This window comes from Alligator mississippiensis, chromosome 1 (genome assembly GCF_030867095.1).
Source record: "Alligator mississippiensis isolate rAllMis1 chromosome 1, rAllMis1, whole genome shotgun sequence".
NCBI classification, from domain to species: domain Eukaryota; kingdom Metazoa; phylum Chordata; order Crocodylia; family Alligatoridae; genus Alligator; species Alligator mississippiensis.
The window spans coordinates 428,521,011-428,592,927 of NC_081824.1; the positions used below are offsets into that span (position 1 = coordinate 428,521,011).

Genomic DNA, 71,917 nt, shown 5'->3' on the forward strand with positions numbered 1-71,917 from the left:
ATGCTCAGGGGCAACCAGCATGGGTTCATTAGGGGCAGGTCCTGTCAGACCAATCTGATTGCCTTCTATGATCAGGTCACAAAATCCTCGGACACAGGTGTCGCGGTAGACGTAGTCTTTCTGGATGTCAGGAAGGCCTTTGACACTGTGTCCCACCCCATTCTCATTAAAAAGCTAGACAACTGTGGCATTGATGCTTACACAGTCAGATGGATCACAAATTGGCTGAGGGGCCGCACCCAGAGAGAGGTGGTGGATGGGTCATATTCGACCTGGAGGGATGTGGGCAGTGGAGTCCCCCAGGGCTCGGTCCTCAGGCCCACACTGTTCAATTTCTTTATTAGTGATTTGGACGAGGGGGTGAAAAGCACCCTGTTCAAATTCACTGATGACCCCAAGATTTGGGGCGAGGTGAGCAGGCTAGAAGGGAGGGACAGGCTACAACTAGATCTGGACAGGTTACAGGGGTGGGCAGATGAGAACAGGATGGGATTCAATACTGACAAATGCAAGGTACTGCACCTAGGGAGAAAGAACCAGCAGCATACCTATAGTCTGGGGAACTCCCTTCTCATAAGCACAGTGACAGAAAGGGATCTTGGAATCATTATTGATTCCAAAATGAATATGGAGCACATGGTCAGTAAGGCTAACCACACCTTGTCATGCATCCACAGATGAATCACGAACAGGTCCAAGGAGGTGATCCTCCCTCTCTATGCAATGCTGGTCAGGCCACAATTGGAGTACTGTGTCCAGTTCTGGGCACCGTGCTTTAGGAGGGATGTGGCTAGCATCAAGAGGGTCCAGAGGAGGGCCAAGTGCATGATCCGGGGACAGCAGGGCAGGCCCTACGAGGAGAGGCTACGGGACCTGAACCTGTTCAGCTTCCACAAGAGAAGGCTGAGAGGGGACCTGGTAGCCATCTTTAAAAACTTACCAGGGGGGACCAGCGGGGAATGGGAGAGACCCTGTTCCTCCGAGCACCTCCCGGAGTAACAAGGAATAATGGCCATAAGTTGTTTGAGAGTAGTTTCAGGCTGGACGTTAGAAGGCACTACTTCACAGTCAGGGCAGCTATGATCTGGAACCAACTTCCAAGAGAAGTGGTGCTGGCTCCTACCTTGGGGGTCTTTAAGAGGAGGCTTGATAATTACCTAGCTGGGGTCATATGAGACCAGTATTCTCTCCTGCCCAGGGCAGGGGGTCAGACTTGATGATCTACTTAGGTCCCTTCTGACCCTACATCTATGAATCTATTCAATGAGTTTTTTGCCTCAATGTTCCTGAACAGGGGTTAAAATAAGTCTCCTAATGGGTTCTTAGATGGGCATCAGAGGGACACCAGCCCACCAACTGTTGACACTGACTTGGTGCAGAGTCATTTGGATGGACTGGATGTATTTAAGTCAGCAGGCCTGGATGAGCTGCATTCAAGGGTACTGAAGGAATTGGCCAGTGTCATGGCAGAACCACTGGCACAGCTGTGTGAGTGCTCGTGGTGCTTGGGTCAGGTCCTGGAGGACTGGAAAAGGGCCAATGTGGTCCCTATTTTCAAGAAGGGGAGGAAGGAGTATCTGAATAATTATAGGCCAGTCAGTCTCACCTCCATCCTTGGAAAGGCCTTTGAGAAGATTACGAAGGATCATATTTGTGGGAGTCCAGTGGGAAAAAATAATGCAGCAGGGCAACTGGCATGGATTTGTAGCAGGTAGATCATGCCTGACCAATCTGGTTTCATTGTATGACAGGGTCATAAAATGCTTAGACACAGGAGTAGAGGTGGATGTCATTTTCTTGGACTTTAGCAAGGCCATCCTATTCTCATAAATAAAGTGGCTGTGAAATAGATGTTTACATGGTCCGGTGGGTGGCAAATTGGCTTAGCGGTTGCACCCAGAGAGTGGTAGTAGACGGGTCAGTATTGACCTGGAAGGATGTGGGTAGTGGGGTCCCACAGGGTTCAGTCCTTGGACCTGTACTCTTCAATATCTTCATCAGTGACTTGGATGTTGGTGTGATGTGTACTCTGTCCAAGTTTGTGGGCAATACTAAATTGTGGGGTGAAGCGCACACTCTGGAGGGTAGGGAACTATTGCAGGCAGACCTGGACAGGTTAGAAAAGTGGGCAGTACACAATAGGATGCAGTACGACAAGGACAAGTGCAGAGTGCTGCACCTAGGGCGCAAAAATATCCAGCACACCTACTGGCTGGGAAATAACCCTCTCAGCAGCACAGAAGCAGAAAGGGATCTCAGAGTCATAGTGGACTCCAAGATGAACATGAGTCGTCAGTGTGACAAAATCATCAGCAAAGCTAACTGCACTTTATCATGCATCAGCAGATGCATGACAAATAGATCCAAGGAGGTGATACTTCCCCTCTGTGCAGCACTGGTTAGACCACAGTTGGAGTACTGCATCCAGTTTTGGGCGCTGTACTTCAAGAAGGATGTTGATAGACTCAAGAGGGTCCAGAGGAGGGCCACTCGTATGGTTAGGGGTTTACAGGGCAAGCCCTATGAAGAGAGACTGAGGGACCTGGACCTCTTCAGCCTCCACAAGAGAGGGCAGAGAGATGATCTTGTGGCTGCCTACAAATTCATTATGGGGATGCAGCAAGGGATTGGAGATGCTCTGTTCACCAGGGCACCTCTTAGGATAACAAGGAACAGTGGTCACAAACTGACAAAGGGCAGATTTAGGCTGGACATCAGGAAGAACTTCTTCACGGTGAGGGTGGCCAGAATTTGGAATGGGCTCCCAAGGGAGGTGGTGCTCTCCTGGACCTTGGGGGTCTTTAAGAGAAGGCTGGATAGGCATCTGGCTGGGATCATCTGACCCCAGCACTCTTTCCTGCCTCGGCAGGGGGTTGGACTCGATGATCTGTTGAGGTCTAATTCATAGATGCTAGTGTCAGAAGGGACATCTGACTCGCACACAACTTAAATCACTCACCACCAATCTTAGTTTAACTGTCCCTATGTCTGACAAAGAGTTTGACACAGCTGTTAAAGTGATCAAGACCAGCAAGGCTGCTGGATTAGGTGAGAGATGTCCAGAATTTGTTATCAAGCTCAGAACCACAAATGAAAAAATGGCTTAAAAAAATTCATGTATAAATGCCTTGAAAGTAACAGACTTCCAAAAATTTAGAGAAAAGCTGACATCATTGCTATCCTGAAACCCAATAAACCACCAGATGACCCAAAGAGCTACCAACCTATCTCGCTACTCTGCATTACATACAACCTCATGGAGCACATAATCCTGAAGAGAATAGAGAACATAAATGATTCCCCATCTCTCAAAAGATGAAACTGGCTTTCAGAAAAATCAGTGTAGGACTGACCAAATCAAATTACTTGCATCCAAAATAGAAGATGGATTTGAAACAAGGCAGAAAACAGGTGCAGTAGTTATTGAACTTATAGCCATCTATGGTGCTGTATGGCATCAAGGCCTCAAATATAAACTGCACTCCATGATACTTGATTGCAAGTTATGCGTTTTCATCATGAATATGATCTCCAATGGATCATTCAAAATCGCTACATGCCAAGGAGAAAAAAAACAGTGTACGGACCCTGAAGAATAGAGTTTCCCAAGGGTCGATGCTAGCACCAATACTTTTCATATATATCTCAGACATCCTGCATACAACATCTAAGTGATACATGTACACTGATTATGTCACCATAGTAGCCCAAACAATAGATATAACAGAACTGGAAAAGACACTGTGTCCTGACATGGAACTCATTGCTGACTATCTCTACAAGTTGAGTATCAATAAATCAGTATCATCACTCTTCCACATGGACAATTGTCAAACCACAAGCACATTGAATATCAGAGTAGGCAACCACATGGTTCTCCATGAGCATACCCCAACCTATGTAGATGTACATTAGATTGTTCCTTCACCTATAAACACCACATTCAGAGGTCAGAGATTGTGGATGCTGAACCAAACATATAGGCAGCAACAGAGTGAGCTGATCATTGGGAAAGGTCAGACCTACTACAACATTTTATGCCAACACTAAATGAGTCCCCCATTGGGCACAACCTTGAAAGAAAATCATGGGTCAAGCTGAACAGATGGAGATTTGGATACAGAAACTTCAAAACAATACTTCACAAGATCTTGAACAGCTCCCTGTCTGAATGCAGCATCCAACAAACAGCACGGCGGTTAATCGCGGCTGCAGCCAGTTCTGGGCACCACACTTGAACAAGGACATGGACAAGCTTGAGAGTCCAAAAAAGAGCCACCCATATGATCAGAGTCTTAAAAGGCAAGCCATATGAGGAAAGGCAGAGGGATCTGGGACTTTTCAGCCTGAGGAAAAGAAGGCTGAGAGGGGACCTGGTAGCAGCTTACTGCTACACTAGGGGAGTACATCAAGGTGAGCCTTGATGAGCAACTGTTCACCAGGGCACCCGAGGGGAAAACCAGAGTAATGGCCACAAACTCCTGAAAGATTGATTCAGCCTCAACATTAGGAGAAACTTCTTCACAGTCAGGGTGTCCAGACTGTGGAACAAGCTCCTTCCAGAGGTGGTGCAATCACCTACCCTGGAAATCTTCAAGAGGAGACTAGACAGTCATCTTGCTGGGGTCACCTGACGCCCAGTTATCTTTCCTGCTTGGATCATCTCAAAGATCCAATGATCTTCTGAGGTCCCTTCCAGCCTTACAATCTATGATTCAAAAGCTGCAATCTCTACAAATGCCCAGACAGTGTAGATGGCATCCATGCATTGAGCGATAATACCAGACAGTGGCTTATAGATTTGGAAGTTGATATCTGATGTCATACAAAAGAAGAGCTTCCATGTGGTGAGATGTTATTACAGGAGGAGCAGGCATGAAGCCCTAATTTTCTGTGTGCTCCAGGTTGGTTTTACTTTTTCCATAGCCAGTCCCTGGCAGTAACTCAGATTAAAGCTCAAGAATTCTCATATGATGCCTTACAAATGGTTTCCTGAGTCATGAGTGCCAACAGAACAGATTGCTACTGTCATCTTTGATATGCATTGTGGCCCATAGAATCCTCCTCCCAGAGTGCAAGCCTTTATCTTGGGATGAGTGGCTTTCTTCTTGCCTTAAGATGGAGAACTACATGCTGAAACCCAAAGCCTGGGAAGAAATTGGTGTGGATTATCAAATTTATGCAGCCAATTTTTAGATGGAGAGAGTGGCCTGTTTTCAGTTCAGTCTTATTTGTTGCTTCTGTGCAGGGAGTAAACCCAGGAAAGGATCTCTTTATACTGTAACAGAGCACATCTACACGAGATGCTGGCTGCACAGTAGCCTGATACTACTGCGCAGCTGCGTTGCATGACATAAATGGTGCCAAGATACTACTGAACAATAGTATTAGGCTACTGTGCAATAGTGTCATTTAAAAGGCATTTGCTGGCACTACTGCACAGTAACTCTGGTTACAGCACATTTATTTAGTACTTGCTTATACAAATACTAAATAAATGCTCAGTATCCACTGTGCAGTAGTGTCTCATGTAGATGTTCCCACAGACTATTACATTGAGTTTTAACTGCATTTTCAGGTTCCCACAAAACTAAGTTCCAATAAGTGCTATTTTAATATTATTTGTTGTGTAGTATGGGACTCTACATTTTCTCAGCTCGTGGGTCACAACCCAAAAATGGGTTGCAAAAATATATATGAAAGGGTTGCAGACTGTCATACATGAGTCCCTGGAATAGTTAAATGCCCATGTCACAATAGATTGAGCGAGCAACAAAACCCCACTCCGAGTAACTGTTGTTGCCACCTAATATGGGCGTATCTCATGTCAACAATCCGGTACCGTACCTGGCAGTCCGTCATTGGTTAACCCGCCTTATAAAAGCCTGTTTAGCTTCCGCCCAAGCCGGAGACCTCTGAAAACACCTCAGAGGCAATCGGCGGACTGATCAACCCTGACATCTCCCTGTCAACGACCGGCCCGACGTACCCCTTCCCTGGCATGCTCGCTGCGTTCACGAACTCGTCGACTCGTCACGTTACGTTAACTGTAACCCAGCAAGCACTCCTCACCTACGTCAGTGTCATCAGAGGCGTAAGTAAAAATTCTTTGCAACTAATACGCTGTCTCGGCCTCTCCATCCACTCGCCTGCCTGACGGCCCCACTTCGCTTACCAGCCCCACTCTTCTGGACCGGCTTGACCGGCTCACAGAACATGGCATCACGAACAGGATCAAAAGGCAATGTGGTGGAGATGAATTTAATTATGTGTTGTCCCTGGTGCGACAGGGGATGCCGTGTAAGGGGGCAAATGATCTTTGGGCCCATATAGCCTACCACCAGGCGGCAGGTGGGGAAGGAAGGAGCGTGGATGGCTACTTCTCGGTGAGAGGGGAGGAGGCCGTCATAAAGGAGTGGAGGGCCAAGCTCAACCCTGAGGTGTTCGGTTGTGTACTGAACAACGATGGGGTTTATTACCGGCCCCCCGATGAAATAGCGACTTTGTCCCGGGGGGGGGGTGAAGACGAAGAAGGTAGAAAGTCCGACCCCTGCCCAGGAGTTTGCCCAGTGCACGCGGTACTTGTGGGAAGGAGGGGAACCCACCCCACCGGATTGGTTTAATTGTCTGGCACTCGCGCCTGGGTCATGGGGACACGAACTCCTCAGCCAGCTACGGGAAGGGCTAGAGACAGAGGGTCACCACACGGTAAAATGGTCAGGACCCAAATGGAATAAAGGAAAAATGATAAACCTGTTGTTCCGTGCGGTGGCGGGCCTCTTACGAGAAAACGCAAATTTAGAAACCCAGTTGCATACAGCGGGAAAAGAATCATTAGAGGAGGTGGCGAAAAGCACTGAACTGCCGCCTGAAAATGGCGCCGGCAAAGGAGAAAACGAAGAGGGCACGAAAGTTTCCCGGGGAGGCGGGTCGACCGCGTCAGGTCCTTCGGCCCCACCCCCTGAAGTGGCACCAAAAGAAGACCCGCCCTCTGAAGCGGCGTCACAAGAAAACCTGCCTCTCTATGAGGGAGGGAAATTATATCCAGCGCTCCCAGCTGACGTGAGTCCCTTGACTGCAGCTCACCCGATAGCGTTAATAAAACACGTCACAGATGCGCAAGGCAACACCTGCACTACCACCACCTATCGCACGCGCACCCGACCAGAGTTGCAAGAGCTATGTCGAGAATCAAAAGTGAAACCTGAAGAAACCCTAGCTATGTGGCTGGGACGGCTAATTGTAGAATTCGGGTCTGACATACTAGACTCAGAGGAAGCAAGCGCTTTAACTTGACAAGCGGTGTGGAGTGGAGGGCACGCCACCGATCTGAATGTGATCATGGAGAACACTCATTGGCCCATTCCACTCCCGGCGCTTGTAGTGGGACAAGTGACCCATAAATCCCACGCCTGGCATGAGGGTCGCCCGCAGAAGGCCATTGTGGAACGACTTCTCTCGGCCATAATCAGAGTGTCGTACCTTTTATGGATCCCAAGGGTACATCAAATGGGACTGACGCCGGCCCAACGCAGGGGAGGATGGGCTCATCGCCACTTGCGAAACCCCGGAGCTATTCCAACGACTCTGGAGGCCATAGACGCCTGTGTAGAGGTGTATGCAGGGGCAGATGCTATCACGCTCTGACTCTGTCTTAACCCAATGGCAGGTCAGGCAGCAGGGAACCTTTTAAGTCACCTCCCGCGACTGCAGGCACTCATGAAACGAAGCGAGGAAACCCCTACCGATATGAAAGATCGACCTTCAGCGTACACGGTCGAGACCCCGAAACCGAAGCATCTGGAACTTAACCCTCAACGAGAATCATGCCAGTTGCCGCCGAGAACAGCCGAAGAGAGAGCCATGTTTGGGTTCTTACTTAACCACACCAAACTCATGAAGCAACAGCTGCGTATTCTTGGGGATGAAGGCCAACGCCATCTAGCCGACGCAATGGGATTCAAGTTCGGGGACAAGCCAGAAAACGAGTAACGGCCGTTGGCTCCGCTGGCGGCCCCCACCACCCAGACTCAGCCGACTCACGTCCCTACACTGAATTCTTAGTACAACATCCAAGAAACCCGAATAATCGGGGACGAGTATTTTTTCTTTTAGACACCGGGTCCCAAGTCAACGTTGTTACCAGTACCACCCCACACATGCTGACGTCGAAAACGATCCAAGTCCAAGGACTCAACGCCGTGGCCACGACCCCCAAAGTTCGAATTATGATTCAAGGCAATATACTGGAAGCAGTATTGGGAAATATCAATATTTTAGGTATCCCGGGACTAAGAGCACTGGATCTCAAGAGACGTGTAGTGCAAACACTTCCGATTGCTATATCGGAGTCTGACTGACATGAACCCAAGCTCCTTAACACCTCCGTCTGGCGATACCGCCGGATCCCAACGAAGAGTTCCCTTAAAAAAAGTCTCTTATCGGCCTCCAATGACTCAAGGAACAGGGTTGTATTGCATGAGTAATGGCCAGCACTTATCTGTCTCCAGGATGGGGAGTGGCCAAGCCTGGCACGCCCAACGAAGCCCGCTTGGTCGTAGACTATCAAAAAGTTAACAAGCGATGCCAACAACTTGCACAGACCACTCAGTTGACTCTACCACAATGCATGCTAGAGATGGCACAGTACCAAGCATACCCATGGGTCAGAGTCACGCTGGACCTGAAGAACATGTTCTTCTCTATCCCGCTCACTGACCCCAATGAGGGGTTGAACATGTGCGTTGAGGGGATAATGTATAAATGGACTGTTTGCCCACAAGGGTATCAAAACTCTCCGTCACTAGCCACCAGTGCCATGAATTGCACATTGGAGACATTTGCGACCACGAACGATTACTCAAAGAATGATGAGTATAGGATTTGGAACTATGTCGACGATATTGCCATCATGGGTCAAACTAACTCAGTCGTCAGCGAGGCTGCTACTCGTCTCGTCAACCACCTTCAAAAGAATGGATGGACCGTCAACTTAGAGAAATCGCGTTTACATCCCACCGCGAATATCACATTTTTAGGTACAACCTTCGACGGCACCACCAGATGCGGCACTACTCATGGGGCCCCAGACTTGGAGCCCTTAACACACCCTCTGCCAACAGACAGAAGATCACTCCAATGACTCCTGGGCCACCTCAACTGGTACCGGCATTACATCCCTCCTCTACACCTACCTATCGTCGCAAAGTTACAGCGTCAAATCCGTGAGAAGACCCGAAAGTCTACACCATGGATGGCAAAGGATGATGGCCACCTCCGACACCTCTTAACAGCTATCAAAAACACCTCACTTGCTGCTATTAATCTGAGCGAACCTTTAGTCGTCACCCTCAGATAGACCGCCACCCACGTATGGGCCACGGCGCATAATGGTCGTGACGAAGACATCTTCACCGCGCATAAGACCCTGCAGGCCGCCCAAAATCGTTATGGACAGTTAGCAAAGACCCTTCTTGCAGGCCAGCTTGCCGAATCACTGTCATCAGGTCACGGGACTCTTCGAGCCCCCCTGGCAACCTTGATACCTTCAATAGACCCAGAAATGGTTGACCCACACTTCCAAAGGGAGCCGAAAACATGGAACACGTTGGTCATTAACCATCATTATCACTGGTATTGTTGGAAACATGAAGACGCGACACTCATCCCTGATCCACCCACAACCACCCGCCTGTCTTATACAGAACCACGGACCCTGCGTGGATTGGGTCAGATGGAACATCCCGAAAAGGAGGAGGTTATGGATACTATTGTAAGCTGTAAGCCATGCCGTCACGCAGAAATATTCAACCCGATCCCAGAAGAAAACTCACCTCAACTTTGTGAACTCCTAGGTTTTAAGGTGGCCGTGCAACACTGCCTCGATCATCATGATGACACGCTCCCCGTTCCAGTCATAGCGATCGACTCCATTTACGTTTATAAGATTGTGACAGGCACAGCAACAGAGACAGAAAAATCGATCCGTTTGGAAGGATATTAGGGAGGCGATTTCAGCCTTTATGACCCCTCCGCTCGTGAAACACACGCGCTCGTACAGGCCCGACACCGACCCAGTACATGCGAGTATCGATAAGTTACTGGAAGACCCTTTGCGACGCGATGTGGTACTGGCAGCCTCAACTCGAGAATCATCCCCCGAAGTGGATCCGTTCTTAATGTGGCTCCATGAACAATGGGGACACCCCGGACCTCAAGCCAGCTATCAGAGATGGAAGCTCAAAACTCAAAGACTGGGTCCGTATGCCTCCCAAGCCAACTGGAAGTGAATCGCCAAGAGTTGTGAGGCCTGCGCGAAGGAAAAATGCCATCGTACTAATCACCATGTTGGTGCACTAAACCCAGAACACTTCCCTCCCGGGAAGACGTGGCAAGTAGATCTATTAGGACCACTACCGGGGGCAAAACCTCCAAATAAGGGACTAGTCATCGTCGACTTGGGAACCTGCCAATTACAAGTCATCCCTCTACGGAAAAGCAATGCTACCGCCGTCATCAATGCATTGACCGCTGCATTTGCAGCCTGGAAAATCCTTCACAAAATCCAATCAGACGGGGGACCCCCGTTCAACTCTAGCGCACTGGACAAATTCGCCCACCTCCATGGCGTCTCATGGCACCTCCATTTGCCATACCACCCGCAATCCAGTGGTGTCGTGGAAAGGCATATCAGCTTATATAAAGAACAACTTCGTCTCAGGGGAGGAGGGACGTACAAAAACTGGACTAAGCACAATCATGATGTCCTTATTTCACTAAACACTACCAAACCTTTATGGGATGAGGCGACACCCCGAAAACCCTTAACCTGGAAACCTAAGTTCCAACCCGACAAGTCAGTGTGGGTCTCGATACCACACCCTCGCCAATCCCGTCCAATAGTCCAAAAAGGAATGGTTCATTGGTCCGAGCCGTATCCAAACACTTATTCCGTTTTATTAGAAGAAAAGCCCAACCGTCCCCTCATTATAGCACACCATAATTGGTTAACCCAGCGCACCCCACTGACAAATGTTCAAGATAACTAATACTGTTATAAATCTTATCTTCTACAGGTCTCTAGGTGAGGGAATTGACAACAGTGAGAGGGGAAGGAATTATCCCAGCCTAGCAGAGCATCCGCCTGCATACATGATCGACCCTACACTACAAGAAAATGAGAAGAGACAAGAAACTTCCTTTTAGAAAAATACAGGCAGCACTCGGGATAATCTTCCTCTACCACGTTATACTTGGCTCACCCCAAGACTCGAACACCGTGCTAACTATGCTGTCAGCGTGGGCTGAGGCGACCAACTCCGAGGATGGATTAACTGCGTGTATACGTTTGCCCATTTCAGTGACCAGCCCAGTGTTAAACCCCTATGTATATGCCTATAATGTTAGCAATTGGTTTGCAGCCAGGAATAGGGACAACCCCCGCAATGTGGTTGTGGATACCAGGATACACCAACAATCACTCGTAGAGCACAACTACACATGGGCTCAAAATCTAATGGTCAGGAGTATGATAACTACAAGTTGCACAAAAAGTGTTGCAAGCCTCCTGGGTGATCCAGTAGAGGATTCCCCAGTTCCAATTTATGGGGGAATCAACCCCGAGGGAGTCCGCTGGGCCAGGCCCGATAATTCCCTAGTATGGGACCCGACAAAGTCCAACCCGCCATGGTTCCTAAAACTTCCGCCCGGGCCCCTAACAAGCACTACTAAAATTCCCGTTGTCAGCACTGCCCTTGACTACTGCACCTCGCTGGTTACGTGGGACGCCACCCTAGTCCTTAATATTTCCGACCCATTAAAATGGTCCTCATTCTTTTATCCCGTGCAGAGGGCGGCTACCCTTAGCCAGTGGTGTCATGGATACTGTCACAACCCAGTGATTTAGGTGCCTCGGCACGGTGGAATTTTCCCGCCACATGAGAGCCTCTTGAAAAGTAAAGGTTCTGTTGCTGCAGAAAACCCCCGGTGCAAGAGAGTTCCCGCCATTCGAATGTAAATTTGTGTCCTGCTATTGGCCAGTTCTAAATTATGCACACGTGGCGGCTAGTAATTGGCTTGCTGGCCGTTTAAAAATTAGTGTGACTTCCGCCCAAGTCGGAGAACTTTGAACACGCTGCAGAGTGCCTCTGGAGAGATCTGACTCGTGGCTGAGCTGTGTCGGGACCCAGGGCAGCTGGCCAGCAGCTCTCCCTGACTCCCACCTGGGCAGATAAGGGTCCGGGGCCTTAGAAGGCCGTCAGGCGCGTACTTGTGACGCTTGGAGTGGAATTAATTAGGCGGACGCTTATCGGTTGCAAAACAAGATTATTTACTCACGCCGTCAAGGTGGTGAATAGCGGAGGTCAGAGATACTTGGTTAGTTACAGCTTAAGGTTCGTAGGTCATAGGTCGGTCTGCATAAGAGTTCGTCGGGCAGATAAACGGAGAAAAAAAAAAAAATCGGGCCAGCAGGTCGTTGATTTACGTCTGATAAGGTCGAGACGGGGGAGACTGACAAGCGATCAATTTGTCAGTTATTCTCACGCATACGTTCAGAGGTTTTTCAGGTGTGTGTGCGGAGGTCTCCCGTTCTTCACGGAAGTGAAGACGGGTTTTATTTGTGTAATAGCCAATTGCTTTTCGCCACGTCATAAATTTAATTAGAATCGCCAATTATCTAACGGTCTTTGCTAGGGTGTTATCTCACAGGGTTACTCCCTGTTTTCTCTGACCAGTTATAATGATTTATGTACAGCACAGAAGGCTAAGTTCTATTTCATGTTAGTGTCGCAGTTATAAATTTCTTTTTGACATGCGCAGCAAAAAAAAAAAGCGGTTACTATCATTATTGTTAACCCTTAGTTAACCTAGCGTAGAAAAAAAACTGTTTTGAATGGTTTTACTTGTTTGTGACATGGGCACTACTTAATTTGGTTGTGACAAGCTGATCGATAGACTGATCACCTATCGATTCGTCTCCCCGTCACCGAGTGCAATCCCAGATGTATCCCTTTCCCTGCCGGCCCGATTGGTAGACGGACGTGCTGGCCTGAGCCCTGCCAGCTGGAACAACTAACGTAGTTGTTTAGACGACCGGACCGTTTTCGTCGCAACAGCAAGCGACGCAAGTAAAGTTTTACAACCATAAAGCTTTTTCGGCCTCTCTATTCACCAGCCCGCCCCGACGAACGAGTAATTATTAAATCACCTCGAGTCGGCTTTGGCCGTCCGAGACATGGCGACGAGGATGGGATTAAAGGGCACGGTGATGGAGAAGAACCTAATCAGGTGCTGCCCCTGGCGCACTGGGACCCGCCACGTAGAGATGCCAACGATCTATGGGCGCATATCGCTTACCACCAGGCGGTAGAAGGGGATGAAAGAAACATTGATGGTTATTTCTCTGTAAAGAGAGAAGAAGCCGTAGTGAAGGAATGGAGAACTAAGCTATCCCTTGGGGAGTTCGGATGTATAATGGGGAGCGACCGGGTCTATTATCGACCCCGCGGAGGAAACCTCGACCATATCCTTAGCCGGGGTAAAAGCGCGGAAGGCAGAGAAGCTGACCCCTGCTCAAGAGTTCGCTCAATGCATTCGATACTTAAGGGAAGGAGAGGAATCCACCCCCACGGACTGGTTTAACTGTCCGGATTTGGTGCCGGAGTCACGGGGCCATGAGCTCCTCGTTCAGCTCCGGGAGGATTTGGAAACTAAGGGCCGTCATGTGCCGAGATGGGGTCTAACTAAATGGAAGAAGGGAAAAATGATAAATGTGCTGTTCCGTACAGTAGCGGGTCTACTAAGGGAGTATGCAAATTTAGAGGCACAGATGCATACGGCGGGTAAGGAGTCCCTGGAGCGGGCGGCAAAAAGCTCTGGAGCGGCGCTTATTAATAGCACCGGCCGCATGATACCGCTAGCAGAAAATGGCGCCGAAAGAAGCGCAAGCCATCCGGGGAACCCGGAAAAGAGGGGCGGAGCTTCAGAAGACCCGGCGGTGATCCGCCTAGCGTCTCCGCCCCCTGAGGTGATGTCGTTCCCAGCAGCCCCGCCTCCTTGCTAAGGGGAGGGGGCAATGGGAGGAGAGATATACCCAATGCTCCCAGACGAAGAATTTAACTCTTTCTCTACCGCAGCTCACCCGATAGCTGTGACGAAGCATGTTGCAGATGAAGATGGTGCCACGCGTACCACTGTCATCTCACGCACACGCACCAGACCAGAAATTCAAGAGCTTTGCAAGGAATCTAAGATAAGATCAGGAGAAACCTTGGCAATGTGGTTAGGGCGGTTAATAGTGGAATTCGGATCTGAAACCTTGGACAAAGAAGAAGCGAGTGCTTTGACCCGACAGGCGGCATGGAGTGGTGGGCGTGCTACTGATTTGAATGTGGTCATGGACAGTGCCCACTGGCCCATCCCGCTCCCAGCGCTCGTAGTGGGACAGGTAAACTACAAATTTCACACCTGGCATGAAGGTCGTCCACAGAAGGCTACTGCGGAGCAACTCCTCCTAGCTATAGTTGGGGTGTCATATCTCTCATGGAGTCCGAGAACAAATCCCATGGGACTAACCGCCATACAATGAAAAGAGAGATGGGCTCATTGCCACCTATCGGACCCTGGGGCAATCCCAACGCCCTTGGAAGCTATAGAGGCCTGCGTGGAGGTATACGGAGGAGCAAATGCCGTTACACTCCGACTCTTCTTGAACCCAATGGCAGGTCAACCGGTGGGAAATCTCTTAGGCCATCTCCCACATCTACGAGCACTTATGCAACAAGGTGAAGAAGCTTCTGATACTATAAGGGACCGATCTTCGGTATACCCAGCTGGAACACTGAGACCCAGACGGCAAGAATTTATTCCCCGACGAGAGCAAGGGTGGTCACCTCCAGGAACCCTGAAGGAGAGAACCTTGAAAGAAAGAACCATGTTTGGTTTTCTTCTCTCCCACACTGGACTTACAAAGGCGCAGCTATGAATTTTGGGAGAAAGGGGCCAGTCTCGTCTGGCTGAAGCATTGGGATTCAAATTCGAGGACTCATCAAAAAAAACGAGTGATGGCCATCGGCTCCGCCGGCGGCCTTCTCCAGTTCAGACCTGACCCTACGGATTCTCGACCATACGCCGAACTCACTGTTTGTAACCCTACCTATCCGGATGACCAGCAACAAGCATTCTTCCTTCTCGATACTGGAGCTCAGACCAATGTGATTACCTCAATAATACCTCATCAAAAGACCACCAAAATGATTAAGGTACAAGGGCTTAATGCTATCGCTGTCACAACAAAGGTCAAATTTTGGGTCCAAGGCTACCGATATCCCCTAGAGGCTGTCCTAGGGGGCATCAACATTTTAGGGATCGCGGGGATAAAAGCACTTGACCTTAAAGAACAAGTGCTACAGGCATTACCCGTCATTATCCCAGAACAGGATTGGCATCGACCAACGCTTTGTAACAATTCCACCTGGCGATATCGACCAATCCCGACTAAGGGTTCTCTAAAACAGTCCCTTACTGACTTCCTGCGGCGTCTCGAGTGACGAGGCTGTATTAAGACTGTAACAGCCAGCACCTACCTGTCATCAGGATGGGGGTAGCGAAACCTGGAAAGCCTAATGAAGCCCGGTTGGTTGTAGACTATCGAGAAGTCAACAAAAGGTGTCAAGTACTTCAACAACCTAATCCATCTACTCTGCCACAATGTATGTTTGAGATGGCACAGTTCCAACAAAATAAGTGGGTTGGAGTCACATTGGATCTTAAAAATATGTTCTTTTCCATCCCGATAACCGACCCGGAAGGAATACTAAACATGTGTATTGATGGCATCATGTATAGGTGGACAGTCTGTTCACAAGGATATCGTAATGCTCCATTACTAGCCACAGGTGCCATGAATAACACCCTAAAGAATTTTTGAGCTTCATATTCTCTTCCCCAAGAGAAGGAACTAAAGATTTGGAGTTACGTGGATGATATCGCCATCATGGGTCGTGATAGTTCCGTAGTTACTAGTATAGTCAATCAACTAGTCGCTCACCTTCAAAGTGAGGGATGGACAATCAACGAGGAAAAGTCGTGTTTACAACCTGTAGATGGCATCATGTTCCTTGGTACTCGATACATCGGTTCCATCCGCCACGGAATTTCTCATGAGGGTCCTAACATCGATCCATTGAAAACATTCTTCCCCACGACCAAGAGGCACTTCCAACAGCTGTTGGGTCATTTGAATTGGTATCGACATTATATTAAAACCTAGTGATTTGGCACTCCTCACCAAATTGCAGTGACAGATCTGTAATAAATCCTGAAAGTCTACACCCTGGACAAAAGGAGATCAGCAGAACCTGCTTCACTTGCTAGCTACGGTTAAAGATACACAACTCCATGCCATTGATCTGGGCGAGTCACTAACCGTAACCCTCGGGTTCACCACCAACCATGTGTGGGCTGTCGCACATAATTCTCATGATGAGCTAGTATATACAGCCCATAAAACACTTCAAGCGGCACAACATCGATATGGAGCTATAGGAAAAATCCTCCTAGCCGAACAATTGGTGGAGCCTTTAGCAAGGGGGCATGGGATGTTACGCGCTCCCAGTGCCACATTGTTACCCTTGCTGGATGGAAACAGAGTTGGACCCACATTTTCAGGGAGAATCTAAGACCTGGAATACGCTAGTGCTTACCCACCATTACAACTGGCATTGTTGGAGGTTGGAAGACACGGTACCTGATCCAAGCCCAGAAGATGAGAAGGTCCCTACATTGTATGGAACTTCTGCCCCGGCATGGATGGCCTCAGATGGAACCTCCCGACATGGCAGAGGCTATGGGTATTATTGCAAAGCTTGCAACGATAAGGAAATCTTTCAAGCTGACCCGGATGATAATTCGGCCCAAAGATGTGAATTATTAGGATTCCTTAAGGTACTGGAACATTGTCTGACACATCATAACGATACACTCCCAGTTCCGATCATCGCAATTGATTCGCAATACATTTATAAAATTCTTACGGGCACAGCTTTTCCTTCTGAACATTTGAATGATTGGCAAGATATTTGGGAAACGCTAACTAAATTTGTGCGCCTCCCGTTGGTTAGGCACACTAAGTCCCATCATCCAGATACCGATCCAGTGCATGAGGTAATTGATAAGCTTTTGGAAGATCCACTCCGAACCGACATAGCCTTGCCCGTCACATCTACCACTGATCCTGAAGTAAATCCGTTCCTCGCGTGGCTTCATGAGAATTGGGGTCACCTGGGACCACGAGCTTGCCATCAACGTTGGTGCCGAACCCTTATGGAGCCGGCTTCATACAGAGCTCGGCGTGATTGGGAAAAGGTAGCTCAGGCCTGTGAGATATGTGCTAAAGAAAAGTGCCATAGAACCAAGCACCAACTTGGAGCTTTCGATTCTTCATAGTTTCAAGCAGGAAAAGTTTGGCAGGTAGATTTATTGGGACCCCTCCCAGGGTCTAAGCCACCAAATAAAGGACTACTTGTTGTCGATTTAGGAACAAGACAGTTACAGGTTATCCCCCTACGGAAAAGTAATGCCACTGCTGTCATTTCTGCTTTGACTGCTGTATTTGCTACCTGGCAACCTCCTCATGAGATTCAGTCTGATGGAGGACCCCCATTTAACTCTAACGCTCTGGATAAATTCGCTCATCTTCATAATGTAGCCTGGCATCTTCATTTGCCGTACCACTTGCAGTCTAACGGTGTTGTGGAAAGGCACGTAGGCCTGTATAAGGAGCAACTTCGCCTTAGAGGAGGAGGGACGTTTAAAAACTAGACTAAATTTAATCATGATGTCCTTATTTCACTAAACACTGCTAAACCGTTATGGGACGAAGCTAATGTCCAGAAACCTCCACCTTGGGAGCCCAAGTTCCAACCAGACGAGTTAGTGTGGATTTCAATACCACACCCCCATCAGTCTCATCCACAAGTTCACAAAGGGACCGTTCAACGACTGGGACAATATCCCAATACTTATTCTGTCCAATTGGAAGAGAAGCCCAATAGTCCTCCTATTATCATTCATCACAACTGGATGACACGCCGTTCCAACGTTTCCCCAGCATCCTTACAGTAAATCCAATTATGAGTCTTTTGTCTTGTGTTGTTGTTTTCTCTCTTCACAGGACTAACCCCAGAAAAGTGGTAATTCACAACCGCCCGAGTGTGAGATTCATCAAGCTCCAGACTGCAGTTCGTTCGAGTTAATAGAGTGATAATTATAAAAGAGACACTGAGACGAGGAACGTCCATTTGCTCAGGACTGGCTATAACACTATTTACTCTCATTTTGTTAAGTATTTTATTGACATTGTCTGTTAATAGGAGAGGACGGACTGACTACCAGACGAGGAGAGTCCCAAGCAGATGTTCTCCAATCAGACGAGGATCAACAGTTGTTGTTATGTGTTCAAAGTTATTGTATTTTGTAACTTGTTGAAAAGACCAGTCTATCAAGTTGTTTATATATATTACTGGTTGTTAAAGCTTTGCCAGGTCAGTGAGTCCCGAAACAAAGATGCCGTATGATGTGCTCATGTGTCTAAAATTCCAGTTGTGCCGTCGGCAAAGGGGCATGTCACAACCCAGTGATTTTGGTGCCTCGGCACGGTGGAATTTTCTCGCCACATGAGAGCCTCTTGCAAAGTAAAGGCTTTCTGTTGCTGCAGAAAACCCCAGGTGCAAGAGAGTTCCCGCCATTCGAATGTAATTTGTGTCCCGCTATTGGCCAGTTCTAAATTATGCACACGTGGTGGCTAGTAATTGGCTTGCTGGCCGTTTAAAAATTAGCACGACTTCCGCCCAAGTCGGAGAACTTTGAGCACGCTGCAGAGTGCCTCTGGAGAGATCTGACTCGTGGCTGAGCTGATCGATAGACCGATCACCTATCGATTCGTCTCCCTGTCGCCGAGCGCAATCCCAGACGTATCCCTTTCCCTGCCGGCCTGATTGGTAGACGGACGTGCTGGCCTGAGCCCTGCCAGCTGGAACAACTAACGTAGTTGTTCAGGCGACCGCACCATTTTCGTCGCAACCGCAAGCAACGTAAGTAAAGTTTTACAACCATAAAGCTTTCTCAGCCTCTCTATTCACCAGCCCACCCCGACGAACGAGTAATTATTGAATCACCTCGAGTCGGCTTTGGCCGTCCGAGACAGATACAACCGACTGCCCAACACCACTAAATTACCCAGCGAACTAGCTCCTGACAGGTGGATGAAACAGAATTGCGCCAACATCAACACCCCCGCCCCGGTTGGCCTACTATGGGCCTGTTCAGATGGGCGCCTGTATACTACTCTTCTAGCCACGCTAACAAATGTAAACTGTTTCTTAGCTAGTGTATTACTTTGCCCTCCCTTAAGCATTAATACGTCTCACCCGGGTAGCCCGACCATGCTTCGTCGCCCTAGGCGCCACGCCCCTGTTTGGAGTTCCCTTTCTGGTACGGAGCGTGGCTTGCAAGCCTTACAGTGGATATTCAAGGGCTCTTTTGGCTGGGGAGGACTAGGTATAGGCAAGGCACGAGTAGCTATAGCGCAGTTGGCTGAACAAATTGAACGACTAGTCAACAACACTGCCAAAAGATTTTCTTTGATAAACCAACAATTGCAAGCCACGTCACACATGGCGATACAAAATCGGCTAGCCCTAGACGCCATACTAATACAACAAGGTGGGCTATGCCAATACCTTAATTTGTCCGCAACACATTGTTGTATCAGTATCCCGAACATCTCCGTGCCATTAGAACAACAAATGGAAACAATAAGAAAGATCGCAGCAGATACGAATAAGATCTCCGAATTGGGAAAAGGATGGTTGTCTGACTTCTTTAATTGAATGGGATGGGATACATCGTCCTGGCTCATTCATTTGTTAACTCCCCTTATCACTGTGTTATTACTGTTTGTAACGATTGCGTTAGTTATTTGTATGGGATGTTGTGTTGTACAATTAATCAAAAACCGTTTGGTGAAGTTATCTGCTTTTGTGTATACCCGTTTATCGGAATTTTCTGAAGCCGACGAGTTCGTGGACGAAGCAGCCGTCTAAACAAACCAGTGCATCTATTGTGCCATGAGCAAGGGGGCATGTCATACATGAGTCCCCGGAATAGTTAAATGCCCATGTCACAATAGATTGAGCGAGCAAGAAAACCCCACCCCGAGCAACTGTTGTTGCCACCTAATATGGGCATATCCCACGTCAACAATCCGGTACCGTATCTGGCGGTCCGTCATTGGTTAACCCGCCTTATAAAAGCCCGTTTAGCTTCCGCCCAAGCCGGAGACCTCTGAAAACACCTCAGAGGCAATCGGCGGACTGATCAACCCCGATATCTCCCTGTCAACGACCGGTCCGATGTACCCCTTCCCTGGCATGCTCGCTGCGTTCACGAACTCGTTGACTCGTCACGTTACGTTAACTGTAACCCAGCAAGTACTCCTCACCTACGTCAGTCTCATCAGAGGCGTAAGTAAAAATTCTTTGCAACTAATACGCTGTCTCGGCCTCTCCATCCACTCGCCTGCCTGACGGCCCCACTTTGCTTACCAGCCCCGCTCTTCTGGACTGGCTTGACCGGCTCGCAGAACACAGACAAACTTTAAAAATGGATTGTCCTTTAAAGGAGAAAAATGTGGGAAACCATGGCTTTTCCCTTGCAGGCTGGCAAAGGGCTCTTGGGGCTGCTTGACCTCCTCCACCTTCCCCCTACACACCCACCCCCTGTCCCATAAACTGGGGAGCTAGGGCCTCGGGGCAGGGAGCAACAGATCAGGAGTGAGGGGCACTGGGTTGGGACTGGTTATTAATATTTTCAAATGGGTCTTGGTACAAAAAAGGTTGACAACCACTGCTGTATGGGGAATGAGGATCACACTCAACGTCAAGGCAGAACATTCTCCAATGTGGCTGCCATATTTGACAAGAAAAGAGTGCTCTCCAGTGCCCTCCATCATATGCCCTCCAGTCATAGTTGTCTTGTGCAATCTTTATCATCCAAGAAGATTCTCTTTCCACCAAGTAGGACAGATGTAGTGAATTTTTATTCCTCTGATGCTTCAGCTCAGCATCCCAGATGTGCTGGCTCTCACAGGGCGCATCCACACAAGCAAGCACATGCGCTTGCAGCAGCTCAAATAGAAGCGGTGCAAATTTGAGCTGGGGCTTTTTGCTTCAGTGCACGTGCTTGGACATGCACTTTGTTGTGGAGCAAATTGTGCCACTTGGGGCAAAATAACCTTGCCTGGCTCCTCCCGGATCTTCAGCCAGGGGGAGCTACAGCCCAGGGCCAGCACCTGTGCCATCCCCAGCAGCATAAAAAGCCACCCTGGCAAGTAGCTCAGGGCTACTAGCTGGGGCCCAATCAGTTGGTACCTGGGGATACTACCCCTTGTGCCAGCTAGACTGCTGAACCAGCCCTGAGAGTTCCCTGCACCCTCTATCCACTGCAGCAGTCTGGCAGTGAGGGCTGCTGCCTGGCTGTGACCTGCTGTGCACCTGCCAGACTCGGATGGGGCCTGCACAGCCAGTAGAGGCATCTGCCCCTCTGGGCCAGCTGCCAGTGGACTGCGGTTGCAGAGTTGGCCTTTGCGCGGCACTACTGCCATTAGTGTCCCCTGCCCGGCCATCTGGGCAGCTATCACCCAGAAGATGTTTTGGGTGTGGTGGCCTGCTTTGAACTGTCAAAGCATGTCCTCCTGGCCCCATTTGTCCAGGACATCAGCCACAGCCAGCTGGGTCCAAGGTGTCAGCTCTGAGCAGGCAGGGTCCTAGCAGGAATTCTAGTATTCCCTATTGGAAAACTGAAAAATCCCTGATAAAAAAAAAAAAAATCCCAAAGTCACTCTGTAAAATACACCCAAATCCATGTTCCTCCACAAGTAAAACAAAAGACCACTATAAAGACAGAGAGCAAAACAGAGACAGTGATCAGTTAGACAATGTTTTCTTGAGATATCTTACAATGTTAAAGCAAGTCTCTTATCATAATAATAAAGTGAACTCTAAATACACATTTCATGAATTCATGAATACATGTTTTGCTGCAATCCCACAGGGTGATGGCCTCCACACAAGGGGTTTGGCCCTCCCAACATGGAGTTCGGCCCTCTCACAAAGGGTACGGGCCCCCAACAGGGGGTTCAACCCCCACACAAGGGGTACGGGCCTCCAAGGGGTATGGCCCCTCAACCCCCCAAGGGGTATGGGCCGTACAAGGGGTATGGCCCCTCAACAGGGGGTTCAGCCTCCCAACAGGGGCCAAGTGGCCCCCACAGGGGCTACCACCCCCTTGCAAGGCCCACATGCCCCACCCCAGCCCCCCAATTGCTGCCCCACCTGGCCCCATCCCCTACCAGTTGCTACAGAGCCTCCAATGGCTTCCCCATGCAGCCTCACCCCCCCAGTGTGCACCTCCAGGCCCCCATGGCTACCCCCACAACCCCAGGCACCATCACTTAAAAAAAAAAACTCAAGAAAAAAACCAGAAAAAATGGGGGAAAAAAAGCCTCTGCTTACCTTAGAAGGAGAGATGGGGGGATGTGGCAGAGCACTGTTTGTGCCTTCCACTTTAAGGGCCTGGAGCTGGCAGCTTCCAGGTGCCTGATGAGGGCAGCCATTTTGAAGCTGGGGCTGCCCATATAAACAGGGCAGTTTTGATGGTGCAGCCTAGGAAACAACATTGCCTGGCTGGAGGGCTGCTGGAGGTAAGGGAAGAGCTGTAGGGGATAGTTAGGAGGGTCTGGTCCTGAGTATGAACTAAAACTGCACCCTGCTGGGAGTGGGTGGGGGCCTGGTGGGCCTCTCACTGGTGTGGGAGCCCCCAGGAAATGCCAGGCCAGTTAGCACCTAGCCCTCACAACTGGGTGGGTTCTCCACATTGCAGGGTCTGGAGGGTGGACCCACAGAGAGAGAGTGAGGCCATAGACTCATGCCTGTCTGGATTTCCCCTGACTGGTCAGTGCTAGGGCTAGGACAGGAAGGGTTGAAGGGCCAGGGGCCCACCATGAGGGATGCCCAAGAGCTGAGGGCCTGGGTTTCTGCCTGGCCTAGAGGTGTGCCAGGGCTAGTGAGCCAAAGGTCCTGGGGGACCACACCCAAAGGGGAAGTGGTTTAGGGAGCTATGCTGCCCAGGATGAAGGTGGATGAGGCTGCCTGACTGGAGGGATTGTAGAGGGACTCAAACAGGAAGATTTTGGGGCCCAGTGGGGGCAGTGATTGTAGGAATATCTGGATGCCATCTGCAAGGCTCGGGCTGCAGTGTAGGGGAGGAATGAAGCAGCAGATAGCGCCCTCTGGCATTGGGGCAAGAAATGGGCAGCTTCCCACTTAATTGACTTCTATTAATTAATTACCAATAAGGTGTGGTGGGCAAGAAGGCGGGTGTTTAGCCCAGAAACAGGTGGGTGGGCCACAGTGAGGGACTTCTCAGGGCCAGTTACAGGGGGGCTCCAGGGCCTCTTGGCAGAGCCCCCTGAGGCAGCACAGAGCAGTGGGGGGAGGGGCAGCAGTGCCCGGGGTGGGGCTGTCACCCTGCCTTGCACTGTGCAGGCATGGCCCCAGTCAGCCAGACACAGCCAGACTGCAGGCAAGTGCTGGGGTGGTTTTGGGGGTTTTGTGTTTCTGTTGTTTTTTTAACTATGGGGTGGGGGGGCAGGGATTGGGGGGCTTATGGGGATGGGGCCAGCCAGGGAAGGGGTTAGGGGCCTCAGGAGGCTAGCATGGGGAGGGGCTGGCTGCAGTAGGGGTTGCAGGCCTCAGGGGGGCAGCCCTGGCAGAAGGGGGGGCAGTCTCAGCAGGGGTTGTGGGGGGAGGGGCTGGCTGCAGCAGTGGTGGGGGGGGTTGGCAAGGGTTGGGGGGGCTGGGGGACTGGGGGGGTCACTGGGGGTCTCCCCCATCGTCCCCTCTTCCAGCCCCCCTGACCCCTTACTCACCGGCACTGGAGCCCGGTGCTGAAACGCATGGCCTGGCCAGCTGCATGTTTCAGCACCAGGGCAAGGGCCAGCCATAGAGACGCTCTGGCAGGCAGAGCATCTCCATGGAGGACCCAGCCTCTGGTTGCCCCACTCTTTTAAACATCAGACTTGCAGCGCAGGGAACATTTTTTTTGTTCCTGCATGTGCCTGTTGTCCCGCTTCAAAGGGGTTTGAGGCAAAGCAAGCGGCATGTGTGTGCTCATGTGGATGTGCCCACAAAGCACTATACTTGAATAAGTTGCCTAGCACCACACTGTCCTGTTTTATGCAAGCTACTCAGTTACAGGAGTCAGTTTCCCACACATTTAACTGAGCCCCTCAGGCTGTTCTCAATGTTTTTGCAAGATCTACCATGTTTTTGTTTGTCAGAGGCCGACTTGCCATAACCTTCTTTGGTAAGAGGTCCTCTGATATCCCCAACATACACATGATTGGACCAACATAGCTGTGCTTCAATAATCATGGTATGAATGCCAGTCGCATCTGATCTTATTACTAGGGATCTGGATTTTCCATTTCTCACGGAAAAATGTGGATTTTCTCCTTTAATGGAGAAAAACCCAGGGAAGTAGAGGTTTCCCCTCACAGACTCGCAAAGTTCCACCCTGCAAGGGGCTGCTTGGAGTTGGGGGGAGTGGGATGAAGGCAATTGGAGGCAGGGGGCATGCACATGTATGTGCGCGCACATGCATGTGGCTGGCAGTGCTGCCAAGCAGTGTGGTGGAGGGCAGCTCCCTGCAGATAAGTCTGTGGGGTGGGAGGGCATAGGCCACACTTGGGGGGGGGGGGGGGGCAGGGGCATAGGTAATATAGGAGGAATGGGGGAGGCAAAGGCAATGCATAGGGGGGCATATGCCTTCCCAGACTTCTAGGCCCACAGCAGTATACAGGGCTGCAGCCTGGCTGGACCAGTACTGAGCAGGAGCTGCCTCCATGGCCCAGAGGACAGGACCTGGCATGGGAGGGAGGAGTGGGGCAGGGAAGCTCAGTGCTGCTGCTTCCAGGAATACTGTGCTGCCAAGACAGTCAAGGTCAGGCCTGGTAGCAGCAGGGGCACCTTGCTGCCACCATTGCTGCAGCACCTCACCTTGGCAACCATGGCAGCATGGCTGGTATAGGGCTCCTGGTGGCAGCAGCAGTGGCAGTACAGAGTTGTGTTCCCTGGTTCTGCTGAGTGGGTAGGGGGCACCTCACCTTGGCAACCATGGTGGCATGGTGCTCCCTCTCATGCTGGAACCCACCCACTGAGTCATGGAGGTGGCTCCTGTCTGGCTTCAAACCCCCTGTCCTCCACACATCCTCCATTCTTTACATGGCTCTCTCTGACTTGACTAAGGCCTCTAATTCAAGCTACAAAGAGGGCCTATGGATGATCTTGATGAGGTTTCGATGTCCACTAAAATTTGTTATCGTCATTGGGCTTCATGATGACACAACAGTAACCATCCTAAGCAATGGCTCAGAAATGGCCCCCTTTGCCATTTAGAAGTAGAGTCAAGCAAGGGAGCTTGATTGCACCAATACTTTTTCCATTTACATCACAGCTATTCCACGTCTCACTGCTGATAGACTTCCCATCTGGAGTCAGCATCCAGTATTGCATGAACAGGAATCTCTTTAATATTAACTGGCTACATTCCAAGGCAAAGCATTGACAAGGCATCAACCACTTTGAGTAAACTCGCCTCACTATGGAGGTGAATAGGTGAGAGAGCCACAGGGTAAAAGCTGTGACCCAACATCACTAGAAATACTCCTCCTTTCTGGAACTGTATGCCATGTCTGCAGTTGAATATGCAGATCTCAGACTCTTCAGTCATCTCTGACTTGGCAATGGCTACTTCACTGTCTACTGGAAGACTGTGATCCATGTATTGAGGAACTGCTACTGCCACCACCAGTGCTTCAGTAATCATGGCATGAATTCCAGTCACACCTGCCCATTGGAAAAATTCCATGTAGGAATATAGTCTTGCCATCTCACTTCCCTAATTTTTCAGAGCTAGTTTAGGTGGAAATAATCCAATTTCTGGATATAGCAGCTATAGTTTGCTCATGTCTCACAAGTATAAAGCTTAGTATATTTTCAGTTTGGCTTGAAGTGTGATGCTCTATTAGCTTCAAAGCTGAAGTGTAGCTCTCCAAATGCCATGCTGCCTTTGGCATTTCTGTCTGAATTGCTCATGGCATCACATGTAACAATAATTTCAAAGTGAAGTTCCTGCCCAGTGATTATGACTTTTGGCAATGTATGAAGTTTTTCAGGAGCAGATTGAGGAAGGAGCTAGGTCTTTTTAAGCTGATGACTAGCCCAAAAAACAAATTTGTATTTGCAAAGCAGTCCAGCCATGGTTTGTGTATCTTGCTATGAACAAGTGCCTACAGTATAGTCATTAGAGAATACACATTTATGAACAAATTTTTCAAAGACTTCAGTCTTCACTTGAGGTCATCTCAAATTAAACAGACTTCCATCATTCTGAAATTTGTTCTTGATTCCACTGCCTGAAATACAACCACCAGAACAGCAGCAAACATAATGCTGGGTAGAATGACAGCAAGTGGCATTAATCAAGAATATATTCTTGCAATGAAAAGAAATGCATCCACTCTCCAGCTACCTTGTCACCATGCTGTCATGTAACTGCTTCAGCTTGGTAATAATAGTGGCCACATACTACGGTCAAAAAAGCAAGTAGGGAAAGGAAGTAAGACTGGAAGGGATCTCATGACATCATCTTATCTGCCTATGTCCTTAGACCAACACAGCTACAACCAACAACACTAAATAGCTCTTGAAAATTTGCAGGGATAGAAATCCCACAACTGCTCTAGGTAGCCTGTTCTATGCTCAACCACCCACATAGTCAGAAAGTTCTTCCTAATCTCCAGCCTAAATTTCCTCTGCTGAAGTTTGAGGCCATTGCTCCTAATCTTGTCACTATGGCCATAGATAATAGTCTTATTTTTAATTGCCCATCAGGTATTTGAAGATTTATCAAAATACTCTCTTAGTCTTCTCTTCTCCTGATTAAATAATCCCAGTTCTTTTAATATTTCGTCATAAATCTTGTGTTGAAGGTGTCTAATAATTTTTGTTGCTTTCTGTTAAACTCTTTCTAATCTATCTTCCTTAATGGCATGTTGTTGCTGCAGGCAGCAAGCAAGCAATTTAGGCAGCCCTAAAAAGAAGCCTATTGCAGGCAGAGTGCTTATTCATAGACAAAGTTGTCACTAATACAGAAGTGGAATACAGTTTTAGAACTAAAAAATACTGCATCCCAGCTAAGCTTTCTCATATCTCATACATTTTTTAAGCAGAAAGTAAAATAACAAGACATGCAGCAAACAGCCTAACCAAGTTAACCAGCTTAACTCACTTCCCATATTTCCAGCTCAAAGGCCCCAATTCTTTTCCAGCTATTCCCCAGAAAATTCCCTGTCTAAGTACTACTCTGTGTCCCATCAGCTGAGTATCTAAGGACCTCAGAAAACATAACCTGTAGCTCTTGGATATAGCTTTTCACCAATAACTCTCAGAGATCTTTACAAAGAAGGTCAGTATCCCTTATCCCATTTTATGGATAAGGGAAAAAGAGGTGAAATAACTTATCTAAGGTTGCCAAGCAAGCCAGTGGCAGAGGCTGGATCTCCTGAGTCAGAGTCAAGTGCTTTACCCACAAGGCGCCAACATCTGAGATTAAATTTTCCTAGGAAAATGGTGAGAAATAGAATGTGACAGCTGAAGGAGGAACGTGCTGGGGAATAGAATGTGACAGGTAGACCAAGCTCTGCTGCCATACCACTTCAGACCAAAGGTGTCCAACAAGGTCCTGTATATCTGAGGTTCCCACCCATCGAGCCACGGCCCGGTACCAGGCCATGAAGGGTTGGTGGCCAGGTCATGGCACACGTTTTAACCACTGCTAGTGAAGTTCTGAACAACAAAGAGGAGAACTGCCTCTGATCCTCACGCCCCTTCCCCCACATAAAAATTAAATTTAAATATGTAAATTAGATTGTTTCTATACCTGGTCCACTACGTTTTTTTGAGTGAGTTTGCTGGTCCGGACCATAAAAAAGGTTGGGAACTTTTATATAAGTCAACTTGATGGCTTACTCTCCTAAGACACCACTCTGCTACATGGAGGAGTTGAACAAGGAACTACTTAGTGCAACAAAACAGATCCATCAGGCTATAACCAAAAACTTCTACAAAAATGATCAATTCAGCCTATTTCTGTCCTATTTCTCTCCTTTAATTGTCCTCCATGAACCCATGTGGAGCTTAAATCCTATTGTTAGGATGATCCTATCAACTTAATAATGATGCATGTTCCTTCCCCACCCTTTTGTATCTTTTCTTTTCATATGACAAAAACAGTGCACCAGAGTCATATTTCACATTGGACAGAGCTGAACCAGGATCAAGATGGGTTGTCGAGGGCATTGAGGTTTCCAGGGCAACAGAAGACAGGGCATTTTGTAACTATGTGGTTTGTGGGGCGCTGCATTCACAAATGGCACTTGATGTCAGGCCCATTTGATGCATGTTATGGCAGAAGTGTCCATAGGCGGTTGGATTTTGTTGAGGCAGACCTAAGAGACTGTCCAAACTGAAGCCAGGAGGTGTCATAGGAGTTTTGGATGAATGTTTTGAGTCTGCAGATCTTAGGGGCTCATTGTTCTTCCCACAGCTGTGCAGCCCAGTTGTCTGGGGAAGAATCTTTGGAAATAGAGCATAGGTGGTGCAGGTGGGTAATGAGGGGTTTCCTAGTTCAGAGGCACTGCCTGACTGGAGGGTCTGAGCAGATGTCCTGATGTAGATAGTGATTATGGGCTTCAGCGCAGGGAACAAAGTGGAGGCATTGCCGCTCACGGTGGATGTTATGGGGAGCAATACTGCTGACAAGTGGGAGCTATGATGTAAGGGTAGGGTGGATGCAGCCAGGTATGAGTTGTATGCTGTTGTTAAGCGCTCTGCCAACTTTGTCAGTGTGGGCACTTCTGCACCACGCTGGAGCACCGTATTCAGCTGTTGAGTATGCCAGTGCCAGGGTGGATGTCTGAAGTACTGTGGGGTTAACTCCCCATCTGAGGCCAGCTAGTTGACAGAGCAGGTTGTTGCAAGCTTGTACTTTGGCTGCCAGTTGGGTACAGTGCATCTTGTAGGTGAGGGTGCAGTGCAGGGTGACTCCAAGGTACTGTGGGTGGCTTTGGAAAGAGATGGAATTTGTTTCATACTTGACATTCAGTGTTCTTTTGGCAAGTTTGTTGGCAAGGTGGAAGGTGCTACTGACAGTCTTTGTGGTATTTAGTTTTAGTCTCCAGTTCTGAAAGTAAGTACTCATTGTAGTGAGGTCCTGTCAGGCCTTGCTCCAGATTCTTGAAGTTTTTTTTCCTGTGATCATTAAGGTGATGTCATCTGCATCTAAGTACTTTTGGATGTTATGGGGGGCAAGTCTGAGGTGTAGATATTGAACAGCAAGAGTGCTAGGATGTATCCCTGCAGCATGCTGTTCTTCTGGGGGCACCTGTTGGATGTGGCTTTTCCAATATGAAGGGTGAAATAATAGTTGAAGATGAGTTCTTGCAGAAAGTGGACCATATGTTTGTTGGGGATTTTGTGAAGGTGCTTGAGAGTGAGGCCTCGTTTCCATCCTGTGTCATAGGCTACAGATAAGTCTGTTCCTCACTTCCACCCTTCTTCATATCTGAAAGGCATTTACAAGGACAGGCAGTAGTGAGGACAAAATAGCTTAGTTTTGTGCTTTATTCCCTATTTATAGTTAACACTATCAATCTTACTAGGTAATCAATACCACTATATTTAGAACCACCCATTTATCCAAGCTCTTTCATAAATCCCTCAAACAAATCAGTAGCAAAGGGCAGAGATTCACTGTGGCTGGGGTATAACATCTTTGAATCTTCTCTATATTAAGCAAAATCTATCTTTATTCACTTGAATTAGCCTAATTACCTGTGTATTTATTGTCTGTGGCTTCATTATATCTAGGCAAAATCAAAAGGAGCTTGAGTTTCAATATAAAATCTGGTACTTTTACATAAGAGAGGATAGTTTGACATCAGACTAATAATGATATTCCATTTTTTAAAATTATAGCTAAAAATAGCTGATTCTTAGGCAACCAGATAGGTTTTTATCTTCTTGGTTCATGCTTGAATTAGCATAGGCCTCTGTTTTATTTCTCTAGCCCTAAATCCAAACAGGCCAGGCTATGCCAAGATGGGGAAAACTACCATCAATCCTCCCCATACTGTGCATTCATGTTTCTATCTGCATGGCTTCAGAGACTATCTGAATCATTTTGCTCCTGTCAGCAGATATATCAACATCAGAATCTGATGTTTAGTATTCTCACTAATGGGAAATTAGGTGTTACATTCAACTTGCTACATGTTCAAAAGACCGTGGCAGCAAAACAGCACCATAGTTGGTTTGGTAGGCATTATACCATTGGAATTATGTGGAACTGCATTTTCCTGGAGGCATGCCTTAAAAAGATGCAGCAAGGTCTATCTTTGTATTTCATCATTTTCTCCTGGTCCATATTTGGGTGGCTAAATTAGAAGAAGCCTTAACATGAGGTAAGTACTGCTGCTGGCTTCAGCACTGAAAATAAAGGGGAAGGCATCTTAGGGTGAAGTTACACATTACACTTAGACCATACTGAGGGCATTTAAAATGTGTGTGCCTGCATATTTAAGTCAATTAACTCATGCTAAGTGCCTATAATGTGGTGGGGGAGAGGCCACAAAGAGTTGGGGGGAGAGTGAAGGAGGAACAGGGACCCTTTTACTTTAAGAAGGAAGAGCAGCAGGCTAGAGTCATGTTTTGTTGGACACAACTGAGTAAGGGTCAGCTGCATTTGAGTAAGCAACCAGAAGGAAGTCCACAGAAGTGTTATAGGGCTGCCTATAACAAATTGGGAGCTCCAGGCAGGGAGGAAGGGCTGCAGCTCAGCTGAGCAGTTGAGAAGAGCAGGCTGCTCCTTGAGCAGATGGGCCACACCTGCAGCTGTTAACCCAAAGTGCTGGGCCCCAGGGAGAAATAAGCTGAACCCTAGAACCAGACCAGGCAGTCTGGTCCAGGCTATGTTAGTGGGAAGAGTTCCTAGCTGAGTTAAGCAGTGGTGGGAACCATGAGTTGGCCCAGGAAAGCCAGATCTGGGGAAAGGCCAGTCAAGCAGCAAAGAAGTCTGGGGATAGCCTAGAGTGAAGGCATCTAGCAACAACTGAATAGCTGGGGTTTTGACTACTGTGGACAGCTAAAGACCAGAGGAACAGATTGTGGCTACAGAGGAGGTGGAGGTCATGGGTGGGGGTGTCTGATAGGCACTCCCGACTATCAGGGGCTGAGGTCAGGGTAAAACTCTGCTAGAGCCTAGGATTCTGGGAGCAGCCAAAGCTTTGGCATAGGCCAAAGCCAAGCTGTGCAGGGGAAGCGAGTGGGCTGCTCTGTAAAAAGACCCAGAGCCAGAGGAGACAGGGCCAGAGGGACCAGTGAAAAGAGGCAGGGCCAAGGGGTCCAAGTGGGCTGAAGCCGTCAGAGAGGGACCAGGGGCCCAAGTGACTGGAGATTAATACAGAACCAGAGGGTCCAGTGACGAAGGACTGAGTGAGATCTGTGAGGCATGGGCATGGTTATCAGGGTGGCCAGAGGCCATGATTAATGCCCATAAGGCAATTTACAGCCATAAGGCATAGCAGGAAACATTTCTTTATAGCCTGTGGCTCAGGCGTTCTCCTAGGAGGTAAGAGGTTTAGTTGAACCGCCTCAGGCTTAGAAGGACCTAGGACCCAAATGGTGGGTAACATCTACCCTCAGAGGAATGCTAGGTGCTCTGGATTCTGAAAGGATGTGTAACCCGGGCGGTACTCCAAAAGGTACCCCCTCTCCAATTGAAGGGATCAGAGCAGGTGCACAAGTGCTGTGGGAGGTGTAGGGACTCTCCTCCCCCTATAAAGCAGAGCCAGACCACCACTGGGGACTTAACCATATACCTTTTAATGAGGGAACATAACGGGCATAATCAGGGGGGTATAGTGGACACCACAATGCCCCAAGGGGCAGGATTCAACAAAGGTTAGACTCTCACAATCATTGGCAAAAGACAGGTTTAACAAAATATAAAACACAAAACACAAATAACAGAGCAAACAATACTGGTTGGGGAAATATAAAAAGGCACAAAATACAAGATGTCAAAGAAATATAGGGCCTGGGTCATTGGAGGGGAAAAAAGCACAATGGCCCCTGTCTACTGCAAGAAGAGTTTCTCCTTTTTAGCTCACTCACCCCAAGTCACCAAAGCTGGGACTTGAACTCAGATCTCCCATGTGGTCAGCAGGAACACTGCCATACAGCCACCTGTACTGGTACTACTCTTAGCTGCTAGGGGTCTTGACCTTCCTGGAGCCCTGGCCTCATGTTGAGCTACCTGGCCTCTGATTGGAGGAGCTGGAAGCCAAGCTGGGACCCCTCAGGTCACTGCTCAGATCCTCCTGCTGGCCACAGCCTCTTGTAGGGGATCCTGGAGCCCAGCAGGAAGCCTCTCTTGCTGGCCACACACCGTGTTGTTGAGAGTCCCAACTAATGCCTGCAGGTCTGGCTCCTTCAGGCTCTTCTGGGGCAACTGCTTCTGCCCCGCTGGCTCAGCTCTTGCCAGCTCTTCGAAGCTCCTTCCTCATAGTCCCCCGCTGGTCTCCTCTTGAGTCAGCCGTGCTGCCCCTTTTATCCCCCTCCAAGTGACCCAAGGGGCCAGTCAGGGGACATGAGGGGTGAATCTCTGGGACTGATTGGTGAGGAAAGGGAATCCCAAGTCCTCCAATTGTCTTTTGCCCTTTCAAAACCCCTGGGCTATGTCACTGCCAGCTAACCCGTCACAGATGGAAATAAATAATGTTCTTAGTCAGACACCTAATCACCAAGGAGCTAGAGTTCAGACATATCTGTGTTGAGTGCGTGCTATTTGCTTGGTCTAAGCGCCTCTGCTCAACATCTACGTGTTCTGAATTGCCTACTGTAGGTAATGCTCTCCATTCAGGATTCTAGATGCCTAGTCTAACCTATCTGGATTCTTCTTCCTGGGCATGGCACCTGCATTTTATTTTTTATTTTTTTAAAACTTTATTAATGAATCCAGCTTACAAAATAACAGATCCAACATTAAAAAATGTACCCAATGCCCCAAAATGTACACAATCTGACAGCAGCAGTGCTACCACAACCCAAATCAATGTCCACAGAAGTCTTTTGCTCCTTTCCCCTACCCACATTCCCTGACAGCTACTCAATACCTCTGTCAGTGTAAGCTTTTGTGTTTCTTCATCTCTGTATAATAAATCATCCCCTTTTTCTCCACAGAACTCCATACAATACATATCCCACTATACTTCATTTGTCTTTTCCCTCAATCTCAAATTAATTGCGAATTCATTCCCAAGTGTTAGCTCCTAGAACTTGCAATTCAATATCCAAAAAAGTTTCTTAAATTTTTTGGTTTGGAGGCAGGAGAAGATTCTTTTTTTAGCAAATTTCAAAAATTTCCACCACATTTCCAAGCAAACCTCTTTTTTGCCTTCTTCCCTATAGAACACTGACTTGATAGAACCAACTTTTCTATTACTAAAACTTCCCAAACATTCTGAAACCAGTCAGTGATTTTAGGGGTATCACTTCTCTTCTGGGTTTTTAACATTTGTAGTTCTTGTAGCCACTAGAAGATGAGTGATCACTTCCCTGTGACACTTACAGGTTGCAGAGTTCTCAGGAAGATTCAGTAAGAACACTAAGGGGGAATCTTATGTTGGCATCCTGTCGTTTCCATCATGATTTCTTCAACCCTCTTCCAGAGTAGTTTAATTCTGGGATATGTCCACCACATGTGGTAGAATCCTCCCAACGATCACACTCACTCCAACATTTGCCTGTTCCTATACCATAACTGTATTTAAGTGTGGTGAGATACAATTGATTTAGGATTTTTAAATAATTTTATTTTATTATCATGCAGATGGATGTATAAAGAGCATTGTTTCAGATGGTTTCCCATTCTTCATCACTAATTTCTGATCAAATGTCTTTAGCTCACCTTGTCATAAACAGTAATTTTTCTTCTATATGGTTATTTAAAATAACTTTACTTAATGGACTATAGAACTGTATGTTTTGTAGGTGTGAGCAATGCTTTCTCAAATTCTGTTTCTACTGAGGTTTACCTTTGAGAGTGTGTTCAAGTGTCTTAATTGCACATATTGGAAAATAGGATTTTAATGTCACCTATGGTATGTTGTATTTTTTTAAAAGATCTGAATATATTTCCTGTGAATAATTATCTAAAATGTATGATATCAATATATTCTCAAATATTAAAGCTTTCTAATAAATTATTAGGATTAAATTCAGTATTATTATGTATAGGTGCTGAAGGTGCTATTTATGAGCCTAATTTCTTATATGTTAGCCCAGGTTTTCATTGCTATTCTTATAAAAGGATGATTATATATTGAATCTGGCCTGGAAGATTTTTTTAGCCATGGAAATATGTTAAACTTGACTGCTGGACCATATGCCTGCTCTTATCTTTACCCAGTGCTTACTGGGAATTCGTGTCATCCAGTACACCAGATTTTTAAGTTGGCTGCCTGGGTAGTGATATTAAATGTTTGGAAGCAGCAATCCCCCCTTTTGCTGAGGTCTTTACCTGATGGGTTTTTTTTATTTCCCCAAATAAATGCGTTTTCATAGTCTGCCACTCATCTAAGAGATTTTTTTGGCATGCTAATAGGTGTAGTTTGGGACAGCAAAATTAATTCAAGCTAAAATATTCATTTTTTCTACCATGATTCTATATAACCATGACATTTCATGTTTTGACCAGTTTTCAAAGTCTGTTTTCATTCTTTTAGTTGAAGGAATATAATTCATAGATCATAGAGTTGGAAGGGACCCAATGGATCATCGTGTCCGACCCCCTGGCAGGAAAGAGGACTGAGGTCAGATGACCCCAGTCAGGTGATTGTCAAGCTTCCTCTTGAAGACCTCCAAGTTAGGTGATAGCACCACCTCTCTTGGAAGCCCATTCCAGACTCTGGTCACGCTTACTGTAAAAAATTTCTTCCTAATGTCTAACCTAAGTCTACTCTCTGCTAGTTTGCACCCATTATTCCTAGTTACTCCCTGGGGAGCTCTGGAAATTAAAACTACAAATTCTTCCATGTTTTAGTAATATTTACCCTTAAATATTTTAATTAAGTAGTGTACTTTGATTAAGTACCCATTTTATTTATTGCCATCCCTCTTTTATCTCTTTTTGTGTGTCTGGTTTTACACCAATGTCTAGGAGTTCTGATTTTTCATAGTTACTTTTAAATCCTGAATCTTTACCATATTTTATGACTGACATTTCTTTTTGTAGTTCAGCTAGTGTGTTAATTGATTTTATAATGAATAATATCTGCATATAATATTAATTTATGTTCTTATTGTCCTTTATTTATTCCCTGTATATTCAGATTACTTCTGACTGATTGGGCAAATGGTTCCATTACTATAGCAAAAAGAGGACACTATAAGGGGCATCCTTGACATGTATCTCTTAAAAGGGGCATTTTTCTGATGTGTCCATTTACTTTTACAGCTGCATATAGAATAGTGTATAGAGATGATATCCAGCTTTGAAATTTTGGTCCTAGTCCAAAATCATCTAAAGTTTGTTTTTTGTTTGTGACTGTGTCTCCACAGGATGCTGACTGCGCAGTCTCCTGAGACTACTGCACAGTAGCGTTGCATGGCAGCAACTATAACACGATGCTACTGCGGAGTAGTCTTAGGCGACTGTGCAGTCAGCATCACAAAAAAGCCATTTGTCAACACTACTGCGCAATAACTTAGGTTACTGCACAGTCATTTAGTACTTGTTTATACATGTACTAAATGACTATGCAGTAACAACTATGCAGTCAGTGTCTTGTGTAGATGAGGACTGTTTGCTTTTAAAAACTGCCAATTAACTCCATCAAAAGTTGTTTTTTTTTTAGTATGCAATGATAAAAATAGATGGGGTTCATTAGTTGATTCTGCATAAAAGATCAGATCTAATATTCTGTGGATATTATCAACCAACTACCTATTCATAAGGAACCCTGTTTGGTCTATATTAATATATTTAGGGAGTGTTTTCAGTCAATTTGCTAAACCTGGTGGAAAAAAGTTGTGTCTTAGTTAAACAAAGATATAGAATTATATGAGGCACAAGTATATAGATCCTTACTTGGTTTTTGTAAGGATGTACTTTTCTCCAGGTATCAGAAGTCTTTTTCTCTTTCAGTATTGCATTAACAAAATATGATAATGGGTGCATTAATACTGCTTTAAAAATTGTTAAAACTCTGGAGGGAATCCATCTAGGCCTGGAGATATACCATTTCTGAGAGACTTCATTGAATCATAGAAGTAGGGTCGGAAGGGACCTTGTAGATCTTCAAGTCCGACCCCCTGCCTGGGCAGGAGGAAAACTGGGCTCAAGTGACCCCAGCCAGGTAGGCATCGAGCCGCTTCTTAAAGACCCCCAGGGTAGGAACCAGCACCACTTTCCTTGGAAGTTGGTTCTAGATCCTAGCCGCCCAAACTGATTTCATAGATTTCATAGACATTAGGGCTGGAAGGGACCTCGGAAGATCATCGAGTCCAGCCCCCCGCCCAAAGGGCAGGAAGTCAGCTGGGGTCATAGGATCCCAGCAAGATAAGCATCCAGTTTCATCTTGAAGGTGTTCAATGAAGGCGCTTGAACAACCTCTGGTGGCAGGCTGTTCCAGACCTTGGGGGCTCGGACAGTAAAGAAATTCTTCCTTATGTCCAGCCTGAAACGATCTTGTAGTAGTTTGTGACCATTCGACCTCGTCATCCCTTGGGGCGCTTTGGTGAACAAACGTTCCCCCAGATACTGGTGGTCACCCCTGATCAACTTATAGGTGGCCATCAGATCACCCCTGAGCCTGCGCTTTTCCAGGCTAAAGAGCCCCAGGGCTCTCAGCCTGTCATCGTAGGGTCTGCTTCCCTGACCTCTGATCATGCGCGTGGCTCTTCTCTGGACTCTCTCACAATTCTCCACTTCCTTTTTGAATTGTGGAGCCCAAAACTGAACACAGTACTCCAGCTGCGGCCTCACTAAGGCCGAGTACAGGGGGAGAATGATGTCCCGGGATTTGCTTGAGAAGCATCTATGGATGCAAGCCAGCGTTTTGGTCGCTTTACTAGCCGCCGCATCGCATTGCAGGCTCATGTTCATCTTGTGGTCAATGATGACCCCCAAGTCTCTTTCTTCCATAGTGCTAGCCAGAGTAGCACTGCCGAGCCTATAAGGATGCTGCGGGGGTTTTTTCCCAAGGTGGAGAACCTTGCATTTATCGGCGTTGAACACCATCAGATTCTCATCCGCCCACTTGCTGAGCCTGTCCAGGTCAGCCTGGATCATCCGCCTGTCTTCTGGTGTGGATGCATTGCCCCAAAGTTTGGTGTCATCGGTGAATTTGGCCAGTCCGCTTCTGACTCCAGTGTCCACATCATTAATGAAGATGTTGAACAGTATGGGTCCAAGGACAGAGCCCTGGGAGACCCCACTGGTCACAGGACACCACGATGAGTGACTTCCATCAATTACTACCCTCTGGGTCCGACCCCGGAGCCAATTTTCCACCCAGTGGATCGTGGAGGACCCAAGGCGACAATTGGCCAGTTTCTCCAAGAGACGATCATGGGACACTAGATTGAAGGCTTTTTTTAAGTCAAGATATATGACATCAATCTCTTCTCCCTTGTCCAGGTGATAGGTCACCTGGTCGTAGAAGGAAATGAGATTGGTCAAGCAAGACCTACCCGCAACAAACCCGTGCTGGCTATCCCTTAAGATGTTGGCGTCGGCCAGTCCATTAAGGATGGCCTCCTTAATAAACTTTTCTAAGATCTTCCCCGGGATAGAAGTCAGGCTGATGGGCCTATAGTTAGCCGGATCCACTTTCCTCCCTTTCTTGAAGATAGGCACCACATTGGCCTTCTTCCAGTCTTCGGGCACTACACCAGAGCGCCAAGAGTTTTCAAAGATCCGCGCTAGAGGCTGGGCTATGATGCTCGTCAGCTCCTTGAGTACCCTGGGGTGAAGATTGTCAGGGCCGGCTGACTTGAAGGTATCCAGCTTCTCAAGATGTTCCTTCACGAGATCAGCATTAATGGAGGGCAGGGGATCACCCTTATCCGGACTTCCCGGCCCAGTAGCGGGCATGGGCGTCCCATGGGGCTGATGAAAGACCGACGCAAAGCACCTATTTAATAGGTTGGCTTTTTCCTGGGCATCAGTTGTCAGTTGCCCCATCTGGTTCAGCAGGGGTCCAATGTTGCCCCTGCTTTTCCTCCGGCTCCCCACATATCTGAAAAAGGACTTTTTATTGTCCTTGATGCTCGAAGCTAGCTGGAGTTCAGTTGCAGCCTTGGCTTTCCTGGTCTGCTCCCTACAGGACCGGACCAGTGCAGAATAATCCTCCTTGGAGGTAACTCCCATCCTCCATCCTTTGTAGGCCTTTCTTTTTAGCCTCAGGAGGTCTGCTAGGTCCCTGGAGAGCCAGGGGGGCTGCTGTGCCCTCTTGCTGCCTTTCCTCCGAGATAGAATAGACTTAGTTTGTGCATTGAGGATCGCTCCCTTGAGGAGCAACCACTCTTCTTGAACTCCCCTCTCCCTGTGGTCACAGTCCCTTAGGGCCTCACTGACAAGCCTCCTGAGCTTGTCAAAGTCGGCTTTCCTGAAGTCGAGGACTTCAACTGGGAAGTAGTTCCTACGGATTCATAGATTCATAGATGTTAGGGTCGGAAGGGACCTCAATAGATCATCGAGTCCAACCCTCTGCATAAGCAGGAAAGAGTGCTGGGTCTAGATGATCCCAGCTAGATACTCATGTAACCTCCTCTTGAAGACCCCCAGGGTAGGGGAGAGCACCACCTCCCTTGGGAGCCCGTTCCAGACCTTGGCCACTCGAACTGTGAAGAAGTTCTTCCTAATGTCCAATCTAAATCTGCTCTCTTCTAGCTTGTGGCCATTGTTTCTTGTAACCCCTGGAGGCACCTTGGTGAATAAATACTCACCAATTCCCTTCTGTGCCCCCGTGATGAACTTATAGGCAGCCACAAGGTCGCCTCTCAACCTTCTCTTGCGGAGGCTGAAAACGTCCAGTTTCTCTAGTCTCTCTTCATAGGGCTTGGTCTGCAGCCCTTGACCATACGAGTTGCCTTTCTCTGGACCCTCTCCAGGTTATCCGCATCCTTCTTGAAGTGTGGCACCCAGAATTGCACGCAGTACTCCAACTGCGGTCTGACCAGCACCCTATAGAGGGGAAGTATCACCTCCTTGGACCTATTCGTCATGCATCTGCTGATGCACGATAAAGTGCCGTTGGCTTTTCTGATGGCTTCATCACACTGCCGGCTCATGTTCATCTTGGAGTCCACTAGGACTCCAAGATCCCTTTCCACCTCTGTGCCACCCAGCAGGTCATTCCCTAGGCTGTAGGTGTGCTGGACATTTTTCCTCCCTAGGTGCAGCACTTTGCATTTCTCCTTGTTGAACTGCATCTTGTTGTTTTCTGCCCACTTGTCCAACCTATCCAGGTCTGCCTGCAGCTGTTCCCTGCCCTCCGGCGTGTCCACCTCTCCCCATAGCTTTGTGTCATCTGCAAACTTGGACAGAGTACATTTGACTCCCTCGTCCAAGTCACTGATGAAGACATTAAAGAGTATCGGTCCAAGGACCGAGCCCTGCGGGACCCCACTGCCCACACCCTTCCAGGTCGAGACCAACCCATCCACCACGACTCTTTGGGTGCGACCCTCTAGCCAATTCGCCACCCACCGGACTGTGTAGTCATCCACATCACAGCCTCTTAACTTGTTCACCAGTATGGGGTGGGATACCGTATCAAAGGCCTTCCTGAAGTCTAAGTATACGACATCCACCCCTCCTCCTGTGTCCAGGTGTTTCGTAACCTGGTCATAGAAAGAGACTAGATTGGTCAGGTATGATCTGCCCGCCACAAACCCGTGCTGGTTTCCCCTCAGCATAACTTGCCCTGCCGGGCTCTCACAAATGTGAGCCTTGATAATTTTTTCAAAGACTTTGCCAAGGATGGAGGTGAGACTGACTGGCCTATAGTTGCCCGGGTCCTCCTTCCTCCCCTTTTTGAAAATGGGGACCATGTTAGCCCTTTTCCAGTCCTCCAGGACTTGGCCCGTGCGCCACGAGCGTTCGAATATTCCCGCCAGTGGCTCTGCAATGATGTTGGCCAGTGCCTTCAGCACCCTCGGATGGAGCTCATCCGGGCCTGCCGACTTAAAGGCATCCAGTTCTTCCAAGTGACTCTGCACCACCTCAGGATCTACGTATGGAAGTCTGGCACCTTGCTGCTGCCTCTCTACAACCCCAGTGAGAGACTTGTCGTGCCCCTCGCTTAGGAACACTGAAGCAAAGAACTCGTTGAGGAGTTCAGCCTTGTCCCCCCTGTCTGTCACCAATTGTTTCTGCCCATTTAGCAGCGGTCCTATTCCTCCCTGGGCCTTCCTTTTACTCCCAATATATCTAAAAAACAATTTCTTGTTGTCTTTTACTTGGGTTGCCATCCTCAGCTCCATGGTAGCTTTGGCCCGTCTAACTGCCTCCCTACAAGCATGAGCAGAGGAGGTATATTCATCTTTGGTGATCTCTCCCTGTTTCCACTTTTTATGTGCTCCCCTTTTGGCCCTTAGGCTGCCCTGGATTTCTCTGGTCAGCCATGGAAGCCTCCTGGCCCCTTTCCCTCTTTTGCCTCGCTCGGGGATCGTTTTGCTTTGTGCCCGAAGGATCGTTTCCTTTAGGCACAGCCACCCTTCTTGGGCTCCCATCCCTTCAAAACTCCTACTCTGCAGTGCGTCCTTGACTAATCGCCTGAGTGCATTGAGATCAGCTTTCCTAAAGTCTAGCACTTTCACCCTACTAGTTACCTTACCCACTCGATGTCTTATATTTAATTCTATTATTAGGTGATCACTGTCTCCCAAATGTCTACCGATCTGGAGGTCCCCTATCATGTCATCCCCTGCTGCCAATACCAGATCCAGTATGGCATTCCCCCTAGTGGGACCAGGCACCTCCTGTGTCAGGTGGAGGTCCTGTACACAGGTTAGGAACCTGCGTGAGCGATGGGACCTTGCTGTCTGCGTCTCCCAGCAGATGTCTGGGTAGTTTAGGTCCCCCATGACTACCGCCTCTTTAGCTTTTATGGTCTCCGAGAGTTGCCTCGGGAGCCCCGCATCTATTTCTTCCCCTTGGTGTGGGGGTCTGTAGCAGACCCCTACCACCAAATCCCTTTCTCCTTGCCCCCCATGTAGCCTAACCCACAATCCTTCTACTTTCTCAACCTCGGATTCTGTCTTGATGAGGGTTGATGTATATTGCTCACTGACATAAAGTGCAACCCCCCCCCTTTCTTCCCCGACCTGTCCTTTCTGTACAATCTATAGCCCTCAATATGTACCGCCCAGTCATGGGATGAATCCCACCAGGTCTCTGTTAGCCCCACTAAGTCATAGGTGTTTAGTGCAAGCAGGAGCGCTAGTTCATCCTGCTTGTTCCCTATGCTCCTAGCATTAGTATATAGGCACTTGAGCCCTGCGACTGGTGCCTTTGCTGCCCCCCCCCGCTCTAAGTCCCAAGGGGCCCATTGTTTCTTACCTTCTTGTTTCTTACCTGTTCTGTAGTGCTGGTCTCCCCATGGCTTTCAGGTTTCCAACGTAGGATGTCTAATCCTACTCTCCAACAACTTGTGGCCGTTATTCCTTGTTATCCCGGGGGGTGCTAGGGGAAACAAGGTCTCTCCCCCAAACCCTTCTGGTCCCCCCCCCTAGTGAGTTTACAGACAGCCACAAGGTCCCCCCTCAGCCTTCTCTTGTGCAGGCTGAACAGGTTCAGGTCCCGTAGCCTCTCATTGTAGGGTCTGCCCTGCTGTCCCCGGATCATGTGGGTGGCCCTCCTCTGGACCCTCTCAATGTTGTCCACATCCCTCTTGAAGTGGGGTGCCCAGAACTGGACACAGTACTCCAGCTGTGGCCTGACCAGTGTTGCGTAGAGGGGAAGGATCACCTCCTTGGCCCTACTTGAGATGCACCTGTGGATGCACGATAGGGTCCGTTTAGCCCTGCCGACCGTGACCTCGCATTGTCGGCCCATGTTCATCTTGGAGTCAATGATGACTCCAAGATCCCTTTCTGCCTCTGTGCTCTCAAGAAGGGAGTTTCCCATCTTTAAAAGTGTGCTGCTGGTTATTACTGCCCAAGTGCAGCACCCTGCACTTGTCCGTATTGAAACGCATCCTGTTTTTGTTAGCCTACCCTTGCAACCTATCCAGGTCTTTCTGCAGTCTTCCCTCCCTACTAGCGGGCTCACCTCACCCCAAATTTTGGTATCATCAGCAAATTTGAACGGGTTGCTTTTCACCCCATCGCCCAAATCGCTAATAAAGAAATTGAACAGCGCGGGCCCAAGGACCGAGCCCTGGGGGACTCCACTGCCCACTTTCCCCCAGGTCGAATATGACCCGTCCACCACCACCCTCTGAGTACGACCCTTCAGCCAATTTGCAATCCATCTGACTGTGTAGGCATTGATGCCACAGTTGCCTAGTTTTTTAATGAGGATGGGGTGGTTGACAGTGTCAAAGGCCTTGCTGAAGTCCAGAAAGACTACGTCCATGGCGAAACCTGCATCCAGTGCTTTTGTGACCGGATCATAAAAGGCAATCAGGTTGGTCTGACATGACCTGCCCCTAATGAAACCGTGCTGGTAGCCCTTGAGCATCATCCCCGATGCCAGCCCATCATAGCTGTGCTCCTTGATGATCTTCTCAAAGAGTTTCCCCAGGATTGAGGTAAGACTGAAGGGCCTATAGTTGCCTGGGTCCTCCCTCCTCCCTTTCTTAAAGATGGGGACCACATTGGCTATCTTCCAATCATCTGGCACCTGGCCCGAGCACCATGAGCGTTCATAAAGCCGTGCCAAGGGCCCAGCAATAACCCCTGCTAGCTCCCTCAACACCCTGGGGTGGAGAGCATATGGACCTGCTGATTTGAACACATCCAGCCCCTCCAGAAGCACTCTAACCCAGTCTTCCTCAACCTTAGGTCTTGAGGCATTCCCCTCGAGTCTGTCTTGAAACACGGTGGGGGAGTCCCGATCCCTGCACAAGAAAACGGAGGTGAAGAATTTGTTAAAGAGGTCTGCCTTCTCCTCTGGCGCAACCACCAGATTGCTCAGCGCATCTTGCAGGGGCCCCACATTTCCCAGTGCCTTCTTCATCCTCCCTATATATTCGAAAAAGGACTTTTTATTATCTTTGATCTTGGATGCTAGTCCTAGCTCTATGTCTGCCTTAGCTTTCCTAACAGCCCCCCTACAGGCCCGAGCAGTGGAGGTATGCTCTTCTTTGGAGATAGCCCCCACCTTCCACCAGGTGTATGCCGCCTTTTTGGCAACCAGGCATTCCCGGATGTCCTTGGTGAGCTAGGGAGGCTTTTGGGCACTCTTGCCCCCCTTGCTTCTTGTTGGGATTGTCACCCCTTGGGCCCCAAGTATTGTCTCCTTAATGAATGACCACTCACCTTGGGCACTGAGTTCCCCTGCCCTCGAGAACCCCAGTGCCTCTCCCACCAATCTCCTCAACTCGTTGAAGTTGGCCCTCTTGAAGTCTAGGGCTACCGCCTTGCTGCAGGCCCTTGTCACCCTGCACTGGATGATGAATTCCAGCAAGCAATGATTGCTATCACCCAGGTGGTCAAGGACCTGGAGTCCCCTTACCAGATCATCTCCTGTGGCCAGGACCAGGTCCAACAGGGCATTTCCTCTGGTGGGACTGTGCACCTCCTGGGTTAAGTGGAGGTCCTGTATCTTGGCCAGGAACCTCCTGGAATGGTCCGACCTGGCTGACTGCTCCTCCCAGCAGATGTCTGGGTAATTTCGATCACCCATGACAACTACATCCCTTGCCTTAAGTGCCTCTGCAAGCTGGCCCGAAAATTCCTGGGCTTAATTATGTCTAGTATCTCTTCTCTCTATATTTTCATAGTATAGCTGTTTTGTGCTAGCTAAGTGTTTTTTTTTTTTTCTACTCTTTCAGTTTGTACCAAATCAAACTTTTTTTTATTTTCAATTTAATTTTTATATACTTTCTGATTAATTTGGTATTATTTTTTAAGTTTTTTTTAAAATCTTTCTTCCTCACTAGTCAGATTTTACATTTCATCTGTTCTAGTTTTTCTTAGTTATTAAGCTGCCTCTAGTGACTGCCTTGAAAGCATCCCATAACATATCCTTTTAAATTTGATTTATGTTATTCTCAGTTAAATAAATCTTGATTTCCTCTCTAATAGTTCAGATTTTTTCCTGGTCATATAGAAGCAAACTATTCAGTTGCCAAGTTTTTCTTTTAGGTGCATTCTTCCAACCTTGAATAAATAACTGTAATGGTCCATGGTCTGATGAGACAATCCCTTGTATTTTCAGTGAACTGAACCCTAAAATGGAGGTGCTGCTGAAGTTAATCTGGATCTGGTTTATAGTCACTAGTCCCAGGCATGTGCTGATAAAACAGTACTGGATGGTATCAGCTCACTAGCCAGGAAAAAAAAAAAAAAACATTTCAAGGGCCTTTGGAAGCACAGGGAGGGGAATCAATTGTTAATAATGGGAAAAGCTCCAAATACCTTTGAAAAGGAAATAATCCACCTACTAAGAATGGAGTACAGTTTACCAGCACTGCAGACTAAAGCTATTAAATAAACAGCATTAGATGATTTCCTGTCTGCATATTTTTAATGGGAGTTCCACACAGAGATGCAAAATGTAATATCTCTCTCCTGGACTTGAACCTGTACTCAGATACATGCAGACTAATCCCTCCCCCTGCTTTGGTAGAGTCTCACCAAAGTCAGTTGGACAATGCATGGGGCAAAAGTGGTCACCTACACAGAACAGCTTGCAGGATGTGGCCACGTGTGTGGATTTTGTCTGTGGATTGCCATGTTCTCTTGAGAAAACAAAATGCCAACAGGCAAACGGCCAAGTACGTTTTTAAAAATTACATCTATAGAGCTCTATAATTATCATGCAAATTTCATGTCAAAGGAAATTTGTGCTTCATTTCTAACTGCATTCTAATCCTTCTCTTATGAATGTAATAAGAGAATATAATGGATTCACTTCACATACACGTTGGCATAACAGACTGGCATGTGCTTCATTTCTAATTGCATCTGATTCTTTTCTTATAAATGTAATAAGAGGATATAAATAGATTTATTCTGAATAAGCACCAGAATAAAAAGTCAAGATCTGGGTTTATATATGTAATTCTATTTTATTTTGATCAAAACTATCAAACAATGGGACTATGAAAGAAGCTACTTCAAAAAAAACATTTTTGTAACAAAACCAAACCAGCCTTGCTTTCGTACTAAGCATTTTGGGTGGGAGTGGCTGCTTTTGAAAACAGCAATCTGAACTTGTTTATCAGTAAATAAGATATGACGGTATTTTGTGAACTCAGTTCTAGCCCACACCAGGTACATCAACGTGTCATGTTGAACTGCTACTACCAGAAGCTGTTACTTTCGTGAATTACATCAGTCGCAGAGCTGAATCACTGCAGGAGTGTAGTCATCCTCGGAAGTCTTACACTCCCGAACTGACAAATATGGAGATGGTAGAAAACCTCTGGGCTTAGGCAGAACTGCCTACAAACCTGCAGGCAATTCTGATCCTACTCTCTTATTGGTGTAGCTTGGGGGTAACCAGAAGGCCATGGCATTATACTTACCCTGGTGTAAAAAGTGGTGTGAGAGGAGAATTGAATCTTGAGTCTAAAGGCTAACACTTACTGCAGTGAGGATTAACTCTTATCAAAAGCCAGCAGAGTTGCACAAGATAAAAATTAGACCCAGGCATTTAATAACTGATGCTTTTCTAGTGAGTGGGTTCTGACATTCCTTATGTGGGGCCCTGCCTTGCATTTATAATTGTTACTCACAACTGACCCATACAAAACATGTTGTTGACTTCATGGGACTCTCATTTGGAGAGACTGCAGGCCTCCCACAGCTGCATATACATAATGCACATGTGTCATCCCCATTCTGATTTGTTAGCATTTTGCTCCCACCATGCATGGCAGTGAGAAGCCAGGCCTGAATAAGAATTGCTTAGTGTGGTCTCTAGGTAAATGGAACATCTACAGGGACATTTATGAACAAATGCCTTTTTTGGGCGTAGGTGGGATGTTGCAAACTTTCCATTGAAATGCACATAACAAGCTTATAGCAACCAGAGTTTTAAAATTCATACAGCCTTAAAGCATACTGGGATGGTTTCAATTCTGGGAGATAACTAAGCAAAATAGCACAATGGGGAGAGATTTTAATATAATAAAAGCCATAATAGTGTGTGATGCTGCACACAGAGCTGCAGCTGAAAACCCACTCATCCTTCTTATCTGCTGAAATTGGCTTGTTTCTGTAGAACAGCAGAGGTGGTGGGAACGAAGAAGAAAGAAACGTATTTTCCTCTAATACAAGATAATGGCTGAGTTGTGCCCTCACTTACATCCCAGTAGCCTCACTGGCCTAGATGTGAGGTGCTTTGAGATCCACTGATGAACAGTGCTGGGTAAGAGCCAGATGTTGTTATATGTGACCTGAATGAATGCAACTTTCAGGTCATTCAGTACCAATTCAGCATTGTCTCTTGCTCCCTGGGAGCTCATCACACAGCACTTTTGTCTTGCAGTCCACCCAGAATCAAAAAGAATGTCAATTTAAACTGTTTGATGTGTTTGTGAAGTACAGTAGCTTCAATCTGCACTTAAAAGCTATTAGTGCCATAGTTTTAGAAGTTTTGTTTCTTTCAAACCCAGTTCATCTAAGGCTAGGCCGGATAAAGGATTTAGGAACCTAATGGAAGATTTCAGTGGTGTCCACATCCAAAGTTGTGATTCAGTTCAAACCCTTCATCAGCTGCTGCCTAACCACCTGCATTGACTTCCCTGTTTCATTCTGAATACGGAGACCGGACCTTTTCTACCTAATAGGTGCCAAAGGATATGCCCCAGGACTCTTAAGGAGGTATGCTCTGAAGGACACTTCACCCACCTGCTCCCAGAAATGTGGTGGTGACGCTACACCAAGGAAAGTCCCTCTGTGACCACTGTCAAGCTCACTGGGAGAAGGCAGGGTAGATATGTACCTTTATAGACTAACTAAATAATATACACATATATAGAGAGAGAATACAAGCTTTTGTGAACCCAAATTCATTTTACCAGATGCTGTGAAAGGACATGCAAAAAGCAGAGTATAAGAAGGAGAGAGAAATTAGAATACAAAAGACAAAGGAGCAGGGAAAGAGAGAGAGAGAGAGAGAGATAGGGTAGGGTCAGGGTGGGTAGGTGGGGAGCAGTGCTAGGAGAAAAAAGCAGACAGCAGTAAACTCATAGGAACAAAGATAACCCAGATAATGAAATAAAAATCCATAGTCCCTGTTTAAACTATACCTACAAAATCCAGTTTGCAGATGATTTCTTGTTCCATGGTTTTGCAGTCAAACTGATTTTTAATTTTTTTTTTGGCCTGAGAACAGCAATCCTGAGGTCAGCAATGGAGTGTCCAGGGAGGCTGAAGTGTTCTGCCACAGGCTTTCGTGTCTTTTTGCAGCTGATGTCAGATTTGTGTTTATTTGTTCTTACATGTAGAAATTGCCCTGTCTGTCTGAGATAGACAGCAGAAGGGCAGTGTTAGCAGGTAATGGTGTATATGATGTTGGTAGAGTTGCAAATGAGTGAACCTTAAATGTTGTACACAGATTTAAAAAGTGGCAGAGGATGTGCTTGAAAGCATCTCTCCCCCAGAGCACCAGGGCATAGTGTAAAACCTAGTCCACCCTGCTCAAGTCCCAGGAAATATGTTAACATACCTACTTCTGTCACATTCCTTCTTGTGCTCTCTCTTTCAAGCCCAATGAATCCTGCATTCTGTCCAGCATGTATGGTCCAGCTTCAGCAGGAAGGGTGGAAGGTGAGATGGAGCAAATCCCTCCAGCCTAGTCTATAGCATGGTGGTTATGGGTCTCTTCTAAGAAATGTAAGGTTCTGGGTTTGTGTCTTCCTTCATGCTGAACCCTCTCAGCCATAGAATCCTGGTTTTATACTTGGAATATTTTATAAAATGCAGGCAGAGACACCAGCACCACACAGCTATTTTGCTCACCCTCGCTGAAGGGCAGTGCCAGTGCTCAGGGGAGGAAGAGCTGAAGAACTGAAGGCCCAGTACCCTCTTGAACTTCACCTATAAGCTGCTGGCCAAGCCTTGGCTGAGTGATTTAAACCTGTCATAGGTTCCATCATCCATGAGGACCAGTTGTGTGTGGTACCAGGAGACCAGATCCATGGAGCCCTGCTGCAACTGAGGGACATGCTTCAGCTGGAACAGGACAGAGAGCAGAGGTTGGCTGTGCTGAACCTGGACCTGGAAAAGGCCTACGACAGAGTATCACACTGATTTCTCTTTGCTAAGGCGATTGGACATCCCTATGATCTTCACCGGCTGGATAAGAACGCTGTACACAGACATGAGCAGCGAGGTGCTGGTCAAAAGGTTCTTGAGCACGCAGATCGTGATAGAGTCAGGGGTCTGCCAGGGCTGCCAGCTCTCCCCGATCCTATTCATCTGCGCCATTGAACCCTGGCCCAGCGCATCAGGCAGGACCCTGGGAGAAGTGGGATGAACGGAGTCCAGATCCCCAGAGGAAGCAGGGAAGAGACCTGGGTCCTAGCCTACATGGGCAACTTGAACATCCTGATGCTTTAGTTGAAATGCCCTCACCATCATTTTGAAACATGGGATGTAAAATACACGAGACACTGTGGGTATTTTAATTTGAGTGGCTCCTGAGAGCTCTAAATAAAATCCCATCCTCCCCCCGCCCCCCCCCCCCCAGTACATATATAAACTTAGGGATTAATTTGTAAGACCCTAAATGTTTATTGGATCCAGCCCATAAGGACTCCAAGAAGATGTAGGAAGGCCATGTACCTATTATCCGCCATTTTACTGTGTTTTAATGCACATATGCAAAGCTGAATAACTGGACAACTTTTCTAACAAAACTCTGTGTTGGGGTCAGGGGAAATCTTGCTTGTCAGAAAAAGTAGAATACAACAGTGTTGTCCCGTTTTATTTTGCCAAAATAATTAAAAGTATTTTCTATAAACAAAGTCAAAGGTCTTTATAAAGCATTCACATTACTATCATCTTTGCCTTTTGAAATATAGTGGCAGTTTCTGACTTTCATTACATTAAAATAATTCATACATACCATAGACCAGGGGTTGTCACCTGGAGGTATGTGTACCCCTAGAGGTACTTAGAAAGTTTATAGAGGGCATGCATGGGCAGGTGGGCAGGGAGGAGCGTGCCTTAGGGCACAGCAATGATGTCTGCCCTGGCGTGATCCCACACACTGCCATTTAGCTGGGGGAGGGGGGAGGGAGCGCCAGGTGCCACTGGTCACACATGGCACATTGCGGTGCCTCCCCGCCCTCCACCCCAGCTCGCTTTCTTGACTGGCCATCAGGCCACCGCCCTCAGCCAATAGCTGATGGTGAGGAGGTGCTGCAGCCACCCCATTCCCACAGAGCTGTGATAGTCTGAATGGCAGTGTGGGGGAAGGAAGTACATTCTGTGCCCACCCCTGGCAGCACGCAATTGTCAAGGTGCAGGGCCCTGCAGAGCCGCACATGCAACCAGCCATGGAAAAGTGGTGCAGGGTGCAGTGGTGGGAGGTGGCAGATGTGGGTGTTGGCAGCCACCATGTGTGAGGCTTGCACCCCTGTTCAGCTCCTCCTCCCAGCACCGCCACTATGCGCACCCTCAGGAGGGCATGGAGGGCATGTGCCCCCAGATATGCGCATGGGGCAGGGTGGGCTGCCATTGTGGGCTGGAGCTGGGGCTGCACTGGGCTGTTCCTGGGCAGGGGCTAGGCCATGCTGTGCTCAGGGTGGGCAGCAGCACTGTGAGGGAGGTTGGGGGACTATGGCAAATTCTGGAGTGGCTGCAACCCCTCCCATGGCCCCACTCATGTAAACCCCCACTGTGAGGGAGGGAGCGGGGCTCAGGCTGGGGCAGGGGCAGGCACTGGCACTGCACAGCCAGTTTGGAGCCAGTTCGGAGCATAGGATAGAGTTGCCAGCAGCTTGTCTGGGGGGCACCCCAGCACTGCCCCAGCCCACAGCGGCAGCCCGCCCTGCCCTGCACACAGATCTGGGGGCACACGTCCCACATGACCTCCCAGGGTGCGTGTAGTGGTGGGAGCTGCCCCTCCCTCCCCATGCTCCCCGGACAAGCTGCTCGTGGCTCTGTTTCCATGTCCCACCCCAGCTGTACAGTGCCTGCCCTGCCCCAGCCCCAGGCCCATGCCCTCCCTCACCACGGGGGCCTTGATCTGCCCTTCCCACTTAAAAACAAGAAAAAATATAAAAGGGGACATGAGATGAAACTTTGAGACAGAAGGGGTACACTTATTAAAAAAGGTTGAAAACCCCTGCCATAGACAATACTATTCTGTACCTCAGTGTGGGCTTCCTGTTATGAGGGAATTCTTCACATGTATCTCACTTCAGTTTTAGCAAGTTGTTCATAGTGCCTCTTCACAGGTGTTAATTAACCAGAGGTATTTGACCCCAGTAGCCAGTCCCAGAGGTTGCTTTCATGGTAGCATGGTGGGGGGCTAGGTTGCTACTGGGCTTGATTCTTTTTCTTAACTCAGTGGAAGCTTTCCCAGTGTCTTTGAAGGAAAGAGGAAAGGACCATTAAGAATAGTCTGACTGGATTCATTTACCTGGGCAGCCCTGCTGAAGGACCAACAGGCTTACATGGGCTGCTTATGTGCTGAACTTAGCCCTGAGTAAAACTACTTGTTTTTGTGATTTTCAAATGGTGGTTTCTCATTGAATATCTCTTACTTGATACTGCCATAAAGTTGCGGGGCTACCTGCTGCCTTCACTCTACACAAAGATTCTCACTGATGTCAATAAGATGTCCATGAACAAATCAAAAGGTGATAGGTGCGCCGTTCTGCTGAAAATGTGAGAAGTCAAATACTGTAGAAATGGCCACATAGGCAAAAGATTAGGATACCATTGCTGCAGAAGGGAAGGCTAGGCCTGGAAGGCAAAAGATCAGTAATTAATAACAGCAAGGGGAAGATAGGCAGTTCTGTAGAAGTCTCTGGACATAGTTTTACCAGATAAGACTCTTATAAATAACATCACGTCCAAGTTCTCTCTCTTCAGAGAAAACAAAACTGTCATTTAGAAAAAAAGGGGGGTAAATTATTAAAAAGGTTACACAAAGTGATGAAGAAACACAAACACTTAACATCCAGCAAACCATAAAGGAACTACTAGAGACTAAATGGAAAAGAAAACACAAGAATCCTCTGTGGACATTGTCTTGGGTCATAGGCAACAACTTTTATTTTGCCAGGAAGGGGAGATGGGAGGCTGCCCTTGCTGACCATGCTGCCATGGGAAGGCACCCCCTTCCCACCTAGCAGCAGCGTGGTTAGGCAGGGGGTGCCTTGCCATGTAGGCACAGTCAGCATAGGGCTCCTGCGGGGAGGACAGCACAGTAGGAAGCCTCGAGGCTACAGCAGGCAGCCTGCATTCTCCCCTTCCCTGCGCACAAATCTGGGGGGCATGCTCCCCCCATGCTCCCCTCCCCAGGAATGTGAGGAGCAGCAGGGAGCTGTGCCCCCCCGGAAAAGCCTGTGGCTTTTCCCCCTCCCTGCTCTAAGCCCCACGTCTTCCCTGGCTGGGCAGCGCCTCCCCAGGCTCAGCCCCTGCCTCACTACCTCACCATGTAGACTTCAATCTATGCCCCCTCCCCCCATAGACTTACCTGCAGGCAGCTGGGGGAGCTACTCTCCACCTCTGCCTGGGGCTGTATTACTGGCCACAAGAATGTGTGCACACACACACATGCATGTGGCACCCCCTGCTCCCTGTGTCCCAGTTCCTGCAGCCCCTTGTAGGCCAGAACTCTTGCCAGCCTGCAAGGGGAAACCTACTGTTTACCACATTTATTTACACAGTGAATGGAAAACCCAGATCCCTGCACGATACTGTGATTCCAGGACAAATGCTGCCCTGGAGTCACGCAGCCTATGCCCAGGACTTGATGTTCCCATTTCAGGACTGCCCCGCCCAATTAGGGCCAGGTGGTTACCCTACCCTCTTCCCAAGGGGGCCAAGGACCTTGGGCCCCCATATACTTGGCACCTATGACTTAAGGGAACACTGCTGATGGACGATAGATAAATGGTACTATGTATACTAGCCAATTGCTTGTCAAGAATGACGGAGGGGGTCGGGGGGTCGGCGGGGATGGAGCAGCACCACCCAATGCCCTGCTGTGCTGCCACTTTGCCTCTGGCCCTGTGCCCCCCTTTCGCCCACCTGCTCCGGCCCCTCAGTTCCCGTCATCGGGGCTGGGGGGCGGGGAGGGGAGGATGGAACCCCGTGTGCAGCCCTGTCCCTGCTTCTTGTCCGGCCCCATTCCCCCCCCACTCCTCCCTCCTCCTCTGCCGCATTAGGTCCGGGCCTGTTTCCCCACCACCTCTGTCCCTCTCTGCCTCCAAGGAGCAGGGCTGGGGAGGGAGGCAAGGTCAACTCTGCCATGAGAGCAGGGACTGAGGGGCTGGAGCGGGGTAGCGAGGCAAGTGGTGCTGGGCTCGTGCCCCACACCGCTGTGGCCCTAGTCCTTGGAGGCAAGGGGGGACAGTAGAGATGGTGCACCATGACAGTAGGGACTGAGGGGCTGGGGGTGAGGCCAGCGTTGCTGGCCTAGCCCCCCCAGCTCTGGCCCCTCAGTCCTCACTGACATGGCAGTGCCATCCCTGCCGCCCCCCTCTGCCTCCAAGGACCAGGGCCACAGCAGGGGTGAAGGGGGACTGCTCCAGCCCCTCAGTCCCCTTCTGTCATGACTGTGCTTCTGTCTGTGCAGAGCACTCTGATTGGTTATTTCAGTAAGCATTGTGATTGGCTGCCAAGACAACCAATCAGAGTGAGAATAAAGCATTAGGGACAGACAGACCGACTTAAGGCTTTTATAATATTAGAATTTTAAGGGATCGGGTGCAACTTGAAATGTTAAATTGGTTATTTGATAAGTTGGATTTGTTAATAAATAATTTGTAAACAAAATAAGCCCCTGCAGCTCAACAAAAATGTCATGTTTACTTCAGAGATGGGGTCATTCATTTCTCAGGCCAATTAGCAATGAATTCATGTCATAGGACCTCTATTGAGCAACTATTAAAACCACTCCAGAATAGCTTACAGTTTAGCGCCTAACAGCCTTTCAGCCCTGTGAACTGAGTGGTGTGGGGGGTCAGTCTACAGGCCAGATCTAGTCTGTGGGCCTGCTCCAGCACATGGCCCTAGCCCCACACACTAGAATGGGCCCCAGCACCACATGTCAGGTTAGGCCTCATGCCAGATCATGCCTACAGCTGTACCCCTGTGCGCAGGGCTACAGTGCCTGGCCTGCAGGACTCTGAAATTTGGCAATAGCATTAATTGCTACCACACCCCAGCACCAAATTTCTAGACCCGTAGAAAGTTTTGTGTGGTGCTGTGTCATCTCCACACCAGCAATTGAACACTATTGGTTTAGACTACAGAGAGTTGTTCCATGTAAGTCTCTTGCCTTGCCTTTGCTTACAGACATCAGTGGAAACAGTCAAAACCCAAGCATGCTGAGGAAAACAGACAGATTTCATTTCTTGCTAAAAGAGCACTTTTACAACCAGTTATCATTTCTCTTTTAATAATACGTTGCACTTATATAAAGCTTTGATCCAAAGATCACCTAGTATTTTACAAAAGGTAGGAATATATTACATTTATTATCCCCATTTTACAGATGGGGAAATAGAGGCACAAAGACAAAGTAACTTGACCACAGTTGAATAGCAAGTCACTGCCCAAAAACAAAAAGACAACCACGGCATCTGGCCTAAATCCCTTTCTCAAACCACTACTAATGTCAAGTTAGTTGCAGTATGGGATTTTTTTTTTTTTTTTAAACAAAAAAAGAAACACAGGAAAATTGTGTATTCCCAACAAATCTACATACACATCAATGACAACAGTACAAAAATAAAGACTTTTTTATAAGCTCTCAGTTTATAAAAATAAAGTCTATTTAGATGCACATGATCTGAGTGTTGGGCTTTACTTGACTTTGGAAGATAAAGCTTGTTTGAAACGTCTTTTGAGGTCTTGCATGTTTGGAGATTTGGGTCGAGTGATGATGGATGATCTCCTCTTGTCTCTGCTGCTGGTGTGGTGCAGTTTGCTAACTTCCTTGCAAAGATACTGAAATACATCACAGACTCCTTGGTAGTTTTCACTTGTAGAGATTTCTAAAAACAGACTGCCCAGTTCATTAGCCAGCTGTATTGCATCATTTGTCTGTACCTGTCTGGCATGGAGGAGGTCCGCTTTGTTCCCTACAATAATGATGGGGATCTTAGAGTCCGGATGAACCTTGCGTATGTGCTGATAAAGAGGACGAATTGACTGATAGCTACTGTAGTCTGTAATGGAATAAACCAAGAGGAAGCCCTCTGCCCACTTCACACATCTGGAAAAAGAGTCCAATACCTGCACAAAGTCTTCCTTCACCTACAGAGAAATGATCTGATGTTACTTAGACTCTGGAAACATGGAACAGAAGTTATGCCACCTTTAAAACAAACTCAGAGAAACAGGACATCAGACATAAGCTGAGGTTTTCCAAGTCTAACTTTAAGAATTAAGAGACTAAGTCCAGCTATTCACTGTTTGGCATTTTTAAAATGATGATTCAAGAAAGACAGCTGCATTGCATTTCCTGGTATTTGTATATTTGACTTAGTCTTTTTAGATGAGAGGATGCCAAACTTCTGGGGCCAATGAAGTGCCGACAGCCCTCAAGAAGGAAGAGTAAGGAGGTGCAAGAAACTCGCAAAACACGCTCCCTCCCGAGTCCTAAATAATTCGGCAGTAAGGGACCAGCTTTTAGCCATGGTTTCAATCAATCACAACCCACACACAGTCAGGCACATCCTAGGCATTGTGAGCTAGTGTAGTCGCCGGCAATACGTGCTTCTTGGAAGACACATGGTTTTTAAGAGACACAAGTCAGCAAGACCCCTGCTTTCTAACCAGCTACTGCAGCGTCTCTGCAACTTAATGCCTTTGAGCCAGGGGCTAATTGGCTGCTGTGCCTCCAAGGCTGCCTGCTTGCAGAGGGCAGAGAACCGGACAGCGGGCAGCGTGGCCCCAGCAACAGCGGGATGAGGCGAGCGCCTGCCCAGCTCCCCCGCTGCAGGGGAATGATGCCCACCAGAGCCCCTCTGGAAGGGTTCCCCTACCTGAAGGCACCCCGGGGTGTCCTGGATCTGGATGGAAACTTCATCTCCCTCCACGTGAACAAGCCTGGAGTACAGGCTCCCTGGGAAAGGAGAAGACAGAATAAGAAGAAACTGTGGGCGTCTGGCCCCGAGGAAACCGGCGTGAAACAAGGCGGGGGGGGCGCGATCCCGCTCGGCTCTCACCTGTGTTGGGCTCGTAGTCCCCGATGAACCGCTTGGTGAGGAACCGCACGATCATGGCTGCGAACAAAGAGGCGCCGCCGTCAGTGCCGCCCTTGCCCTCGCCCCCCCCGGCGGGCACCGCGCCCCCCGCCCCGGCCCGCCCGGGCACGCCGTGCAGCCGCCGGCCGCACTCACCGCTCTTGCCCACGCGGCCCGAGCCCAGCACCGCCAGCTTGATGTCCGTGCCCAGCAGCCCGTCGGCGGCGCCCTCGGGGATGGGCGCGAGCAGGCAGGTGCCCGACATGCCGGGCGGCCGCATGGACGCGCCGCGAGCGGGCACCGGCCCCAGCGCCGCCTGCCGCGGGCCCCGCTCCTGCTCCCGCTCCCGCTCCCCCGCCGACCCGCAAGCACTGCTGCTGCAGCCGCGGCGGCGCCGGCCGCTTTTGAAGGCGAAGGAGGAGCTCGGCCGGCCCCTCGCTGCCGCCGCAGGGCGCGGGCGGGGGGCGGGCTGCGCACAGCGCGGGGGTGCGGGCCCGGCTGCGGGAGGGCGGAGGCGGCGGCGCCCGCCGGAGCTCCCGCCCTCCCACTGCGGCCGCCCCGAGCCCCGGGGGTCAGATCCGGGCCCCGGAGCGGATCTGCTCCTTTCTGCCTCCACTAGCGGCGCGTGTATGATGCGGTGTGTCCTCCCGTCCCGTCCCGCGGGATCCCAGAGAAGCAGGGCTGGCGAGCACCTCCAGAGTGCATCTCCCCCACTCCCCGGTGGGATCAGCCGGTGTAAATCTATAATCTTCCCCCAACTGCTGTCAGCTCTGACATGGCCACAAAACCGAGCACCCGGACAGCGGGGCCTGCTTCTATACACCTTTGTTAACATATGCCTCAAAGAGCGCCATGCTGACCACCGGGTACAACTCCTTCCTGCCCCTAGACGTGCCCATGGGCCTGAGCCAGGAATCACCAGGTCTGAGTCCCAGCAGGAGCAGTGGCACAGCCCAGCCCTGTGCAGGGAGCACAGCTGGTGGGTCTCTGCTTCCACTTCTGCAGCCTCCTCTTTGAGTCATCCTCTTGGTCCTCTTTCATTAGACTCCCCCGGATGCGTTTCAGACCTCATGGCTTTCTTGGAAGAGGCCCACACTGCAGGGACCCTGCCTCTCACAGCCTACTTACATTCTGTTGCAAGAATGAGCTACGGCATCTAAGTGCCCTATGTTTTTCTCTTACCAGTAACTGTCTGTTTCCCCCGCGGTGGCTGTAGAAAATGGGTACAACTCCTTTGTATGCTAAAAGGTTGGTACAATGAACAGCAGGTCGGGATGAAGGAACACTCCTGCCTGGGCTAAACTGCCACAAGACTCCTGCCTGGGGTCACTTATTGAAGCTGAGAGAAGCCCAGTTTACTATTTTGTGTTCCTCCTACCAGGGCAGCATTCTGCCCTACGTGATATCATTAAAAAGCAGAGTTGGAAGGGACTTCCAGAGGTTGTATAGTTCAACACCCAGGATCCCCCTTATATATGGTCTCACGCTTTTGTCCACTCTTAAGTAATGGCATTTTCACCCCTTCACAAGACTATTCTCTCTTATGGTGGGATGATTTCCTTTATACTCAGCTTTAATTTCCGTTTCTTATTCACCTTTAAAGTCAGTGAGATGACCTGCATGAGTAATGACTTCCCATGTAACTAAATGTTCGCACAATGACTAATGCAGGCTAAAGACGCAGACTATTGCATGTAAAGTCACGTGTTGAGAAAACTTGTGCATATCAAAATTCTGTCATTGTCATCCTCATTGCAGATGTCTCAGAACAATAGCTTCGCTCCTCTGAGTCTCGCATTGTTTTGCCTTTGATTTGTTCTATTTAGGTTATAACCTTCATGGGAAGAAAGGTAGCTCCCTACCTTCCTTATCTTGGAACAGTGTACACAATTAACAATAAGATTACCCCCTTTCCCCTTTTTTCTTTCTGTCCCAAAGTTCACATACCATGACAGCCTAGCTAGGCTAGGCAGACTTCAAAGAAGCCTAGGTCCTAGACTTCTGGAAGAAGCATAGCACCCACCTACCAGTGCAGAGTTGCTATATTGCTGACTACAGGAAATACCTCTCCTAATACAGACTGTGAAGAAAAATCCTCAGGCCCTGTTGTGTAGGGCCTTTGGCAGGGATGGGCAAAATAGGGCTGGATCTGGCCAGTCAATTGATTGTATCCAGCTTGCAGCTGCCCCTGTGGCACTCCACATGGAGCTAAGCCCCACCCAGGGCAGCCCACACCATGCTCTGGCCTGCACCTGCCCTGCACGCCCTTATGGCACTGACCCAGCCCTGGCCAGTTTATGCAGCTTCCCAGCAGGGCTGCTCCTGCCACTGCTGCAGCTGCCTTGGTGCTACTTGGCTCCTCTTCCTCCTGCCCCTGCTGAACCATTCCAGGCAGCAGGTAGCAAAGAGAAGCAGCCGACAGGTGGGGGGAAAGCTGCAGCCAGGCAGCGCCTGCCTCAGCACTCCAGCTCCAGTTCCTGGCCACCTTCCACCCACTCTGCCTGCCTGGCACTATAAGAGGCCACGTGGCTGGAAAGCAGCCCCATCAGGAAGCTGTGTGCACTGGCTGGGGCCAGGGCGGGTGTGGGCAGGAGTGTGACATGGGCTGCCCCAGGTGGAAGCAGGCGGGGCTTGGCCCCATGCAGAGTGTCATGGGGGGCAGCTGCAGGCTGGATGGGGATTGGGGGTGGGACTGTGCCTGCACCTGCATCCTCACCACCTCGGGAAGGACCTGCACAGCACCACACTTCCTTCCTCCCCACACCCCTGGCTGGCTCTCAGGACCTTGCACACAGGCAGCATCCTACACACACACATGCACCCCCCCTACACCCCCACCCCACACACTTCCCCACCTCAAAACTCCCTTACCCTCCCACACACAATATACAAGATTAAGCATATTTTGAGCTATAATGCCATTGCCTCTATATACACTACTCAAAAAAAAAAAATCAGGACAAAAATATTTTTAAATAAAATATAGTAGATGTTTGATTTTTAATATATTTGTTTTATGTATAATTTTATTAAAGTTTTTTCTTCTGAAAGTTTTTATGTGTGTAGCCCTTGACAGCTCACCACAGTTTGTTAAGTGGCCTGCCAGCCAAAATAATTGCCCATCTCTGGTCTAGGGAGCCCCGTAGCCCCTTAACCCAAGGACAGTTCTCTAATTACTTTCCACAAGGGTGAATGATAGCCTAAATGGGGCAGAGAGTAAGCAAAAGTCTGGTCTTGGGCTATGCAAAACCAGCAGAACTGGTCAGCTGAGCAAAAGAACAAAATATCTCCTCTGTACCTGAGCAACTCTGGGAAATGACAAAATGCCAGTGCTGCTACACGTGACCCCCAGTGAAGGGCCATGTCTACAATATGGCCCATTATATTTAATATTACAGTAATAGGGACTAAGTTAAAATAGGGTGCCTAAGACCTCTAATACCAAATTATTGTTATGTGTATTACTACAGCACCTACGAGCCCCATGATCATCAAGAGAGCAATTTTCAAAGTAGCTAGGTGATCAGTGCTATTTTTAATTTTAAGTGTCAACTCCACTTTTCCATCACACCAATCAGACCTTTTCCTTTTGTATCCAAGATTTTGGTTCTAGTCAAAAGCCTTTTAGCTTCCTGTAATTCATTTTACTGTCATCCATTTCATTTGTCAGGCTACATCTTTTTTGTCTTTGGCCTTGTATCTAATACAAACAAAAGCTATTTTTATATATTCCATTTTAAGTGATCTGTTAAGGGAGTTCAGCCAAATGAAAGAACATTATGAGTCCGTCCATTCCAGGCAGATGATTGCCTACTCTGGTTGTGATAAATAAGAGAGCTAATAAATTGCATTTTATATAATACCTAAATCCCTTCTTCATAAGAAGCTATAGAATCTATATTACTGCATAGAGCTAATCACCCCAGTTCATCTTCTGTCTTTGGGGGCATCACATTAAAGAAAAGCAATAGATTCATAGATTCATAGATTTTAGGGTCAGAAGGGACCTCAATAGATCATTGAGACCAACCCCCTGCATAGGCAGGAAAGAGTGCTGGGTCTAGATGACCCCAGCTAGATGACTATCCAACCTCCTCTTGAAGATCCACAGGGTAGGGGAGAGCACCACCTCCCTTGGGAGCCCGTTCCAGACCTTGGCCACTCGAACTGTGAAGAAGTTCTTCCTAATGTCCAATCTAAATCTGCTCTCTGCTAGCTTGTGGCCATTATTTCTTGTAACCCCCGGAGGCGCCTTGGTGAATAAATACTCACCAATTCCTTTCTGTGCCCCCGTGATGAACTTATAGGCAGCCACAAGGTCGCCTCTCAACCTTCTCTTGTGGAGGCTGAAAAGGTCCAGTTTCCCTAATCTCTCCTCGTAGGGCTTGGTCTTCAGGCCCTTAACCATACGAGTTGCCCTTCTCTGGACCCTCTCCAGGTTATCTGCATCCTTCTTGAAGTGTGATGCCCAGAATTGCACGCAGTACTCCAACTGCGGTCTGACCAGTGCCCGATAGAGGGGAAGTATCACCTCCTTGGACCTATTTGTCATGCATCTGCTGATGCACGATAAAGTGCCATTGGCTTTTCTGATGGCTTCGTCACACTGCCGACTCATGTTCATCTTGGAGTCCACTAGGACTCCAAGATCCCTTTCCACTTCCGTGCCACCCAGCAGGTCATTTCCTAGGCTGTAAGTGTGCTGGACATTTTTCCTCCCTAGGTGCAGCACTTTGCATTTCTCCTTGTTGAATTGCATTCTGTTGTTTTCTGCCCATTTGTCCAGCCTATCCAGGTCTGCTTGCAGCTGTTCCCTGCCTTCCGGCGTGTCCACTTCTCCCCATAGCTTTGTGTCATCTGCAAACTTGGACAGAGTACATTTCACTCCCTCGTCCAAGTCACTGATGAAGACATTAAAGAGTATCGGTCCAAGGACCGAGCCCTGCGGGACCCCACTGCCCACACCCTTCCAGGTCGAAACTGACCCATCTACCACGACTCCCTGGGTGCGACCCTCCAGCCAATTCGCCACCCACCGGACTGAGTAGTCATCCAAGTCACAGCCTCTTAACTTGTTCACCAGTATGGGGTGGGATACCGTATCGAAGGCCTTCCTGAAGTCTAAGTATACGACATCCACCCCTACTCCTGCGTCCAGGCGTTTCGTAACCTGGTCATAAAAAGAGACTAGATTAGTCAGGCATGATCTGCCTGCTACGAACCCATGCTGGTTTCCCCTCAGCATAATTTGTCCTGTAGGGCTCTCGCAAATGTGAGCCTTGATAATTTTTTCAAAGACTTTGCCAAGGATGGAGGTGAGACTGACTGGCCTATAGTTGCCCGGGTCCTCCTTCCTCCTCTTCTTGAAAATGGGGACCACATTGGCCCTTTTCCAGTCCTCCAGGACTTGGCCCATGAGCCACGAGCGTTCAAATATTCCCGCCAGTGGCTCTGCAATGATGTTGGCCAGTGCCTTCAGTACCCTCGGATGGAGCTCATCCAGGCCTGTTGACTTAAAGGCATCCAGTTCTTCCAAGTGACTCTGCACCATCTCAGGGTCTACACATGGTAGTCTGGCACCTTGCTGCTGCCTCTCTACAACCCCAGTGAGAGACTTGTCTTGCCCCTCACTTAGGAACACTGAGGCAAAGAACTCGTTGAGGAGTTCAGCCTTGTCCCCCCTGTCCGTCACCAATTGCTTCTGCCCATTTAGCAGGGGTCCTATTCCTCCCTGGGCCTTTCTTTTACTCCCTATATATCTAAAAACCAATTTCTTGTTATCCTTTACTTGGGATGCCATCCTCAGCTCCATGGTAGCTTTGGCCTGTCTAACTGCCTCCCTACAAGCGCGAGCAGAGGAGGTATACTCCTCTTTGGTGATCTCTCCCTGTTTCCACTTTTTATGTGCTCCCCTTTTGGCCTGTAGGCTGCCCTGGATTTCTCTGGTCAGCCAAGGAAGCCTCCTGGCCCCTTTCCCTCTTTTTCCTCGCAATGTTTACATGCTCAGAGTTTAAATAGGATATACCATGAGTAAACTGTAAGGGACAAATTTACAATAGACATTAAAGACCTTACTGCTTTTTTAAGCACCAAAACCTGACAACTAAGCACTTCTGGCATTCACAAAACCACTGGGCGTGTATACATGAGACTCTACTTGAGATTAGAGCAAATTACTTCACAGTAAGCATCACTGTCTATGCATGCAGATGCATACTGGACAGTAATTTGTTCTAATCGTGAGTAAATTTGCTACCTGTAAATTACAAGTCTCAAATTTACTTGTAATTACTTACTGCACCTTACTGCACATATAGACAGCAGACCGGGAGCAAATCTGCTCCCAGTCAGCTGGGTAGCAGGGGATGGGAAATTTCTCCCTACCCATGGGAGCTGCATGCAGCCAGGGCACTGAAGCCCAGGTGGGGACAATGTCCCTGTGCCCTGTCAGCAGGGAGCTCCCAGACCCTGGCTCCCTGATTCCAGAGCAGGGGCTGGGGAGATTGTTCCCAGCTGCAGCTCTGCAGTTGTGATTGTGGAGTGGGGGCTGGGAACCTATTCCCTGCCCAACTCTGCGATCATGGAGCGGGGAAGGGAACAGGCTGGGAATCAGGGCTGGAAATTATCCCGGTTAGGGGCAGGTCCCAGCCCATGCCCCAACTGGGTAATCGAGGTGCAGGGCTTGGAAAGAGCTGCAGGGCAGAGGCAGGTCCCAGCACCCTACCCTGATCTGCTGGTGGGAGGCTTGCTGCCCCACCAGCCAAATGGGGCAGGGACCTGCCCCTCCCCTGCAGCTTTTTCCAAGTCTCCTGTCCCTAAGTTGGTAGCCAGGGCCAGGAGCTCCCTGCTGCAGGGCCAGGGAGACATTGTCCCGGCCCCGCAGAGGAAACAGCTGTGTCCTGGCCCGGTGCTCTCTGCCAGCCTTTGGGCTAGCACCCATCCCCCTGGCTGTTGCAGGGGGCCAGTGCATGGCCAGAGGGGTCGGGAGCAGACTGCTGCCAGGAACAGCAAATCTGCTTCCAAATCCCAGCACGTGTAGACGCCTGCCCAGGGTGGGTGACTCTAATTTACTTGAGAGTAAATCCACCCCTCAGCATTTACATGTGTAGACTCACCCACTGTTACTCTACAGAAATCTAATTTCTCTTGGTACATGAGTTTGTACTAGTCACCTCAAGGTTTGACAGCACCTAAGTTTTTCCTGTCACAAAAGGAAGATAGATGAGAAGGAGAAGCTGTCACAAGAGTCCTGGGTCAGAGCCTGGTCTGCTGAGCTTGCAGCCAGCTGGAATATATAATCCTGTTCATAAATGTATTAAGCTCCACCTTAACAGTAGTTAGATTTTTTGTCTTCACTGCTCCTTTTGGAAGGCTGATCCAGAACCTCGCCGATTATGGTTTAGACACCTTCTTCTAATTTCCAGCCTAAACTTACTAAGGCCAGGACTTACTAAGGCCAGTTTGTAACCACTTGTTCTCATGCTTCATGTTCTCAAATACAGTTCTTTAGTTTAAGTAGCTCTTCTCTCTCTTGAGTGTTTTCCTCTCAGATATATTTGAAGATAACAGTGATATCCCTTTCAGATTTTGTTTTGCTACACTAAAGTTAAGCTCTTTTAGGCCATAACAAACTAGCGGTAGTTTGGTAAACATGCTTGAGGGCAGTGCCCTCAAACATGCCACACTGCTTCAGGTGGGCTGGCCCTTAAACCAGAAGCAATGTAGTAATTTAGGTCTGCTAATTAACACTACTCAGTGGCAGCACTAGTAAACCCAGCCACACTACTTATTAGCCCACCTGTGGCACTATATGGGAATAACTACACTGTTTCCAGTGTACCTGCAGAGAACAATTTGAAGAGGTCTACTTGAAGAAGGTAGGGTAGAGATGATCATCATAGCATCTGATGAAGTGAGCTCTTGCTTACAAAAGCTTATGCATCTCTGATTTTGTTCTCTATAAGGTGCACCTGTACCCTGTCCTCTGCATGGCTTCAGATTAACACAGCTAACAACCTCAGTCTACGTGATGGCACCCCAGCAAAGGAGGGTGTTTATTTACCATGTAGTCTAGTCCTCAGTCTCCTTTCATATAGGCCTTTTGTTCCCCTGGTCATCTTCTTACCCCTTCACTGCATGTAAAACTGTTGCTTGAGGAACTCAAGTAGACTCCCTTAAGCCTGAGCCTTTTTGTTTACCTGTTGCTGCCTCCTTTTAAAGGTGTTTTTTACCTACCTTAAAATCCTTACACTATCCCCTGTCTCCTTAAGGAATAATTGCCCCTGTGGCACAATATCAAAAGCTTTACTTTGTCTAGAAAAACAGTCCTCTTCTTAGAAATATATATTACTGATACCCAATAAAATTATGGAGCATAGCATCAAGGAATCTAATTTTAAGCACCTAGAGGATAACAAGGTGATTGGGAACAGCCAGCATGGATTTGTCAAGAATAAATCATGCTTGACCAATCTGATTCCCTTCTACATGATAAACTTTGTGGATGGTGGGAGAGCAGTGAATATGATATACCTTGATTTTAGCAAGGATTTCAACACCATCTCCCACCACTGATAAGCTAAGAAAATACAGTCTAGATAGAAGTACTATAAAGTGAGCAGAAAACTCATTAGATCATCATGCTCAAAGAGTAGTCATCAATGGCTCAATGTCTTGAGAGGTGGTATCAAGTACCAGTGAAGATGCCTCACCTACAGTACTGCATTAAGTACTGTTCTTCAAGAGAGATTTGGACACAATGGAGAGTCCAGCAGAAAGCAACAAGAATGGTTAAAGGCAGTGGTGTAATGAGAGGAGCTGGTGCTTGGGGAAAACCCACTCTGCACCACGTGGCTCTCAGTTGCATGGCCATGCCAGGGAGGGTACACAGTTCTGAGAGTGGTGGGAGAGCACACAACAATGGCAGTCTTATCTTCTCTTGGAAGTCTTAAACAGTTGCAGGCTGAGCTGCTGCTGCCACCACCATGTACTTTGGGTCCCCAAATGTGTTCTGGAGCCCCCAGCATGGCGATGCTGCCAAGGTGTGGACTCTGTGGGGTTGTGGGTAATCGCAGCAGCCCTCCTAACTTGGTACCTGGGGCAGGTGCCTCTCTCGCACATCCCTAGTTATAGCTACTGATTAAAGGTCAAGAAAACAAAATTTAAGAGAAATGGTTGAAAAAGCTGGGATTTTTTTATTCTGTAAAATTAAGGGAGGATTCCATACCAGCCCTGTAATACCTGAAGGGTGGTTAGAAAGATGTGACAGACCGCGTGTTTACAGATGACAGGACAAGAAGTGTGAACAGTGATAACTTGCAAGAAGGGAAAATTAGGTTGGATATGAGGAAAAACTTTCTAACTGTGAAGGCAGTTAAACATTAGAATAGACTACCTAACAAGGTAATCTCGTTCCTTGGAAGTTTTTTGGAGCACATTAAACAAACACTAGGATGAGATGGTTGACAGAGAGGATCCTGCCTTCAGCAGGAAGTTGGACAAGATGCCTTCCTGATCTCCCTTCCACGCCCATTTTCCTACGATTCAAGAATGTTTGTTTGGCACAAATTACTTTTGGTAAACTGATATTGTATTTTACCCCACTTTCCATTCATCTTCATGTCTTTAATGATTCTTCCCTTAAAAAAACAACCTGAAGTCTTGGATAATATTCAAACTAACAGGCTGATTGATAGTTGCCTTTAAAAACAGATACTACATTTGCTCTTCTCTAATTATATAGTACCACTCCCCACCTTGATAGATTGTTAATATTTGAAACCTGATCAACAATGTCATGTGCCAGTTCCTTCAGAAATCTGAGGTGGAAATTGTCTGGTCAACCTGATCTTAGTTTATTATACCCTTTGAATATTACTCTCATTGTAGTTGAGGTAAATTCCATTTTTACACTTTCAGCATATCTATAAACCCAGGATTATAATTTTCATAAAAAACTGAGGGGGGGAGGCATTCAATGAGCCACATCAAAATTGTCTGCAGTCTCTATGTAGTGGTATCTTCCTAGCAGCCCTTCTTTTTGTTTTCTTTATTTATATGGCCAAAGCATTTTTTGTGATTTGCCTTGATGTCCTTCATAAGGTCTAAATTAGCTTAACTATTGGCAAGCATCATTTGCTCTTTCGAAATCTAGAATCTTACCGACCTACTTTTGTTAGTCCTGCCAAATAATTTAAGTGGAATCAACCCAAGACCATCACTTGTTCCAAATTAATTTTTTTATAACCCAGTCTTCTATAATTCTCTCTTTACTTACCACAACAAAGTCTAAAATAACCTTACCTTATACTAGATTAGTGATTGTTTGGTAAAGAAATCCGTTGGCTATTGCATCCAAGAATAAGTTGCCTTACCACTATTTATAGACTTTGTTCTCCCATCTGTATCTGGAAAGCTAACGTCTCCTAGACTGATACAATTCCCTCTGATATACGTCTCTCTAATACCATTAGAGAGATCTCTGCCCATATTCAAATTTGACCCTGAGGGCCATGCATAGCAGGGTAGCTTCACACCTGTGGCTGTGCCAATGGCAGCCAGCAGCATAATGTCGGTGACTCTTTTTGTGCCAAGTACTCTCAAAGGTGACACCTGGGGCTACTTCCCCAGTCACTCTCCCTTTAGTTATGCAACTGGTGGGGGCCTACAGCAGACTCCCATCACTACCCACTAGAAAACTTATTTTTTTATCATTCTTCCTCAAAATGATTTTGACCCAAACTGATTTTTATCTAACCTCTCCTTGTATCTTCAGCTTATCACATTATTTAACATAAAATGTTATCTCATCATATTTAGTTCTATTTCCTGAGTAGTGCATGTCCTTCAATACCTGTGTTCCTGATCATTCCATCATGATTCTGTTGTCTAATACCTGGTTTCATGTCCTGCACCTGTAGCTCAGGTTTCTCTATGTTGTGGTCTCGGGTCCTGGGATTTGTGGAATACTAGTTAGTTTTTACTGACCAGACCATTGTCTATCCAGCTTAAGTTCAGCCCTTTCACTAACTTTATCGCCTACTTTGTTTTTCTTTGCTGTCCGTCATTCTACTTGCTTAACCATTGTTTAATAATTTGCCCTATCCTCATGTATATGTTCCTTTCTCTATGAACTAAAAAAGAGTGGAGGTAAGATCAGTTTAATCCAATTTTATCCCCTCACTTCTTTGTTGAGAGATCTTCTATGTCATAGCAGCCTTGATTGCAAAGGCTATTCCCCATGTATACAGGTAGAGTCTCTTCCTGAAGAATTTTTATTACATTGATACCAATGGTTGAATATCCTAACAGCTTCTTCATAGCACTAGTCTTGAGGCATTTGTTGGTCTTCATTATATCATGCTTCCATCCTTCCTTCTCTAGGGGCCAGAATCTCAATAAATCTCACCTCAGCCACTACCTCCTGGAGCATCATCCCCATTTGTTGTAGTTGCTTGTGATTTGTTCTAGTGGGAATCTTGCAGGGTCATTACTCCCAACGGGAAAGATCAATGAACTCTAACTTACTTACATCAGGTTCCTTTTTAGCCTTAGGCCCATATCTTTTACCCTTACTCCTAATAGACAACACATTGTCCTATTTTCCGAGCCCATTCTTGGAGCAATTCTTCAGAAGTCAAGAAATATAGGCCTTTTTCTCACGTTTTCACCCCTGTGCTGTGCTGTCTGCTTCAGACAGCAGGGCTGGCCCCCACTCCTCGCTCTTTAGATGGAACAAGGGCAAGGGTGGGTCCAGACGCTGGCCAGCATGGCCCCCTAAAGCTAAGTGGTAGGGAGGGGGTTTATTCCCCTCTCCCACCAGGGATCACAGTTGGGGCCTGCCTGGCTGGGCGGAGCAGCCCTTCAGGGTAACCCCTGCCCCTCACCGCTAGTGGCAGAGGCAGGGGTTGGGGCCTGGGTGTGGGCAGATCCAGCCAGCTGGCACAGTCCCACTATCTGCCTGCCTTCCCCGCAGCTGAGGCTGGGGGGTCTGAGCCGCCATGGACACTACTGATGGCGGGTGTAGAGGGGCCAGGCCCTTTTGAGCAGGCTGTGGCTTAGGCTGGGGTTGTAGGAGCTGTGTGCCCAGATTGCTCCTGGCTTCCTGTACCCAGGCTGGACTGAGCAGTCATGGAGCTGCAGCCAGGTGGGAAGGCCTGGGGGGGCCAACCCAGGCTGGTCCATGGGGGCAGGGCCCTTCTCAGCCAGCTGTGACTGCAACAGCACAGCCCAGTGGTATGGGTGGTGGCTAGCCAGGCAGCAGTGTGGAGGCAACACCACTGCAGCTATGGGTGAACACCTCAACAGCCAGAATGGCCGCATAGGATGTGTTAATTGTGCCTGTGGCTGCCTGGGCCAGCTCAGAGGTGCTGGTAGGCCCAGAGCCCAGCAGTCACTCGCTGCAGTGACTCATGTGCCAATAGCTGCTGCCACCATGTCCCCTGTCTGTCACTGTGCAGCACCCAGCCCACTGCAGATACACTGGACAGTGGGGCAGTTCTGCCTCCCCTGCCCTTGCTCCAGAGGGTGGAAGCTTCAGCCCAGTGGCTTCTGCCCAGCGCATGGAGATCTGGCTCCACCTACCCAGTGCAATGAGCAGACCCTCCAGGTGGGAGAAGCAGGTGGAAGGCAACTGGGAGCTGGAGCCAGATCCAGCTGAAGCTTCCACCAGGCTGAAGCTTCCACCCACCCTGAGTGGCATGGTGTGGCAGGAGGAGCTGCAGCTTGAGGTGAGGAGAGCAGAACAGCCCTGCTGGCTTCAGCCAGCATACAGCTTTGGTGGGACTGTTCCCAGTGCGGGTGCAGCCAGCCAGGTGCTGCTGCGCTCCCTTCACCTCCAGTGGCTCTTCCTCCTCCCATTTCTGCCTGTACTCTGATGTTCCAGGCAGCAGTGGGGAGGGAGCTTCAGCCTAGCAGCTTCTGCCCAGCACATGCAGCTCCAGTTCCAGCTCTCAGGTGCCTTCCACCCACCCACCCACAGGGGTTGCTCATGGTGCCAGGTGGGCAAAGTGGATGGAAGGCGGTCAGGAGCCAATCGGGTGCTGCAGTGACTGACATGGGGTGTGGTGGTGGTAGCTGTGGGCACAAGCCCCTGCAGTGGGCAGCTGGAGGGCTCTGGGCCCACTGGCACCTCTGAGCCAGCCCAGGCAGCCATTGGCATGATTAACACATCCTCTGCAGCCAGTCCGACTGCCAGCTTGCCCATCTGAAGCGGTGTTGCCTCCAGACCGCTGCCCGGCAGGCTGCCGCCCATGCTGGGCTGTCACAGAGCCACAGTCAGCTGGGAAGGGCCCTGAGCCTGTGGCCCAGTCCAGGCTAGCCCCACTGGGCAGCTTTATGACAGTTGTGGCAATTCAGGCACACAGCTCCCACACCCCCAGCCTGAGCCACAGCCTGCTGGGAAGGGCCCAGCCCCTGCAGCCCAGCTCAGGCTGGCCCCTCTGCACCTGCCCTCAGCAGCACCTGCAGGCCCAGCCCTGGGCAGCTGGCAGGGCCATGGGACCGAGCCAGCTGGCTCCGGGCAGCGGGGAAAGCCAGGTTCATGAGAGAGAGGGAAATTTAATCCCCTCCTGGCTCCTCTTTGGCTGAGGCACTGCCAGAGCTGATGACTGGCCATGATCATCCAGGACAAGCCTGGCAAGGGCTGCTTCCCACCTCCCCCTCCAGGCACACCTTGGCTGGGGTCCCTGCAGGCCAGAGAGGGGGTTTAAACTTCTCCCCAGTCATACTTAACAGTGGGGGCGGGGCAGTCAGGTGAGGTCAGCTTCCCTCCAGCCTTGTGGCTGCTGCAGAAAGAAAGGAAGGGCTCACTCTAGCACCTCCTGGCTTCTAGCCTGAGCCACTGCAGGTATGTGTCTGCATTTCAGGAATCAAAAGTAAATGCCTATTCACTTGCAAATTGGTGCAATCTATGCAGGTTAGACTAACCTGCAAAGATGGAATCAGTTCAGACTCAGGCTTTTTTGAACGTCTGCCCCTAGCCTAAATGTCTTTCAGGACTGCTAAAGTGCAGCAAAGAATTGTGAACTGTAGTGGTCCACCCTCTGAAGAATGACATATGGCAGTACTGCAGAGAGCATGCAGCCCGTTTCCATCTTTTTATGTCAAAGCATCTCTATAATGGCGTAAACCATTGTGAACAAATGGACAGTGGGGCCAAGTATGGTTAGTTAATAATGGCATGAATTTAACACTTCTATCATGTTGTATTATTTGAACCTATTACTCAGGACTTGACCCTGCAAGCTACAGCCACACAAGCAAGGCTGTTTGCACTCCGGCACAAAGGTGAATAGAGGTTGGGTGCTTGTAAGGTTAAGCACTAAGAGCCACCACTTCCTTAAAGTTATTTAAGTGCCTAATTCACGGTCTTAAACCTCTACACTGAACAGAAACATCCATTAAGTCCTGTCTGTGCCCTTTCCTTCATTCTGAATAGCACAAGTTTTGTTTTTGGGTTTATTAAAAAAACGAGGATATTGGAGAACGGTCAAGCCTGAGTGAAGGGATATGAGTCAGTGCAAATCTCAGAAAACAAGTAATTTATATTATTTATATTCTCCTTTAGGTGAATTACTCTTACTACCCTGCACTAACTTGGGAGCCACAGAGCAGCATTCTTTCTGCCTAGGCAGGTCCCTCTGTATACACTCCTGGCCATTATGAGTTTGCACATGTTTTGCTTCGTAGAGGCAAAAACCCATCTTTTCCCTGGCTCATAATTTTAATTCAGCTACCTGAATTCAAATCATAACTAGCTATGAACTTTTAGAATGATCTCCATTAAATGAGAAAATTCCACGCACTTAAAAAAAATGAAGCACTTCCTACTAATGCATGCTGTTACACTTAATGAACTCTGCATAGAGCACAATAGTGAACGTTTATAGTTCTGTGCACGTAGAAAATACAAGCTCTTGAGCAAATCTTTGCCTCTTTTGACCCACACCAGATACAACCAGGTCCTAGATTTGACCAAGAAAGCTCTTTAAACTTTAGTACCTATAAGTGGATGATGACACAATGTTATGATGCATTTCAATACTGAAGAGCACAGAGGAAAAACATGGCCAATTTGTCATAAGCATTAGGGCTGTATGAAGCTTCGGTCCCCCATTGAATTCAGCAGAGATTTGGCCTGATTTGGTGGCCAAATCTCTGAATCCAAATAGAATCAGAGGACCCTTTAATCTCCCTGAATCAGATTGGAACCCTTTGAATCGATTTGGAGCAAATCAGACATAGACAGCTTTTAATGTTTTTTCTACATACCTCTAGGTAGCAGGGGCTCATGAGTGCTGCGATGCTGGAGTGTCCCACAGAAGCACAGAGGGCTCCCCAGCGGCCTCAGCAGCAGACCCGGAAGTGGACCAGAAGTACTTCTGGTCCACTTCTGGGTCTGCCAGGGAGCACACAGGGGGTGACTGGTACCTCTTGGTTATGGGGGCAGGGGCACCCAGGGTCCCCTTTAGGTCGATCGCCAAGCTGGGGAGGCACAGGGGGCATCCCAGTGTGCTCCCCAGCAAACCCAGAAGTGGACCAGAAGTATTTCCAGCCCACTTCTGGGTTCACTGCTGAACACATGACAGGCCCCCTTGCACTCCTGTGGGATGTTCCATACACACCAGCATTGCAGTGATCACGAGCCACATCTGCTACCTCAAGGACTGTGGAAAAAACTTTTAAAGCTGTGTCCATGCCCGAATCGCCGATTCTCTGAATCGGCATCAAATCTTCAGATTTGGATTCAGCCAAATCAAATCCGGGACAGTGATCCAAATCAAATCACTGCCCTTATCTGAGCCAAATCTGAATCCAATAGGGCCCCCTTTGCACACTCCTAATACGTAGTATTATTGCTCCTAAGCAATGGGTAAGGCTGCAGAGATCAGATCCAAACTTCCCTAACTTGGAACGGTCCAGATCTGGGGTATTTGATTAGTTCCATTATAGCTAGGAGCCAACTCCTTCATAGAAAAAGATTACACGTGCTTATGAGTGCCAAATACTTCCTAAAGCACGTGTGTCAAACTCACCTCAGGCTGGATCCAAACTGCAGGGGCTACTCAGGCCAGATGTGCAGGGCCAGGAGACTGAAGTGAGGCCACATTCAGGCAGGTATCAGTG

General features: G+C 48.3%; 1 protein-coding gene and 1 long non-coding RNA gene across 2 annotated transcripts; one reads left to right on the forward strand and one right to left on the reverse strand.

The window, feature by feature from the left end:
- Window positions 1-22,694: 22,694 nt before the first annotated feature.
- LOC132247664 (uncharacterized) lies at window positions 22,695-49,521 on the forward strand. Its single transcript, XR_009458937.1, has 3 exons — window positions 22,695-22,759; window positions 48,128-48,188; window positions 48,345-49,521. It is a non-coding gene; the product is annotated as an uncharacterized LOC132247664 (long non-coding RNA).
- Window positions 49,522-53,983: 4,462 nt separating this feature from the next.
- On the reverse strand, window positions 53,984-58,008 carry RASL11A (RAS like family 11 member A). The gene is made up of 4 exons (XM_006267756.4): window positions 55,949-58,008; window positions 55,775-55,831; window positions 55,592-55,671; window positions 53,984-54,860 (listed from the first exon to the last, which is right to left on the reverse strand). Exons 1-4 carry the CDS (start codon window positions 56,625-56,627, stop codon window positions 54,408-54,410), a joined length of 1,269 nt encoding a protein of 422 aa, XP_006267818.3. The 5' UTR covers window positions 56,628-58,008; the 3' UTR covers window positions 53,984-54,407.
- Window positions 58,009-71,917: the final 13,909 nt, after the last annotated feature.

Excerpts from the sequence above, each read along its gene's own strand:
- RASL11A (XM_006267756.4), bottom strand. The coding sequence starts at position 56,627 with ATGTTAACAAAGGTGTATAGAAGCAGGCCCCGCTGTCCGGGTGCTCGG. Across the intron at positions 55,832-55,948 it reads GGGCCGCGTGGGCAAGAGCG|CCATGATCGTGCGGTTCCTC; the intron begins GTGAGTGCGGCC and ends CTTTGTTCGCAG. Across the intron at positions 55,672-55,774 it reads GGACTACGAGCCCAACACAG|GGAGCCTGTACTCCAGGCTT; the intron begins GTGAGAGCCGAG and ends CTCCTTTCCCAG.